The following is a 72,089-nucleotide window of genomic DNA, read 5'->3' as shown; positions in this document are numbered from 1 at the left end:
TCCTGGGTCAGCATCCGCCCCCCAGACTCACAAGTGAGCCCCCTTGTTGTAGAGCACGGTGTGTCTTCCCCATGAGAGCCTTCACGTGGTGCAGAGGAGAGCCCGTGTTCTGCGGAGTGACTGTAGGCAAGTTCACATGAGGTGTCCCTGTGGGAGGCTAGTGACCAACCCAGGGTCAGTCACCACCAGAAATCACGGCTCGCAGGAGGTTGCCTGGATCTGGCTGCTGAAGATTCCAGGAGTTAAGCGGCCAGCAATCAGAGTGGCTCCAGTGGCAGCTGCAAACTTTATTTAGCACAGCTCAATCGCCAGTATTCCTCGATTATGCGATACTGGTATCAGCTGAGTTTGCCAGCAGACGCTTCTAAGCTTTTCCCAGTTTCTCTACAGATTAATGAATTAGATTCCACTTTTTTTTGGTTGATATTCTGTTCCATTTGGAAGTCAAGGTTAATGTCACCTTGTGGGTTACTGCTGCAAGGAATCTGTGGACATCCTTATCTCTCATTAGCAAAACATCAAGGTCTCTGGATGTCATGGAAGTTTCCCTTTAGTTTACAATAGGAGCCTAGAACAATGCTGTATGGACTCCTCTCTGGTTAGTGCAGAAAGGTGAGTTATATTTTTATTTGTACTTTTATTATTGTCAACTCGCATATTTTTTCATGTGCATTGTTGGTTTATATGTCTTCATTAGTGAATGATCATGATGTTTTCCAGTTTTTCTTTAGAGACTGATGTTTGCAAAGTTGGAAACAACTTTTATGTAACAGCTAGCTTCAACACTAATCCCTCAAATGGGTTGCTAAAATACTTCCTCAGTTTAGACTTTCTTTTTTAAATTGTTTAACAAAAATCTTGTTAAAATTATTATTTAACAAGCAACTTTTATTTATTTTTTTATAGTTTTTGGTAAAAAAAAAAAAGTGAGGTACTGAAAATAGATTTTTCAGGAAAACTAATCTACCAGTGGTAGGCAGGATGGATTAGATAAGGAAAGCTCAATTAGTACATCAGTTCATAATTGAAAAATGAGACAAGGTTCTGCAGTCAAAAGCCAGAGGGAAACAAAACTTAATGAATAAGTGTCAGATGCCTTTTGAAGGATGTGGCGCTAGTGGTAAAGAACCCACTGCCAGCACAGGAGATGTAAAGAGATGTGGGTCTGATCCCTGGGTCAGGAAAACCCCCAGAGGAGGGCATGGCAACCCATGCCAGTATTCTTGCCTGGAGAATCCCTTGGACAGAGAGGCCTGGTGGGCTACAGTCCATGGGGTCGCAGAGTTGGACACGACTGAACTACTCAGCGTGCATACAAACCTTTTAAGGGAAGAATGATAGGAATTGGTTCAATGTACAGTCTAAAGAGATATATCACAAATGATTCCAAAATTTGAGACTAAGAAGAATGTACCAGTGATAGAAACATAAAATGCTGGTATGCTGCCCCATTGTTATTCTCAAAGCTTGTTTTATTCAATTTTAAGTAAACAATTTATGGTGACAACAGTCTACAAATATGAACACTGAAAAGTCTTGGGAATTTTTTTTCTGTCTTTGATACACATTCTTAAATAACCAAATTCATGTTTTGTTATATTTCATTATAACCACTAATTGTGTTGTTAGCTAGTGGCCACCAGATAAACAGGATTCTGTCTTCCCTCTAACTTCCTACTATAGCTGTGCTACTCCTCCTGTCCCACATTGGTACCAAGTCATAGATGAGTGGATGCAATGATCTGCTGTGACATGAGACTCCAGTCTCCTGGGCTACTTTCATTCCTGCCCGTATATTCCAGAATTACCTCCTACTACATATCTAAGCCCAAGCATACTACATATATGGAATCATGTGAAACGGCAAATATTCTGGCCGATCAGGAGCCTGGAAGGAAAATGGTTAAAAGATCAAGTTTAAGAAGGTCTGGTGTAGAGGCATGTGGATCGACATAGGAGAATGGGCACATGTGGAGAACAGAAAGTACCACTGATACCTTGCTGTCTCTGGGTATAAGACCATGACCCCTTGTTCATAAAAGATTGTCACAGGAATCCCATAGAATGTATTCTTTCCTACTTTCTCTGTCCATCTGACAATGCCTTATCCGCAATTCTAAAATCCAAAGATCTCTGACATCCAACAGTTATTTTTCTTTTTGCAAACTCATTTGGCAGCAGAAAATTAGTTGAAGTGACATGATGACATTTATAGCTTTAATTATCATTAATAAAGCCAGTAACTTAAAGAACCCAGATGTCACATGATTTTCCAATACAGTAAGGATTACAATGGTGAGAAGAGCACCAACATTACTGAGAATTCAGGTGGTGACTCTCTCCTGCAGCCTGGAGCAGGAGAATGTGTTATAAGGCTAAACTCACTAGGAACAGCAGAAATGAGTAAAATCCCCAAACAATAAAGGCTGGTAGTATTGCTTAACCATCAGAAGCCTCGTGAGTGCGACTGATAATGACTCTCCTGCCATCTATCATTTTTGCACCAACTCCTGTTCCTCAGCAACAAAGATCATTTACAACCAGCTGATGGAGGGGTTGGGTTCATGAATGGGTAAGCTGGGGATATGGGTACAAGACAGAATTATATGACAACTCTACTATAGCTTTATTCAAGGATAAGACAGTGATGCTAGGAAATCAACTAAATGATCAGAGTTTTCAGATGGTGCCCTACTCATCCATTTTGTGGGGATATAGAAGTGGTCCAAGCTTAGAATATATGTGGAATTCTGGGCAATGGCAAGTGGCTTGATTGATCAGGGTCCTGGAAAAAGAAATGTTGAAAGATCAGTTTCAGTGAGTTCTGGCTAGAGATGTGGGTTTGGACATGTGAGTATGGTCACACATTGTGAATGTGTTTGTAGCACATGTTAATGCCCACCAGCGATATCCACCATGAAAACAACACTAAACACCCTGGTAACTAAACTTGAATTGACCAACTTACATGAGCCAGCCTCTGTCATCATCCACCCCAGTGCTGACACACGAGGTACATAAAAGAAGTATCCATGATGACAGAGTTGGAGGCTATGCAACAGTATGGGCTCCTACCTGCCAGAGCCACAAAATATCCAACCTGCCAGAAATAGAGGCCTTTGCTGAGCTGTCTATATGGCACCAGCTGGTCACTGGGAGGCCAGCAGAATACACTAGACTCCTTCCACCTTGGAAGGTATACAGATTCATTTTGATTAGAACAGACACATGCTACAGTTATGGAGTCATTTTTCCTACCAATGAATCCCTAACCAGCACCATTGTTCTAGGATCTATAAAACGTATGATTCATCACTACAAGACTCCACAAATATTATCTCAGGTCAAAGGACCCATTCTATTGAAAAGGGGGTTTGTTGATGGTCTGTGACACATGATCCACACAGTGGCATGCAGAAGCTGCTGGCCAGATAGAGCAATGGAATTGCCTGTTGCAGGATAAAGAAGTATGTACAAGTTCAGAGATGACGTGTTACAGTGACGTCATTCCTTCTGGACGTGGTGTCCCCTTTAATTCAGAGGTCTTTCTATGATGCTGTGTCCCTAGTAAATAGAATGTATAAATCCAGAAACCAAAGTGCAGACTCGGGATTAACCCCACTTGTCATCAGTCTAAGTGACTCACCTGGTGCTTCCCATCCCTGCCACTCTGGGTCCTCTTCCCTCAAAAAAGAAGCATATCCACCAGGACACGACAAGACCTCTACTCAACTTTCAGCTAATTGTGCATCATGCATCATGTTCCTCTTGCAAATGACCAGAATATGAATGGAGTTAGTACGTTGATAGGAGTAACTGACCATTTTCACCAGTAGAAGTGATACAAAGTGGGTGGGGAGCAGTATGTCTATACTCAAATCATCACTGGGGTACCTCTTGGTGCCCGCTTCCCAAGTTTTGGGGGTCGATGGAAAAGTTTGGTGGAAAAACTTAGTAATATTTTTCTGAATAAAGCTAGGTTATCTGGGACTCAGAAACCTCAGGGATGTTGGTCTGGATCATGCCACAGGAATGATAGACGTCCTTCCATGAACCTCTGTCTCAGAGTCAGATTCTTGTGGAACCTAGTCTGAGATTCACATTTATTTAAAGGTGATTCCTCCAACAGGCTGGAAATGTCATGTACTATGTGGTATAATGGGCTTCCCTGGTGGCTCAGATGGTAAAGAATCTGCCTGCAATGCAGGAGACCTGGGTTCAATCCCTGGGTTGGGAAGATCCTCTGGAGGAGGGCATGGCAACCCACTCCTGTATTCTTGCCTGGAGAACCCCCATGGACAGAGGAGCCTGGCGGGCTACAGTCGATGGGGTCGCAAAGAGTCAGACATGACTGAGCGACTAAGCATACACACATATGGTATAAATACTGTTTTCCTTTTTAAAAATCTGAAAAGCTTCTAATTTTAAAGTTTTGTTGGCCCCAATGTTTTCAGAAAAGGGATTTCAGACTTGTGTTTATTAAATAAAATGGAATAGGGGAAAGAGGCCATAAGGATTATATTATAGAACTTTTATGCATCTTTTATGTTTGCTTGTGATCAACACTTCCACCTTTTGTCTTCTTTCTTCTTTGCGAAAATCAGTCTTCTTCTACTACTGCCTGATTCAGGAAACTTTCGTAGGCTTTGCTCTCCAAGGTGTCGACTAAAAAGATGCAAAAAGTAAGAGTTGTGAGTTGAGTTTTATTTGGGTCAAAATGAGTACTGCAGTCCAGGAGACAGCACCTCAGATAACTCTGAGAGACTCCTCCAAAGAGGTAATAGGGGAAAGTCAATATATTAGATTTTGGTGAAGGGGAAATTCAGTGCAATGAAGTGCTTACTTTACAAGAAGTTTTCTGCTGGTCAGGAGCAGCTGGTGTCACCATGAATGGATTTAGTGCTTTTCTAGGTATAAGGAGATGTAAGGATCAGGATCATGAAATCAGTTCCTGAAAATAACTAACCATCTAAAGACCTGTTCTGCCAGCTTCCCTGGAGCACAGAGTGCCTCCTTCTCCACCTTGAATTCCCCTCGGGGGGTGTTGAAGGTCCACAGTTGCAGAAGCACGGGGTTCAATCTCTGCAGAAGCACATGGCAGATGCCGTTGTTGTTGTCCAGTCGCTGGCAAATGCTCTTGGAAAGTTCTGATTGTGGTTGACAAAGGTTCACTTTTCCTTCTCATAATCTCCAAGCAATGACATCTTAGAAGACCTAATGTTCATCTTTAAATTTTTATTAGATTATATGTTTCCCAGTACAAACATATTATTTTCTAAGAAATATTCTCTTCAAATCTTCCGAATTAAAAATAAGCAAATTATCCTGCACTAACAGTCCATGATTATATAAAGTTTTCCCTTTGATATGTTTCAAAAATTGCTTGGCAAAGATGAAGAGTAATCACTGGAGCGAGTACTTATATCTAATAATTAGCAATATACATTCTATCTACATTTCTCAGAGAGATTGCTTCCATGTAAATACTATGGTTTTTACATGGATGCATACAAAAGTGTTATCTGGAATTATAGCTCCACCAACTGGTAAAACTAACATGAAACAGTAGGATTATATCAGTCTCAAAATGCGATCAGTTTAATTTCCATACTAGAATTCTTACCAAGGCTGTGTTTATAATCAAATATCTCCTCATTTTAAAGCACAATCTGAGCTATTTTTAATTTGGTAATTCTGATTATTTTATTTATGGACCTGATATGGAGTATTTAGATTTGGGGGGAGGGGGAGGAGGCAGGTATAGATACTTCAGAAAGCACACCTTCCTACTATTTATTTTGATTCTTTCAGTTCAGTTCAGTTCAGTCGCTCAGTCGTGTCCGACTGTTTGTGACCACATCAAGCGCAGCATGCCAGGCCTCCCTGTCCATCACCAACACCTGGAGTTTACTCAAACTCACGTCCATTGAGTCGGTGATGCCATCCAGCCATCTCATCCTCTGTCGTACCCTTCTCCTCCTGCCCCCAATCCCTCCCAGCATCAGGGTCTTTCCCAATGAGTCAACACTTTGCATGAGGTGGCCAAAGGATTGGAGTTTCAGCTTCAGCATCAGTCCTTCCAATGAACACCCAGGACTGATCTCCTTAAGAATGGACTGGTTGGATCTCCTCGCAGTCCGAGGGACTCTCAAGAGTCTTCTTCTCCAACACCACCCTTCAAAAGCATCAATTTTTTGGCACTCAGCTTTCTTTACAGTCCAACTCTCACATCCATACATGACCACTGGAAAAACTATAGCCTTGACCAGAGGACCTTTGTTGGCAAAGTAATGTCTCTGATTTTCAATATGCTATCTAGGTTGGTCCTAACTTTCCTTCCAAGGAGTAAGCATCTTTTAATTTCGTGGCTGCAATCACCATCTGCAGTGATTTTGGAGCCACCCAAAATAAAGTCTGACACTGTTTCCACTCTTTCCCCATCTATTTCCCATGAAGTGATGGGACCAGATGCCATGATCTTAGTTTCCTGAGTGTTGAGCTTTAAGCCAACTCTTTCACTGTCCTCTTTCACTTTCATCAAGAGGCTTTTTAGTTCCTCTTCACTTTCTGCCATAAGTGGTGGTGTCATCTGCATATCTGAGGTTATTGATATTTCTCCCAGCAATCTTGATTCCAGCTTGTGCTTCTTCCAGCCCAGCGTTTCTCATGATGTACTCTGCATATAAGTTAAATAAGCAGGGTGACAATATACAGCCTTGATGTACTCCTTTTCCTATTTGGAACCAGTCTGTTGTTCCATGTCTAGTTCTAACTGTTGCTTCCTACCTGCATACAGGTTTCTCAAGAGGCAGGTCAGGTGGTCTGGTATTCCCATGTCTTTCAGGATTTTCCACAGTTTATTGTGATCCACACATTTGATTCTTTACTATCCGTAAATTACGATTTGCTACTGCAAATGGCTATTGTCAGGCCTAAGGTCCTCTCTGACTTTCGGCCGGAGGCAGTTCCTTATCATGGGGGCCTCTGCTTACAGGTACTCACAGCACTCCATCTTGCTCATCACTCAGAGCAATAGATCCAAGAGAGGAGAAGAAACAGCGAGGGAGCAATAGCAAAAGTCAATGCACAGTCTTTCTGCAATCTAATCTCAGAAGTGACATCCCACCACCATTGTCCTTTCTTCTGTTTATTAGAGATGGGTCCAGCACACAATCAAGGGGAGGGGGTTACAGACAGCAGGAACACCAGGAGGCAGGGCTCTCTGGGGGGCACCTTAGAGGCTGCCCACCACAGTGCTTTCCTGAAACAAGTGCATAACCCCGAAATGCTCGTACTTTATAAAAATTCAACTACATTATCGTTCACTCGCAGGCACTAATAATTTTATTATGAATACTAGGGTTTATTATTACGCTCTGGGCTTCCTGCATGGCACAGTGCAGGAGACGCAAATTTGATCCTTAGGTCAGGAAGATCCCCTGGAGGTGGAAATGGCAACCCACTCCAGTATTCTTGGCTGAGAAATCCCAGGGACAGAGGAGCCTGGAGGGAATACGGAACACGTGGTCGCAGAGTTGGACACGACTGAGCAATGAGCACTCACAGTACTATGCTCCAGGGATACTATTCTAAATGTTTTACCACATATTTACTCATTGTCAACTCTCTAATCCTCTATAATACTATTATTAATTCCATCACACAGATAGGAAAAGGGGGCCCAGAAAAATTAAGCACTTTGTCAAGATTTGAAACTAGGCCATCTGACTTCAAGGAGAATACAGTGTTCAAGATGATTTCTATTTGCCATACAACAGAAATTGTAAGTTGAAGATAAGGAACACCATTGAAAATAAAGGTAAAAGCAGATCTTCCACAGTGATTCTCAGCTTCCTACTATTTCAGCTGATACATTTTAAAATATAAAGACAGTGCTTTTGCTTCACATTCAATAGCCCTAGTTTAGGCCAGTATCCTGGAATTATTGTTAATTCTTTCACCCTCAAAAGTGTTGCAATTTGGATAATAGATTTATTATTATTGGTTTTAATATATAGGTTCCCAGGTGGTAGTAGTGGTAAAGAACCCACCTGAAATGCAGGAGATATAAGAGACTTGAGTTCAATCCCTGGGTCAGGAAGATCCCCTGGAAGAGGGCATGGCGGCACACTCCAGTATTCTGCCTGGAGAGTCCCATGGACAGAGGAGCCTGGTGGGCGATAGTCGGACATGACTGAAGCGAGCAACTCAGCATATACATATATATACACACACATTCAAAGTGTCCCAACACATCCGAAGAACCCCACACATTTCATCACTGGAGAAAATTTAGTCTTTCCCACCATATCTACAAGTGATTCTGATGTGGCCCTAACGGTTGACAGTCACTTTCTTAGATATTGAAAACTGTAAGTAGAGTAATGATAAAATAGTGTCACAGTGATTATGCCTTGATTTGGGGGCAGCACAAATCATTGAGCTAGCTCCCACATAAATATAGTGGCAGAAACTTGAACATATGGGGAAAAGTAATTATAAAAAAGCTGTCTTTAGAGCTTATCTATCACTTTGTCCTTTATAAACACAATGTAAAATGTAGGTCTAGTTAAGTTGATTAATTTTATCAGCAGAAATATCCCAACTAACAGATTATAGTCCAAGATTTTTAAGAAATTATTTTAGGTTACCTATACTTATTAAATTGAGTTGTTAAGCAAGTGAATGCTTACATCATTAATAGAATGCATTTGTTTTTAGAGTTAGTAAGAGCTAAACAGACTAAAAATTGTTGAAAAAATAATTAAAAGTTTATATATAGAAAATAACTAAGAACATGCAAATTTCTAGAGTTCCAGAAAAACATCTATTTCTGCTTTATTGACTATGCCAAAGCCTTTGACTGTGTGGATCACAGTAAACTGTGGAAAATTCTGAAAGAGATGGGAATACCAGACCACCTGACCTGCCTCTTGAGAAACCTGTATGCAGGTCAGGAAGCAACAGTTAGAACTGGACATGGGACAACAGACTGGTTCCAAATAGGAAAAGGAGTACATCAAGGCTGTATATTGTCACCCTGCTTATTTAACTTATATGCAGAGTACATCATGAGAAACGCTGGGCTGGAAGAAGCACAAGCTGGAATCAAGATTGCTGGGAGAAATATCAATAACCTCAGATATGCAGATGACACCACCCTTATGGCAGAAAGTGAAGAGGACCTAAAGAGCCTCTTGATGAAAGTGAAAGAGGAGAGTGAAAAAGTTGGCTTAAAGCTCAACACTCCGAAAACTAAGATCATGGCATCTGGTCCCATCACCTCATGGGAGATAGATGGGTAAACAGTGGAAACAGTATCAGACTTTATTTTGGGTGGCTCCGAAATCACTGCAGATGGTGATTGCAGAGTTTGAGTAAACTCCGGGAGTTGGTGATGGACAGGGAGACCAAGGGTGCTGCGCTTCATGGGGTCGCAAAGAGTCAGACACGACTGAGCTACTGAACTGAACTGAACTGAACTGAACATTAGCAGAAAAAGGCTGCACTTTGACCTTTAGCCAGAAGAGGGCATCAAATGACTACCATTTGATAGCATGTTACTATAAATATACATTTTTTTTTAATCTAGAAAGACTAGATAAATTAAAAAAAAAAAAAAAAAAGCATGAATGATAGCATCCAAAACCTATACTAACATCCAAATCCTTACAGACAAGAATTTAAGATGGCAGGATATCATTCATTGTTAACACTTAAAAGACCCTAGAACCACTCCCCCCCCCCCAATTCTAATTTCTTCATTTTACAAATGATACAGCTGAAGTTCATGCCTGAGATCCCCAGGGCCAGCACTGTCATCTGAGAGTGAATTCTTCTCTAATAACCGCCCCGACCCCAGACCCACCCTTCTACAGCCTCCAGCTCTCCACCACATCAAAGCAACATCTCGAAAGCTGACATGGGGGCTGACCGATTCATGTCAGAACTTCCAGCAGCACTGGCAACACCAAAAAAAGAAGTAGCAGCTCATTCTTAAATGCTGAAGGTAATTCAATTTAAACATAGACATTTTTATTGTGACCATACCTAAGAAATGTTTCTTAGTAGAACTTAATTCTCTTTAAAATGAAATCAAAGTGCTCCTTCATGAAAAGGACACAAGAGAAAAGAGCAAACCCTACACTCATTTTCCTGTGGCCCAAATAATGTTGGTCTTTGGTCACAAGATAATAGTAGTGTAGAACTAGAACATTGGCAGCCAGATTGTCTCTCTTATTTATAAACATTTTATAATGGGTTGGGAAGATCTGCTGGGGAAGAGATAGGCTACCACTCCAGTATTCTTGGGCTTCCCTTGTGGCTCAACTGGTAAAGAATCCATCTGCAATGTGGGAGACCTGGGATCCATTCCTGGGTTGGGAAAATCCCCTGGAGAAAGGAAAGGTTACCCACTCCACTATTCTGACCTGGAGAATTCCACCGACTGTATAGTCCATGGAGTTGCAAAGAGTCAGACATGCCTGAGCGACTTCGACTTTCACTGTGCTGGATTATTTATGTGTTATCTCTCTCTTAGTTCATAGTTGGTATGCATATCATTTTTTGTTTTCCTATTTTACTGACTGAGAAATTGAGGTCCAGGGAAGTTAGAAATTTTCCCCAAATTATATTGCCTTAAATAATAGACATGATTTTTAAGTGCAGGGTTATGTAACAATGACAAACCAACTTGCAGGAGTCACCATAAAATCCTTTAAATATTTACCATTTGAAGCTGTATGAAAATATGAATAAGGCAGAGAAATTGCACGCAATTTTGTCTTTTACTTCCCTAAATACCTTTCATTTTTACTGAGAAGGAAATACACTTCATACCATTGTTTTCAATAGTTCCACAGTTCAATAGATTTTGTGTTCACCTATTGGGGTTAAGTTCATGATTCTTCCAGCTATAATATAAGATGTTTCCACTTATAATCACAGAATTAAATGTGTATGAAGCCTCATAAAATGAACTTGTATGCACATTTCCATTTTCTGGTTTACATTCTGAAGATCTATGTTGCAGTGACATTATTTCCTGTGGAGGAACTACCTGCTTCTTTTTATAGTTGATTTAATATATGAGAATCCCATGGACAGAGAGGACCCTTGGGTGCTACAGTCCGTGGGTTCACAGAGAGTTGGACACGACCGAGTGACTAAGCACAGCACAATGATAAAATACTGTCTAAGAGTATATCTTCTTATTTTCAAATGGACCTTTTGTGTAGAGAACGTGTGAGTTTGTTAGAGGTAACTTCCTTTCTTCATACATGTATGAAATGCTTTACAGTATAAAATGCATTCATTCATTCACTCACTGATTCATTTTTACACACTTAACAAGTATTATCGAATAATATCTAAGTGCCCAGCACTTTTATAGGTGCAGGTAGGATAGCAGTAATCAAAATAAAGTCCCTGGGCTCAAGTAACTTACTTTCCTATATTATACACTGTCTTAGTCCATTTGGGCTGCTTTATTTATTTATTTTTCCATTTATTTTTATTAGTTGGAGGCTAATTACTTTACAATATTGTAGTGGTTTTTGCCATACATTGACATGAATCAGCCATGGGTATACATGTGTTCCTCATCTTGAACCCCCCCTCCCACCTCCCTCTCCATCCCATCCCTCTGGGTCATCCCACTGCACCAGCCCCGAGCACTTGTCTCATGCATCCAACCTGGACTGGCGATCTGTTTTAAAAACACCACAGACTGTGTGACTTACACAACGAACATTTATTTCTGTTAATTCTGGAGGCCTGGGAAGTCCAGGAGCAAGGCACTTGCAGATTTGGTGTCTGGAGACACCCTAATTCACCTCCTGGTTCATAGACCAAGTCTTCTAGTGGCATCCTTACATGACTGAGGAAAAAATGAGAGATCTCTCTGGGTGTCTTTTTTTATAAGGACGCTAACCCCATCCATGAGGGCTCCACCTTCATAACATAAGCCTCCATCCCCTAAAATCACCATGTTGGGGATTGGGATTTCAACATAAGAATTTTGGAGGAATACGAATATTCAGTCCACAATAGATACCAATAGTTACTATGGTAGGCATGGGAAGAAGAAGTAAGCTAAATATAAACACAGATTTTTCTCTTCTTTAATTCTTTCCATTTACACACTATGATTGACCTCACAAAAACAAACCATTAGCAAAGATGCAAAAGGAGAGCTATTTTTCATCAATTCTGTTCACTTTCCCTTTGCAAACTCTCTTCTTTTTCATTTGTCACAGTCCCGATTCAACCAAGACCCTTCTGCCTTTGGTCTGAGGGGCAACCAGGGGCACCCATTATATCACTCCATTCTAGATCTTTTTCCTTGGTAGTGCCAAATATTCCTGTGATTTGTGATTCCTTTCTGGCTAAATGTATAATTGTCTATCCTATTTTCTTAAGATGATTTTAGATAGGTTTCTATCTTGACATGCTGTTTTGATAAGAATGTTATTAATAACTATTTACTAAAGAGCATAGAATCATCACTACTAAATAAATGTCTTTGAAGAATTTTCACATACACTAGGTTGAGTATAGTGCTAAACTCTATTCATACCCTATTTATTATTTATAGCCTTCTCTATGTACAACAAATCTGTCCCAATATCTTTAAGGTGATCAACCTCCTAGAAACCAAAAATGGACTCAGCAGACAAGAGTAGATTAAGTAGGAGATTGTCATTCACTGTCTGTGACAGTCACTGAAGAAGGACCGCTCTTGATTGCCAGATCAAGGATGCACTTCCATCATTTCAGCAGGCAGTGGTCAATATAGTGTGAAAGACTATATGAAAACAAGGCTAGGAAACAGAATGGCTTTTCATATTGCAACACAATATGGAGATGTTGTTTTAGTATAAATATATATTAGAGATAATCTAAGATTATTAATGCAGGATTAATGCAGGCTTTAATCTTGCCAGTGCTTTAATACCTTTTGTACAGTGTCTGACTCTTTTGTGACCCCATGGACTATAGCCATCCAGGCTCCTCTGTCCATGGGATTCTTCAGGCAAGAATACTGGAGTGGGTTGCCATTCCTTTCTCTAGGGGATCTTCCCCACCCAGGGATCGAACCCATGTCTCGTACATCTCCTGCACTGGCAGGCAGGTTCTTTACCACTAGCGCCACCTGGGAAGCCCTTATAGACCATAAGAATAAGTCAGATCACCATAAGACTCTATCTTCCCTGTTCCATCACAGAGTGTAACTGCCCCTCCACACCCACTGCCTCCCCAACTTTGCCCTAATACACACATACACACACATATTTTGGATCCTATCCAATAACAAAACTGTACAAAGATTATTAGTCAACAACCCAAAACACAAACCAAGTACAAGACCTCATGGGAAGAAGCGGTTAAAAGGATGAAAAGTTGTTGGAGAAATACTGTGATAAAAATGACCACATTCAATCAGTAGGTGACTGTATAAGGTGGTACAAGTATTAAAAACTAAAGCCCAATACATTTTGGATAAAAGTTAATGAAAGAGAAAACCATTTTCATGTATCTATGCTACAGTTACACAAACACAAAAGTAAAAGTTTATCTGTTTATGTCCATTTTCCTGGCTGGTTTAATCGTATAATTATGGACTTCAATTCTCTTCTTTCTTTGGTAGACGTAAAAGTACTGCAATAATCTGTAACAGAAAAGCAGATGTTACTTCCTGAGATTGTTCAGCATGGTATATATAAGTCTAAATCTATATCTATTTCTATATTAAAATATTCATTATTTCTGATGGAAGGATTATTCCATCATATCATTTAAATTTTAATGAAATGTTCCAATGAGGAAAAATGGTTTTAGTGCAAATTATAAATCAGTTTAGAAATACTTTCAGGAACTAGCATAATTTTATGCATCAGTTTTATTTCAACTAAAAAAAAAAAGAAAATACTTTCAAGTAAAGTACACAGAATGCTCAGTAATGATTTCACAACTAGAGTGAATTTGTGAGACCAAAATTTGAGATAAACATTTTAACCAGAGAACCAGAATTAGGCTATGCCGGAAGGTTACTTTGTTGGTATCCTTCCAAGATTTCTGACAAGAAATGTCACCTGTGCTGTTTTAAAAGCCCAAGCTGTTTGGCAAGGATTCTTAAACATTATTTTATAAAACAGATAAATTGCTTTCAGATCAAGTGAAAGGCATAGCCACTAGTGGAGTGGCAGAAAGGGAGATGGGCCGGAGCAGATGTGACCAGGAGGCCCTTTGATGCGTACCTTGGGCAGATCACTCGAAACCACCACCCTCAAATCAGCTTGAAGCCCCTGTGTTTGCTGGGGCTTCTCAGGCGGCGCTAGAGGTAAAGAGCCTGCCCCCTAACACAGGAGACTTAGGAGACGGTTTCATCCCTGGGTCTGGAAGATCCCCTGGAGAAGGGCATGGAAACCCACTCCAGTATTTTTGCTTGGAGAATCCCAAGGACAAAGGAGCCTGGTGGGCTACCATCCATGGGGTCGCAAAGAGTCAGAAATGACTGAAGTGGCTTAGCAAGCATGTATTGATGTTTTGTTTGTTTGTTATTCCAGGTCCTAAAAGTTAAAGTGTTTTTGAGGAGAGGCAAAAGTTGGGGATGATAATTTTGAACCGCAAAAAAATGTTACGCAAATGTTTTAAGTGTGAAAATTAAGAAGCAAAACATAGGCTTGTGTGGGGTGGATAAATTTTCCCTCTACTCCTTTGAGTTCTTACCTGAGACCTCTGTAATAAAATACGGTTAACAAGAGAAAAACAAACATAAATTTATAAACATGTGTACCTCATGTGTACATGAGAGACAGCAAGGGGAAAATCAGTGGTTGAAAGGGGTGGCTCAGGATTTAGGCTTAAATAAAACACTATACTAATAGGGAAGAATTGATGCTTTTGAACTGTGGTGTTGGAGAAGACTCTTGAAACTCCCTCGGACTGCAAGGAGATCCATCCAGTCCATCCTAAAGGAAATCAGTTCTGAATATTCATTGGAAGGACTAATGTTGAAGCTGAAACTCCAATACATTGGCCACCTGATGCGAAGAGTGGACCCATTTGAATAGACCCTGTTGCTGGGAGGGATTGGGGGTCGGAGGAGAAGGGGACGACAGAGGATGAGATGGTTGGATAGCATCACCGACTCGATGGACATGAGTTTGGATAAACTCCGGGAGTTGGTGATGGAGAGGGAGGCCTGGTGTGCTGTAATTCATTGGGTCATAAACAGTGGACACGACTGAGTGACTGAACTGAACTGAACTCTGTGTGTGTGTGTGTTGTGTTAGTCAGTCATGTCTGGCTCTTTGTAGCCCCATACTCTGTAGCCCACCAACCTCCTCTGTCCATGGGGATTCTCCAGGCAAGAATACTGGAGTGGGTTGCCATTTTCTCCTCTGAGGGATTTTCCCAACCCAGGGATCAAACCTGGTTCTTCCTTATGGCAGGCAGATTTTTTTTACAATCTGACCCACTAGGAAAGCCCCTTCTATGCCTTTTATGGGAGAATAAATAACTTTTAAGAAAGATGAGTAGTTGGTAGGAGCGATAGTTTGTGATGAAGTGTTTTACCAAGCTTTAGTCTCCTCTCCGGTGATGTCAGTCTCCCTTGGTTTGTGAAACTCCCAGGGAGAGGATTTATGACAACTGAGTTCTTCTGAGAGCTTTGTATTCAGGCAAATAAAGACAGTACAGAGAAGGCTTCTCCCTACATTTATTTTTTTAAGCATGTACAACTAAAAATAATCAATATACCAAGGTGCATATTTTGGGATGGCATGTCCAGATCCCCTATAGTCATATCTTATACTGGTATATCCTGCTACCCTTCAAGTTCTAGAGAGTTTCCCAGACATTTTTCTTAAAGTCATATATGAGTTGCAAGTCAAGGATGTATGTATCAATTTTGGTGCATGATTTGTTACTGGTTTTATTATTTTTAATTAATTTATTGTTACTGATTTTAGAATACATCTTTGAAACAGTGGAATGTAGTAAGAATACATATGTCATGACCCATGATACATGTTTTCATGACCCATTCTGGTAGAATGCTTAAAGATTTTGAATTAAGTAATAGGATTTATGAAAATCTTCACAATGCAGAGGACACATGGAACTTGACCAGGAAACCAGTGTGGTTCAAAGAAGTATTATAAGGAAGCATTTATTGCCAAGAAATGTAAGTCAAAATCAGGGACAAAATTAACTTCAGTGCCTTCTTAAATTTCTCACATAATGCAATTAACTTAGGTGAAAAAGAAGCTGAGAACACAGCAAGTTTTTCATTTGAAATAGATTGACAGGAGTGGTGGCTCAGCACCAAGCTTGTGGTAAAAAAGTTTTCAAGAGACAGCAGTGGGAGTCAAGAACCTACATGCTTAAATTTGGGAAGGGAGGTAAGGTATCAAAAGGAGGATTGTGCTTAAATTTCAGGCAAAATTATCCCAACTCTTGTTATTAATAAGAGTTATTGCTGTTCAGTAGCTCAGTCATGTTCAACTCTTGCTACCCTATGGACTGCAGCATCCAGGCTTCCCTGTCCTTCACTGTCTCCCAGAATTTGCTCAGTCTCATGTCTATTGAGTCAGTGATACCATCCAATCATCTCATCCTCTGTTGCCCCCTTCTCCTCATGCCCTCAATCTCCCCCAGCATCAGGGGCTTTTCCAATGAGTCAGCACTTCCCATCAGGTGGCCAAAGTATTGGAGCTTCAGCTTCAGCATCAGTCCTTCCAAAGAATATTCGGAACTGATTTCCTTTAGGATTGACTGGTTTGATCTCCTTGTTATCCAAGGGACCCTCAAGAGTCTTCTCCAGCACTACAGTTCAAAGCATCAATTCTTTGGCGCTCAGCCTTCTTTATGGTCCAACTCTCACATCTGTACATGGCTACTGGAAAAACCATAGCTTTGACTGTATGAACCTTTGTTGGCAAAGTGATGTCTCTGCTTTTCAATATGCTATCTACTTGTGTCATAACTTTCCTTCTAAGGAGCAAGCATCTTTTAATTTCATGGCTACATATACTCATGTAATCTCCAAGTGACACACTCCCATGTAACCACTCATTTGTGTTGTAAACAATAGGGAATGTTTAGAACAATCTCCAAAGGTCATAGGGTTCTATAGCCTGGTGCAGCTGGATTTTGCAGATCACTGGGTCCAACTCACTCCATAGCGCTATGACCTCAATTCCACCCTACCTCAAATTTCCTTCCCCTTGGGTTGGTCGAAAGTGTAGATTCAGATAAAGTGAGAACTTTGTCAGTTTGTGTGGAACATGCCGAGTCACTTTAAAATTTTCAGTAATTGCATAAGCCTATCTCACCAATTTCTGTTGATAAAATTTGCTATGATTCTGCCTTTGTGGCTTTAATGCAAAAATAAAAGTACAAGAATTGACTGTAGTCAGGATGGAGTTTCCAGAGAAAGTTTTGAGGTTGGCAGAATAAAGATTGAATACTTCTGTGTGAGTATAACCTTGAAAGTATTGCTCAAGTAGATACATGCTCAGTATTAGTACCGGCTTCTTCCAAGTGTTTGCACACTACTATCACAAACAGGTTATGGAGAGAATTTAACCACACTCCTAAAATGCTCAAAAAATGTTAAAGATATACCATATCTAAATGTAGGAAAACAAACAGTTTGTTTGGAAATCAACAGCAGATAACTTGCGACCAGTGCTTCCCACTTAGGAGCCCCAGGAACTGAGTTTGAACAGCCTTAACTTTATTGGCTCCCTTGTTTCTGAGCAGTGCATGTCTTCTCTTCATGAGAAGACGTGTTGTGCAAAAGAAGAACATCGTCAAATAATACAAAACCCTTAATCCATGCAGGTATGTTATAAGAGAAAAGAAATAGTAATTTGAGGATTTTTTTAAAAACTGAATATCCACAGCATTTGGTTCTCCAAGTCTGTGTTTTTGTTAATTTTTGATGATATAAGAAAACGGAGAAATAAAGATTGGATTGTTATTATATTTTTAAATTTTAAAAAATAAATAAAATAAATTAAAAAATATTTAAAAAACTAATAAAAAATCAATACAATGCAAAAGGAAAGGTTATTTGGCGCATCCTAAGCAAATAAAAAAATAGTAGCTCATGTCTTACAGAGGTTTCCTGAGAAGCAAAGCTTTGAGTGAGGATTCTTGTTCAAATGATTTATTAAGAAATTGCTCTTGAGACAAGAAGAGTTAGGAATGCAAATTTGAGCAAAAAAAAAAAAAAGTCAAGCGAGCAGACACATGTTCTCAAGTGAAGACTAGCTTTAGTCAAATCTCATAGCAAAGCTCTAGAACTTCTCTTGAGACCATAATCTCACAATCCTATATTGAGGGAGGAGGGATAAGAAGAGCATATCCAAGTGGTCAAGATGGCTCTTATTCAGCCAAGAGCAATTTTCCGGAAAAGGGGCAACTTGTTCATTGTTATCAGCCAGCCCTCAAATCCGCTGGGGGTGGGTGCACGAGATGGTAAAGTGAAGCTGGTCAGAATACTAGTTTTATTGGCTATAGACATTTTGTTGACAAGCTTCTCATATTCACACCATCCAAGCACAGGTTCTCCAGGACTATAATTCATCATAATCCTGTGAAAATTTTTCAGAGGAGAGTTAGTAGGTTGAACTATACTTCCAAATGCTTTAGTTGGTCCTGAGATTATAACTGATGCTGAGCATCTCCCTCCTGCGTGACACATCCTAAATTTCTTTCCCGTTTGGTTAGTGCTATGTAACTTGTTTGAAGACTTTTATCACTCATCATGAGGCACCTGTTACCATATCTTTTCATCAGGCTGTAGTTGTGAAATTTGCTTAGTTACACTTTCAAAGGGCATAACATAACAAGAGACAGCCTAATAAATCACTTCTATGCCACATAAATTCCTGCTTCTCACTACAATTTAGCAGCAGCCCTACCTGCTAATGATAATGAGGTCTAATACCATGCCAGTTTGTTAACTTGTCTGATTACTTTCCTTCTGGTATGAGAAGTCTTAAGTGATCAGAGAGCTGTAAAATTCATAGGTTCGGGAAGGCTCTTACCACGACCCCTGGTAAAAACAGCCCTACTCTAGGCATTGGAGCCTCTAGATGCACAAAGTCTAATGGCCTAGGAAGCGGAGCAAAAATTCCTTCTTTCACAGTTTGCTGGTTATCTCTGCTTCATGTCCCGTGAGCTGCAGCTTTGAGGTGGGCTTCCCAGGTGATACTAGTAGTAGAGAACCTGCCTGCCAATGCAGGAGACACAAGAGAAGCAGATTCGATCCCTGGGTTGGGAAGATCCCCTGGAGGAGGGCATGGCAACCAACTCTAGCATCTTGCTTGGAGAATCCCATGGATAGAGGAGCCTGGCCAGCTACAGTCCATAGGGTCGTCAAGAGTCAGACTTGACAGAAGCCACTTATCATGTACACTGCTTTCAAGAGTCATCTTGCAGCATGTTAGAATCATCCTGGAGCTGTGTTAAAACCTCCATATTGACAAACTCTCCCCTATCCATCTCCCTGCTTGACCCAACAGCCTCAATATACACTTCTAGGAATTCTTTTCTGGTTCATTCTTATACATGGACCCTGACCAATACCCTCAGGCCATTTAATCATTGTGATCTGTAGCTGAGCAGAGCTCTCTAAGCTATGGGCTTCTATCTGCCTGTGGTTACTTCTTTCAAGGAGGAAGCAGCTTCATCACTCACAACCCTTGGCTAATGAGTGCAGTGTCCAGGAAAATGGAACCTGGGTAAGGCCCCAAAAGCATCCACTGTACCTGACACCCACTAGAGAAGCTTGTGGTGAGATGCATGGAGTGAAGACCACCCCAATTTCCTTTCCGCTGCTCTATTTGAGCAGCAACATTTTTAGTGCACTCTGAGTGTTGTGCTAAATCACTACTGGAAACAGAAGTTTTGAACTGTTAGTACATTCTGGATTTCATGTTTATGCTTGCCATACAAACATTAAGACTGTATTGATAGAAACTGCACCATACCTCCTTGTATATTAAGTGTCATTTTGCAGGAATACTTTTCCTGATTTAAAAAAGGGGGGGTGTCTTAAAATCTCTTTCATCCATTTTATCTAATGCTAGGAAATTCCCACTTAAATATATTCCCTTCCTGACATGCAGAGTAGAAGCTGTCTTACTCAACTCTTGTGATATAATAGTTGATTGCTTGTTTGAAAATGTTATTTGAAGTAACAAAAAAGTAAGGATGTATAAACCTCTTAAACATTTTATTTTGGTTTAAAGCATATAAATGTACATTTAATGGTCAGTTTTGGGAGAAGGCATTTCCTTTGAGTGCGACATCTGTGCGACATCTCTCACAAGAAAAAACACATCTAGTTTTATTTTCTCATAAGTGGAGTGAAAAGAGCTCTAATTCAGAAATTCCTATATTTTATACATTTTCCAGATTTTAAGACTTGCCTTGTTTACTGTAATTTTGGCAAGCAGCCTTTTGTTAGTACCTCACAACTATATAAAATTTCAAAAATATTAATAGAAAAGATGCTGTATACTCACTCATTTGTTTATACAATATTTAAATTACATAATTATGCTGAAAATTACAGTGATGTAACAGGTCTTGATGAAAAGTGCCATCAATGCTTGGTAAAAATGGGATTCAAAAGCGATAGAACACAACATAGCAGAGGTCAGCCCCCAGTCAAATCCTCTTAGCGAGTCAGTATATTTTACATTGTTAATATGTGGAGTAAGTTATTTGGAGATTGATTTATAGTACTGTTTGCCCTTTAGAAAACGAGGGGCATGTTCTGACTGACCTTTATATCTTCAAGTCCCATGACATTAAGAGGATTCAGTTCAGTCAATTCAGTTCAGTCGCTCAGTTGTGACCAACTCATTGTGACCCCATGAATTGCAGCACGCCAGGCCTCCCTGTCCATCACCAACTCCTGTAGTTTATCCAAACTCACGTCCATCGAGTCGGTGATGCCATCCAGCCATCTCATCCTCTGTCGGCTCCTTCTCCTCGTGCCCCCAATCCTTCCCAGCATCAGGGTCTTTTCCAATGAGTCAACTCTTCGCATGAGGTGGCCAAAGGATTGGAGTTTCAGCTTCAGCATCAGTCCTTCCAATGAACACCCAGGACTGATCTCATTTAGGATGGACTGGTTGGATCTCCTTGCAGTCCAAGGGACTCTCAAGAGTCTTCTCCAACACCACAGTTCAAAAGCATCAATTCTTCGGTGCTCAGCTTTCTTCACAGTCCAACTCTCACATCCATATATGACCACTGGAAAAACCATAGCTTTGGCTAGATGGAACTTTGCTGGCAAAGTAATGTCACTGATTTTCAATATGCTATCTAGGTTGGTCATAACTTTCCTTCCTAGGAGTAAGCGTCTTTTAATTTCATGGCTGCAATCACCATCTGCAGTGATTTTGGAGCCCCCCCAAATAAAGTCTAACACTGTTTCCACTGTTTCCCTATCTATTTCCCATGAAGTGATGAAACCAGATGCTATGATCTTAGTTTTCTGAATGTTGAGTTTTAATACAACTTTTTCACTCTCCTCTTTCACTTTCATCAGGAGACTTTTTAGTTCCTCTTCACTTTCTGCTATAAAGGTGGTGTCATCTGCATATCTGAGGTTATTGATATTTCTCCTGGAAATCTTGATTCCAGCTTGTGCTTCTTCCAGCCCAGCGTTTCTCATGATGTACTCTGCATATAGGTTAAGAGAGTAGCTCCTCCTAAATGATGAGTCTACCATGGTCTTGTTAATTTCATTCTGATTTCTAGTTGTAATTTTCAAACTAATTACTTATTTATTTATTTATCTAGTGCTGAAATATTTTCCATTCAAAACCTTATTAATCATCATAGTTAAAAAGAAAACCCTGATTAAAAGATGTGTCCTCTTGTGTTGTCTATTTGATTCTCATTTCCCAAAAAAATGATCATTAAAGTTGGGTTTTAAGGAATCCGGTTTGAATACCACTAGCTAAAGGATAGTCTTATTTCATAATTATCCAGGTTATACTGCTGCCTGTTGAATGTTGTCTTTTTACAGACTCAAATCTCTTATATCAAAAGTAAGGTTTTTGTTTGCTTTTTATGTAATAAACTGTGAAAGATATGAATTTGAGTGGGTGACAGATTGTTAGAAATCGTCTTTGAGTGATTTCTCCCTACTTTTACTTTCACTCTGAATGTAAAGATAACTAGAGAAGAACAAACTTTTTCCCCCTGTGTGAACTGTGTATTGCTGTCCACAGCAATTTTCTTTCTAAATTAAGTGTTCTTTTAACTCTGGCCTTGAAAGCTCAATCTAAATGTCATAAAAAATAGTTGCTTTAAGAGTTAGAATCTGTGCACTCTAGGTCTTCAGTGTCCTTTAGGAGTAAGACTAAGAGTGTTTTATAGCTTTTACAGTCAGCTGGCCGCAATTCTGACTGTAGCAAATTGGATTATTTTACCACATGATGAAGATAGCAAGGAAGGAATATCTGTGAATTATTGTTAAAGTATTTGTCAGAGGAACCCGCATTTGAGAAGGGTTCTGGACTTAGAATAAAGGAAATTTCAAGTGATATAGGACTTTAGAAATCATTAATTCCCCAGAGATAGTAAGTGATATGCCCACACAGCTGGTAAATGGCACAAACCATGAATTACCTTAGGTCTTATTTTAATGTCATTTCCTCAATGCAGATGGCCCTTAACCTTTCCTTTTGTTGTTTCTTTTTAAATTATTGTTGATCTTGAACTCCTTTGTGAACATGAGGAAAATAATGAACCCAGTCCTAAAAAATATACATGTTCAAATACATACCAGAGATGCTATACATTGTCTGACTGAGAATTTCAATTTACTCGTCTGTGAGTCTAGCTTAAGGATGACAGAAGATTTTGTTTTTTCTTTGAATGTTGTTCAAATTTCTATGTATTTCTAACAATTATTTATTTTATTTTCAGTGTATAATTTTATAAAAAGGTGTTATGCTAAATATATTTGGGGGGACTTCTTTCTAAGTAAATATCATGTTGCCATTTATTTAGTTTTTATAATTAATCACAGGTGCAATATACTGATTTTTCAATTTACATACAGTAAAATTCACATTTCCCCCCAAAATTCTGTCAGATATGACAGATCAGTGAGTTGTATTATGTAACTGTCACCACAATGAAGATATAACAGATCCCTCACTTCTTTCCACTACTTAATTTTTATCAAATCCACCCTACAGCCCTACTCTCTGGCAACCACCCTTCTGTCCTTCATCTATTTTGCCTGTTTCGTAATTTTATTTTAGTGGAATCCCATAGGAAGCAATTTTTATTCTATGTTCACTTAGCATAATACATTTGAGATCTATCTGAGTTATTCTTTTCTTTCTTTCTTTTTGCTAGTAACGTGGGATTTTATTTCTTTATTTTTATTGAGGTGACATTGGCTTAAAACGTTATGTAAGGGTCACGTATAAAACAATATATTTTGATTCTGTGTATACCACACTATGCTCACCACCAAAAGTTTTGTTTCCATCTGACACGATACAGCTGACTACCCTTACCCATTTTTTTGCCCTCCCCTCAAGCCTCTTTCCATCTTCTTTCCATCTGGTAGCGACTATTCTGTTCTCTGTATCTATGTGTTTATATTTGTTTGGTTTGTTCATTTATCTTGTTTGTTTCATGTGTGAGTGCAACCATACATTGGCTTGCTCTGTCTGACTTATTTAACTTAGAATAATACCCTCGAGGTCCATCTATGTTGTCTAGGGCTAATAGCTAGGAGTGGGATTGCTGACTTTAATGGGATGTACATGCTTAACTTTTTAAGAAGTTATGAACCTATTCCCAGAGTAGTTCTGGCATCTTGCATTCGTATCAACAATGTATGAGTGATCCAGGCTTCAGTTTTTTCTTAATATAATATTATAATCATCATAATGATTAATCTTGTTGCATACTTACTCCATAGCAGCCATTCTGTGTGTAGACAATACATACTTGATAGAGAATTGAGTCTTTTAGTGAATAATGAATGACTCAATCGTGCTGTTTCAACCACTTTCTGCTTTTGATTTTTAACTGTCATTAAAAGTCTGCCATGCTGTTTAGCTCTATAGGGCACCGCTCACATCCTAGTCTATAAAGTTTTGCCATAAACTAATTGTTTTTAGGTGTTTAGTGGATATGCACATTGAGCAGAATCATCATGTGGGTGTGTTTGCCATTTTCATTACTCATCTCTCATAGTACACTATCAAAGCAAATAAAATTATCAAAAACAATTCATAAAGCTAATTTTAGAGTCTTTAAAATGTATAAGTATGAATTTTCATAGTAGTACTAACTATCTCCCAAAATGTACTTACTAAAAAAATCAATGATACCTGATATTCACATGTTTCTTTGAGGAATGTAGTGTCAAGGAGAATATTTGCTAAGGGAAAAGACTAGAATAATATAATTAAATATTTCTCTTTACTTCTTTACTATTTAGAGACTTTATATTAAAGAGAAAGTCAATAGATCATTTTCCAAACATTTCATCATGCGGCTCTTAAGGAATTTCATGGAAAACCTTAAACCTGTAACATAAGGAAATTTGAGAGAACCATTAGAGGAAAACTCATAGTAGCATTTATTCCATGTGGTCAGTTATTATCTGATTCTATTTCATGATGATCATTTGAGAATGGTATTACAAACTGATGTATAGTATAAAGTATCTGCAGGAATTAAGTGGATTCGTTAGAACATTTTTATAAGCAAAGACATTTGTAGATAGCATCAATACATAACAGAACATAAGCAAATATCAAAAACAATATACAGAATTGTTAGTCTCATAGGAGCACTGGTTTTATTTGACAATGTTATGGACACTTTCTATTTTCTATAATGTTTCCATAGGCTGACAGGAGATAGCTGTTACTTAGAAAAGCAAGGATTTCTGCCCCCTGGAGTGTCTGAGGTGTTAAACCTATTATGTTCAATTCAGGTGGTAGATTTTTAAAGTACGACAGAGTGCAGCTGTGGGAGGCATTCACTCCACTCTTAAGGCCAAAAGCTTCTGCTGTGGAGAGTGAAATGAAAGAAACATTTGAGATGTCTCCATGGATAACCTAGTGCTTTTAACTGTGTATTTCTTAGATGCTCTGGGAATGAAAAAGGGGAAAATGGTTTCACAGGGTTTTCTTTGTTTATTTGTTCCAAATAGAGATGCAATACTATTTGTGCCTGTACAAATTTATCACTTTGCATCACACATTAGACTTAAGGCTGCTTGTCACTTAATGATTTCAGCATTCCAGAACCCTGACTTCATACGTCTATTATCTGTCTTTCCATTTGAATCACAATTTCTGAAATTAGAAGAGACAGAAAAATGGGGTCATTTAAAAAAAATGACCTCTCTCAAATTTAATTAAAATTGTCACACATTTAACACAAATCACCTTCCCCTTTCTCTCTCTCACACACATACACACAGTTCATCTAATCAAAAGTGTTCTTAGGCAGTTAGAGTTATTTCCTATGGCATATAGTACATGATAAAAAACTTAATTGTGAAACTGAGCAAAGTTGAATTAATTTGTGTTACAACTCAGTCCACTGAAAGTACATGATAAAACGTGTATTTGAAAATGGTATGGAGGTTAAATTCATAAATTTTCTTTTTGAAGTTGAGGGAACATCCAGACACAACTTCAGTTCTAGCTAATAGCTTTACAGGTCAAAATCAGTATACATACCTCTCCCACTGTTCCTACTGTAATATCAAACCCAAGGACTTGCTTCTAATTCTTTCACCTTCTTCCTCTGAGTATTTAACACTCCAGCTCCTACAAAAATTAATATCAGTAATGAGAAGAAGATATTAAAAAATAAAGAGAAGGAATATTGGGAGAAACAGCTATTATAGAGTGCTAAAAATTAATCTTTCATAGTAGCTAATAGTCTTATTTTTTATCTCTATGAATAACATTCATTATTTAATAATATTCAAACTTAATTAAAATTTTACAGCAAATATTAACCATTATATATTAGTAGTGTTAGCTGCTCAGTCGTGTCCAACTCATTGCGACCCCACAGACTGTAGCCCGGCGGGCTCCTCTGTCTGTGGGATTCTCCAGACAAGAATACTGGAATGGGTTACCATTTCCTTCTCCAGGGGATCTTCCCAAGCCAGGAACTGAACCCAGGTCTCCTGCATTGCAGGCAGATTCTTTACCATCTGAGCTACAGGGAAGTTCTATATATTAACACATACTAAAAGTGTTACATAATTAGAATTATAATTAACACACTTGGAAATGGAGACAGCAAATTTATCTTTAGTCCCTTGTATTTTTCTTATGCTGAAATATAAAGCATGAAGAATATATTTCTCTCTAACACCAATTCTTTGAAAAGAAAATTAAAATGGGTAAACTGCTGACAAAATCATTCAAGGAATGAGAGAGAAGGCACAAATGACCAAATTAAGAATGAATAAAGTATTCTGATTCTAACTGAATAGACATTTGAAAAATAAAAGGATATGATTTTTGAAACACTTTATGCCACTAGATTTGAAAATTGAGATAAGATGGCAATTTTCAAAAAAATAATTTGTAGAATTTGGTCAAAGAAGAAACATGAAACTGAGTAAACCTGATTTTTTTTTAAATAGAAGTCAGCAAAGTGCTCTGCTAAAAATTTTATTTTCCAAGCACCATCTTGCAGATAATCATTGCTCTGTAATCCTTTTCTGCTTAATGAGATACAAGCAGAAGTTTGGTGAGTTGTGTGTTCTATTGGTTTAGACAAATGGCTCTGATATGCATCCACCCTTATATTATCATAAGGAATAGATTCACTGAATCCTCTATTTTCTGAACTATCCATCTGTCCTTAATTTCCAGCAACCACTGAGCTTTTCACTGTATCCAAAGTTTTGCCTTTTTCAGAATGTTATATAGTTGGAATAATAGAATATGTAGCCTTCTCAGACTGGTTTCTTTCACTCAGTAACATGCATCATGGTTCCTCTATCCCACGGTCAGAGGAGCCTGGCTGGCTATAGTCCATGGGGTCGCAAAGAGTCAGACATGACCTAGAGACCAAACAGGGTCAATAAAGCGTATTTTTATGGCTTAACAACTAATTTCTTTTTACTATTGAATAATATTCCATTATCTGGATGTACCACAGTTTATTTATGCATTCACTAACTGAAGAATGATTTGATTGATTCTAAGTCTTATCAATTATAAATAAATCCACTAAAAAGAATGTGAATGTTTTTGTGTGCAGATAGTTTTCAACTTTTTTTGGATAAATATCAAGGAATGTGATTGCTAGATCATAGGAATCTGTTTAGTTTTCTAAGAAACAGCCAAACTGTCTTCTGTAGCATTTTGCATTTCTACCAGAAATGAATGACAGCCTTGGTTCACATACTTGTCAGCATTTAAGGGTATCAGTTTTCCGAATTTTAGTCATTCTAATACGTATGTAGGGATATCTTATTGCTGTTTTGATTTGAATTACCCTTATGACATGATGTGGAGCATCTTTTCATATGCTTATCTGCTATCTGTATATTTTCTTTAGTGATGTGTCTATTAAAATCTTTGGCTCATTTTAAATAAGGTTTTTTACTTTTTCATTGAGTTTTAAGAGTTCTTTGTATATTTTATACAATAGCCCTTTATCAAATGTATTGTTTGAAAATACTTTCTCTCAGTCTGTGGCTTGTCTTCATATTCTGTCAACATTGTCTCTCAGAGAGTAGAAGTCAAACTTTTCAATTCTCTCTTTTATGCGTCATGACTTTGGTATTTCTAGGAAGTCATTGCTGTACCTAAGTCATGTAAATTTCTTCTATGATATCCTCTACTTTGATAATTTTGTGTTTCACATTTAAGGTCTGAGATTGATTTTGAGTTAATTTTTGTTAAGGATGTAAGGTCTCTGTCTAGGTTCCTTTGTTTTTTTTTTTGTTTGCTTTTTGCATTCATTTTAATATCATTTTTTTGTCCATTCATTTCAATACAGTTTGTTGAAGACATTATTCTTGCTCCAAGGTATTGTCTTTGCACCTTTGTCAAAGATCAGTTGACTATATTTATATGGGTCTATTTGGGGCATCTCTATTCTATTCTATCAATCTATTTCTTTACTATTTGGCCAGTACCATATGTTTTGATTACTATAGCTTTATAATGAATCTTGAAGTTGGGTAGTATCAGTCCTCCAACTGTGTTATTCTCCTTCTATATTAAGTTGGATTTAGGGTCTTTGGGCTCACCATATAAACTTTAGAATCAGTTTGTTGGTACCTATGGTCTTCCCAGGTGTTTCTACTGGTAAAGAACCCACCTGTCAGTGCAGGAGACATAAGAGATGTGGATTCAATCACTGGATCTGGAAGATCCCACGGAGGAGGAAATGGTGACCCACTCTAGTATTCTTGCCTGGAAAATCCCATAGACAGAGGAGCCTGGAGGGCTACAGTCCTTGGGGTCACAAAGAGTCACACACAATGCAGCAACTGAGTACACGTCCAGTGTGGAGTAGCTTTGGTGAGCTGATCTATAAAATAACTTTCTGGGATTTTGATTGGGATTCATTGAATTTATAGGTCAATTTGGGAAGAATGAATTTTCTTCTTTCAAATCCTAATCTTCTAATCTTCTATTGAATCTTCTGTCCATAAACATGGAGTATCTCTCCATTTACATAGTTCTTATTTGATTTTGTTCATCTGAATTTTGTAGTTTTACTTATATAGATATTGTACATATTATGTTAGGTTTATGCCTAAGTATTTTATTTTGGGGTGCAACTATAATTGGTTTTGTGTTTTAATTCAAAATTCTACCTTTCTATTGCTAGTATATACCAAAGTGATTGATTTAACCTTGTATCTTGCAGCCTTGCTAAAATTGGTTATTAATACCAGGAGGTTTTGGTTTTTGTGTTTTTGATTCTTTAAGATTTTCTACATAGGTAGTCAGGTCATTGAGGAACAAAAACAGTTTTATTTCTTCCCAATCTATGTGCCTTTTATTTCCTTTCCCTTTCTTGTTTTATTACATTAGCTAGAACTCTAGCATAATGGTGAAAAGTAGTTGTGAGAGGAAACATTATTGCCTGATATCTGATCTTAATGAGAAAGCTTCAGGTTTCTCACCATTAAATATTATGTTATCTGTAGGTGCTTTGTAGCTATTCTTTACTGAGGAATTTCTTCTCTATTTATAGTTACATAGAGGATTTTTTTTTTTTTAATCATGAATGAGTATTGGATTTTGTTATTCAAAATCCATCTTTTTCTACATCTATTGATATGATTGATCATGTGATTTTTCTCCTTTAGCCTGTTGGTTTAATATATTACATAAAGTGATTTTTAAATATTTAATTAGGCTTATGTACTTGGGGAAAATCTCTCTAAAATCATAGTGCATAATTATTTTTAGACATTGTTGAATTCAGTTTTCTAATATTTTTGCTGAGGATATTTGTTTCCATAGTCATAGGAAATATTGTTCTGTAATTTTCTTTTCTTACAGTATTCCCATCTGGTTTTAGTTATCAGGGTGATGCTAGTGTCATAGAATGAGTTAGGAAGACTTTCATTTGTTTCTATCCTCTGAAAGAGATTGTAGAGAACTGGAATAATTTCCTCCTTAAATATTTGGTAGAACTCACCAGTGGACACATTTGTGACTGGTGTTATCTCTTATGAAAGTTTATTAATTATGGATCCAATTTTTAATGGATTTATGACTATTTCTTCGTGCATGACAATTGGCAAATTATGCCTTTCCAAAAACTGGTCTGTTTGATCTAGATTATCAAATGCGTGGGCACTGAGTTGTTCATAAAATTATTTTATTATTCTTTCAAAGTGTAGAAAATCTATAGTGCAGGCCCTCTTTCATTTATAACACTAGTAATTTGTGTCCTCTGCCTTTAAAAAAATGTATTTAGGCTGCCTAGAGGATTATCAATTTTGTTGATCTTTTTAGAGAGCCGTATTTCTATTTTATTGATATTCTCAATTGATTTCCTGCTTTTAATTCCATTTATTTCAGTTCTAATTATTATTACTTTTCTTCTGTTTACTTTGCATGTAATATGCTCTTCTTTTTTATATACTTCTAAAGCGGACACTTAGATAACTGATTTTAGATTTTTTTCTGATATGTGCATTCAATGCTCTAAATTTCCATCTAAGCACTACATTCACTGCATCATATAAATTTTATTAAGTTGGGTTTTAATATTCATTTAATTCAAAATATTTTTAAATTTTTCTCAAAATTTCTTCTTTGACCCATGTGTTATATAAAAGTATATTGTTACTTCTCCACATATTTTGAGATTTTTCCAGTTATTTTACTGTTATCAACTTCTGGCTTAATTCCACGTGGTCTGAGAGTAGACACTGTATGATTTATATTCTTTTAAATTTGGCATTTTATGTCTTATGACCCAGAATGTAGTCTATTGTGGTGACTGTTCTAGGTGAGCTTGGGAAGAATATGCATTCTAGTGTTCTTGAATTAAGTGGTATGTGTATATCCAGTTAATTAACGCTGTTGAGTTCAGCTCTGTCCTTCCCGATTTTCTGCTGGCTGAATATGTTCATATCTTACTGAGATATTAAAATTTCCAACTATGATAGTGGATTTATCTATTTCTTTGCAATCATATTAGTTTTTGCCACAGACATTTGACTGTTAGTAGGTGCAAGACACAAAATGTCATGTTGGAGAATTAACTCCTTTATAATTATGTAATACCCTTCTCTCCCCACCTCTATAACTGCTCTTGCTTTGAAATTTGCTCTATCTGAAATTACTCCTTTTTTAAAGTGATATTAAATTAGTTTATTTTTCTCCTTCAATTTACATTTAATCTGTATGTATCTTTATATTTAAGTTGGGTTTCTTATAGACGACATATAGTTGGGTATTGTTTATTGAAACACTGATAATTTCTGTATTTTACTGGTATATTTACAACACTTTTACCATTAACATTTGAAGTGATTGTTGATATAGTGGCTTAGGATCTGCCATATTTGGTTTGTTTTCTATTTCTTTCTCTTGTTTTTGTTCCTATTTTTGTCTTCCACTGCTTTTCTGCCTTTGTTGTTTTAACTGAGAATTTTGTATGATTCTATTTTTCTTCTTTTTTAGAACACTGGTTATACTTCATATTTTAATTTTTAGTGGTTTCTCTAGAGTTCACAATATACATTTATAGCTGATCCACATATACTTTCAAATAATCCTATACTTCTAATAGGTAGTGTGAGCATATTTTAATAGAATGATCCTAATTCTGCCCTTTTATCTTCTATATCATTTCTGTCATTCATTTCAATGAACAAGATCGATCTCAAATAAACAATCTAAACTTACACTTAAAGAAACCAAGAAAAGAACTAATGAATCCCAAAGTTAGTAGAAGGAAGTAAATCATAAAGATCAGAGCAGAAATAAATAAAATCGAGATTAAAAAGATAATAGAAAAGGCCATAAAAACTAAGAGCTGTTTTTGAAAAGATAAACTCAATTGACAAACTATTAGGTAAACTCACAAAGGAAAAAAGAGAAAGGGCTTAATAAATAAAATCAGAAATGAAAGATGAGATATAACAACAGATACCATTGTTGCCATTTCCTTCTCCAAGGGATCTTCACAACCCAGGGGATCAAACCCGTGTCTCCTGCATTGCAGGCAGACTCTTTACTGTCTGAGTCACCAGGAAGTTTTTTTTAACAGATACCACAGAAATACAAAAAATTATAAGAGAAAATAAGAAGCAGCTATTTGTCAACAAATTAGAAGACCTAGAAGAAATGGACAAATTGTTAGAATCATACAGTCCTCCAAGGTTGAATCATGAAGAAAGAAAATCTGAATAGACTGATCACTACAGTGATAAATACAATACAGAGAATGAAACGTAATAAAAAAGCTAATAAAAATTGTAATCAAAAAGCTCCCTAAAAGTATAGGACTAGATGGCTTCACAAGTGAAATCTACTAAACATTCAAAGAAGATTTAATTCATATCCTTCTCAAACTATTTCAAAAAATTTCAGAAGAGGAATGTTATCTAATTCATTTTATGAGGCCAACATCACCCTGGTATTAGAAGCAGAGAGTTCAGTTCAGTTCAGTCACTCAGTCATGTCCAACTCTTTGGGATCTCATGAATCACAGCACACCACGTCTCCCTGTCAATCACAAACTCCCGGAGTTTACTCACACTCATGCCCATCGAGTCGGTGATGCCATCCAGCCATCTCATCCTCTGTCGGCCCCTTCTCCTCGTGCCCCCAATCCCTCCCAGCAACAGGGTCTTTTCCAATGAGTCAACACTTCGCATGAGGTGGCCAAAGGATTGGAGTTTCAGCTTCAGCTTCAGTCCTTCCAATGAACACCCAGGACTGATCTCCTTTAGGATGGACTGGTTGGATCTCCTTGCAGTCCAAGGGACTCTCAAGAGTCTTCCTCAACACCACAGTTCAAAAGCATCAATTTTTCAGTGCTCAGCTTTCTTCACAGTCCAACTCTCACATCCATACATGACCACTGGAAAAACCATAGCCTGACCAGGGGACCTTTGTTGGCAAAGTAATGTCTCTGCTTTTTAATATGCTATCTAGTTTGGTCATAACTTTCCTTCCAAGGAGTAAGCGTCTTTTAATTTCATGGTTGCAGTCACCATCTGCAGTGATTTTGGAGCCCAGAAAAATAAAGTCTGACACTGTTTCCACTGTCTCCCCATCTCTTTCCCATGAGGTGATGGGACCAGATGCCATGATCTTAGTTTTTTGAATGTTAAGCTTTAAGCCAACTTTTTCACTCTCCTCTTTCACTTTCATCAAGAGGCTTTGTAGTTCCTCTTCACTTTCTGCCATAAGGATGGTGTCATCTGCATATCTGAAGTTATTGATATTTCTCCCGGCAATCTTGATTCCAGCTTGTGCTTCTTCCAGCCCAGCGTTTCTCATGATGTACTCTGCATATAAGTTAAATAAGCAGGGTGACAATATACATGTCAATGTAAGTAAATAGAGGAAAACAACAGAATGGGAAAGACTAGAGATCTCTTCAAGAAAATTAGAGATACCAAGGGAACATTTCATGCAAAGATGAGTTCGATAAAGGACAGAAATGGTATGGACCTAACAGAAGCAGAAGATATTAAGAAGAGGTGGGAAGAATACACAGAAGAACTGTACAAAAAAGATCTTCACGACCCAGATAATTACAATGGTGTGATCACTCACCTAGAGCCAGACATCCTGGAATGTGAAGTCAAGTTGGGCCTTAGAAAGCATCACTACAAACAAAGCTAGTGGATGTGATGGAATTCCAGTTGAGCCATTTCAAATCCTAAAAGATGATGCTGTCAAAGTGCTACACTCAATATACCAGCAAATTTGGAAAACTCAGCAGTGGCCATAGGACTGGAAAAGGTCCGTTTTCTTTCCAATCCCTAAGAAAGGCAATCCCAAAGAATGCTCAAACTACCGCACAATTGCACTCATCTCTCACGCTAATAAAGTAATGCTCAAAATTCTCCAAGCCAGGCTTCAGCAATACATGAACTGTGAACTTCCAGATGGTCAAGCTGGTTTTAGAAAAAGCAGAGGAACCAGAGATCAAATTGCTAATATCTGCTAGATCATCAAAAAAGCAAGAGAGTTCCAGAAAAACATCTACTTCTGCTTTATTGACTATGCCAAAGCCTTCGACTGTGTGGAATCACAATCAACTGTGGAAAATTCTGAAAGAGATGGGAATACCAGACCACTGACCTGCCTCTTGAGAAACCTGTATGCAGGTCAGGAAGCAATAGTTAGAACTGGACATGGACCAACAGACTGGTTCCAAATAGGAAAAGGAGTATGTCAAGGCTGTATATTGTCACCCTGCTTATTTAACTTATATGCAGAAGCAGTAAAAGGTAACATTTTAAAAGAAAGAAAGAAAACTACAGGTTAATATTTCTAACAAACATAGGCACAAAAATCCTCAACAAAATATTAGCAAATGGAGTTCAACAATTCAACAGTACAACAAAAGGATCATATACACAAAAGGATCAATGGGATTTATGGACAATTAATTTATGACAAACAGTAAAGAACAGAGGCTGGAGAAACAATAATCTCTTCAAAAAATGGTACACCCATGGCTGATTCATGTGAATGTATGGCAAAAACCACCACAATATTGTAAAGTAATTTGCCTCCAATTAAAAAATAAATGGTAGTGGGGAAACTGGATGGCCACATGGAAAAAAATGAAATTAGACCTCTGTCTCACACCATACACAAAAAGTTAACTCAAAATGGATTAAAGCTTGAATGTAAGACTGAAACCATAAAACTCCTAGAAGGAAACATAGGCAATATTCTCTTTGACTTGGTTTAGCAATATCTTTCTAGATTTGATCCCTTAGGCAAGGGAAAGACAAGCAAAAGTAAACAGATGAGATTACATCAAAGCTTCTGTGCAGTAAAGGAAACAGAGAGACAACCTACTCAATGGGAGAGTATACTTACAAATGATACAACTGCTAAGGGGTTAATATCAGAGTATTATTAAAAACTCATACAACTCAACAATGAAAAGCAAACAACCTGATTTTAAAATGAGCAGAGGGGCTGAATTGACATTTTCCAAAGAAGAAATACAGATGGCCAACAGACACATCACTACAGAAGTAGAAATACATCATACACATAAAACTTATATAATGTTATAAGTCAATCTTATCTCAATAATAAAACTTTTATAGAAGAATAAGAAAAATCATTAATTGGATATATTTTTAATGGCTAATTCAAAGCCATTTTTGCTTAATCCAATCTATGGGTCACCTCAGAGTTGCTTTTTATTGGCTGCCTTTTAGCCTAACTATGGTATCTTCCCATTTCTTTACATGTCTTGTAATATTTTACTGCATAGTGCAAATTTTGGATAACACATTGTCAAGTCTTAGACTTTATATTCTTTTGAAGAATGTTTAGCTTTGTATTGGTATTCAATTATTAGTTGATCATCTAAACCTGTTTACACTTGACTTTTCATCTTCTTAAGGCTAATCTGAGAAAATCCTTTGTGCTGTCCAATCCCTATTTGGCATAGAGTCCTAGCAAGTGGTGGCAGTCTCATCTTTCTTCTATGGAGACAAATGCTGAATTTGGAGCATCCAAATTAGTTGAGATTTGAAGTGACTCCCAAAGAGAAGGAAACTTGGAAAATGAAGTCCTAAATCTCTTTGCAACCTCTTCTTACATACAACTCTGAACCCTTGGAGTTGTATGTAAAGAAGAGTAAAACTGCCATAAGATCAGCAGGAGACAGCAGCCTGGAGCCTAAATATCTGGACCAATATTTTTGCAGCCACTCAGTGATAGGAGAGAGAATGGAGTTCAAATCCTGTCTAGAAAAGCATCTCAACCTTGCCCTGAATGGCTCAGAGAGGCCTGAAATAGAACAGCTTACACACACCTAAAGGAATACTTGGCAAGGTTATAGTGATTTGCTTGCTCCCTACGTGCCAAAAGAAAGATTAACCTTCTTAGGAGGGAGATAATATCTTCTAATATTTTTTAATCTAAAATGCTCAACATCATTCGCTTCTCGGCCTTTTGGCTAAGATCAAGTGTAGTATCTGTTCTTATCAGTAAAATGCTCAACATCTAATAAAATGATGAGTCATGCTAAAATTCAGGACAAAATTATCAAAAACCCAGAGAAAAAATGGTTAGCTGTTGAAACAGATGCAACAGATATTATATTTTCAAACAGAAATTTTAAAAAATATCATTAATATTAATATATCTTAGAAAAGAGGGATTGGGAATTTCAATAGGTTCCTGGAACCCGTGAGTAGAAATTATAAGAACTAAAATTAAGAGCTCAATAGTTAGGTTTACACCATATGACCCAGCAGTCCCACTCCTAGGCATATACCCTGAGGAAACCAAAATTGAAAAAGATGCATGTATCCCAGTGTTCACTGCAGCACTATTTACAATAGCTAGAACATGAGAGAAACCTAGATGCCCATTGACAGATGAAGGATGAAGAAGCTTAGGATACATATATACAATGGAATACTACTCAGTCATAAAAAGGAACACATGTGAGTCAGTTCTAATGAGATGGATAAATCTAGAGCCTATAAAGAGAAATACAGATAGTGTATACTGATGCATATATATGGAATCTAGAAAGATGCTACTGATGAATTAATTTTCAGAGAAGCAATGAACAAACACACATAGAGAACATTGGAATCTGGAGGACTGGAGAAGGGAGAAGGTGAGATTATGGAGAGAGTAACATGAAAATTTACAATACCATATGTAAAATAGACAGCCAGTGGGAATTTGTTATAACCCAAACAGGGGCTCTGTGACAACCCGGAAGGGTGGGATATATGGGGAAGGAAATGGGAGGGAGGCTCAAGAAGGATGGGATGGGACATGGGTATACCCATGATTGATTCTAGTTGATGTATGTCAGAAAGCCACAAAATTCTGTAAAGCAATCATCCTTCAACTAAAAAAATAAAGTGGTTAAAAAAAAAGTTTAGTAGCAGATGATACTCTTCCGAATAGAGGATTCATGACCTGGAAGACAGGTCAGTAGAAACTATCCCTATTAAAATATGCAGAGAAAAAAAATTAAAATTACTGAAAAGCATAAAAGAAACATGTGACTCATGGTGAAAAGTCCTAGTCTATGTAATCAGTATCAAAACAAAAGTAGAGAATGACACAAAAGCCATATTTGAAAATATGCCAGTCAAAATTCATCAGAAATCTAAAGCCACTAATTGAAGAAGCTCTACAAATCCCATTGTGCCTATGAACAGATGATGTGATAGATATGGGTGAGTATGCAGAAGTGTCCGACAAATATAGTCAAGGGTCTCTAACCTGTCTAGGTTAGTGGAACTTCCTAAAGAAGAGAAGAATATACAAGCAAAATAGAAACAATATAATTAAATCAACCAGAACTGATTGAGTACCAATGTTGTATATATCATTAGTGCCTTTAAAAATCTATTTGAGGGTATGATATACACAGCAAACACAATATTGCAGTTTAAAATTAAATTTAAGCTTGCATTATGACTTAATAACTATGCACTGATTTACCAGGAATGAAGACAATGATAGAGATGGTAATAAGTTATGAATTGACTTTGAAGGATAAACTAGAGTTGCAACTTATGAAAATAATATGTGTGGTATTGATATATGAGTCACAATAAAGCAAATCTTTAATTTTCCCTGGTGACTCAGATGGTAAAGAATATACCTGCAATGCAGGAGAACCAGGTTCAATCCCTTGGTCAAGAAGATCCCCTGGAGAAGGGAATGGCAAGCACTCCAGTATTCTTGCCTAGAAAACCCCATGGACAGAGGAACCTGGGGGCTACAGTCCATGGAGTTGCAAGACCAACACTTTCACTTTACTTAATTTTCAAATGGGGTTCCACAAATCTCTGGGATTCTTTGGAAATGTTTCACAGATATCCTTATGAGAGTGAGGATGAGTATTTGGGTATAATCTAAAAGAATAAATTTAAACTAAAAGAAATACATCTTATTCCATAATAAAAACAAGAATTTTTGGTAGCTATCATATAGTTGATAAGTAAAAAATGTTCTAGGGACAGCAGTAACTCTGGATAAAGAATAATTTGGAAAAGATCTATGATAGAGAATATACTCCATCAATATGATAATTGACTGGGTTCAGAGGGAAAAGATGACCACAGAGAAATTACTGTGCTCTGACCACCCAAGGAATTTTAAGAAAGCTGATATATACCATTGAAATATTTTTAATTCTGTACTGTTTTGTACCTCGTTGCCCTTTTGCCACAAACCATTAGTTAAAGTCTATTACACACAAGATTACGTTAGTGATGCTTTGGTAATTAAATGAGAAATTAAACACATACATCTTTGGGAGTAAAGTGATATGGAAAGAGTTTAAAAGTTATAAGAAATGATAGGGCAAGTGCAGGTGAGAACTGAGATCTGAGAGCAGGAATTTGAAATAAAAATGACTAAAAATGCCATGGCCTGTACCCACAAATCTGCAGTAATTTGGGCCACTTCGAAAAGATTAATCATCTAAACTGTGAGAATTGTTGACTTTAAATTTCTTGGAATGCAGGAGTGTGTTTATCTCCAACCTCAGTATCTGGAGCAGAGTATTATATGTGTTGAATTTATCGTCTAATTAGTATAACAATGATACAAAAGAGAGACAGTGAGGCTCTGTGGAGCCTAAAGTTTACTTAATTTAGGAGCCCATCTTTATGGAAAGTAATTAAAAATTGCTGGTACAAAATTAAGGAGTGGGATCTGAGAGTCCCTAAGCTGGAACTTCACTAACTTTACAAGACAGTGGGAAAAATAAAATGGAAAGTATTAGTCTCTCAGTCATGTCTGACTCTTTGCGACCCCATGAACTGTAGCTCACCAGGCTCCTCTGTCTATGGAATTCTCCAGGCAAGAATATTGGAGTGGGTATCCCTTCCCTTCTCCAGGGAATCTTCCTGACCCAGGGATCGAACCCATGTCTCCTGCATTGCAGGTGGACTGCCTCTGATATAGATACTGATTTTTCTCCTTTAATGTGATTTATATCTTCCTCTTCAGGTTTGCTTTACTAATACTTGTCAGTTGAGCCTTATGCATCATAATGCATTTTAGTTTTTAAATGTTGTATTTTTGGAACAGAAGAACAAAAATAAAGAATATTTGTCACACTAAAAGTCATACAAGAGAAACAAGTTTTCAATAAAATGGATTGATTATATTTTCAGAGACGTAATATCTCTAATCAAAAAACTGAGGTCCTATATTTAGACTTAAGGTCATCTTTAAAATAGATGCCATATACTATTCTACTCTGGATGTCTGTATTTTAATACATTTCCTCCCTTAAGACCACAGGATGGCAATATATCCCCCAAAGACTTAGTTTTGTCTCTAGGTCCCTGTATCCTAGGGGGGCTTCTCAGGTGGCCTAGAGGTAAAGAATCTACCTGTCAATGTAGGAGACATAAGAGAATGGGTTCAATCCCTGGGTCAGGAAGATCCCCTGGAGAAGGAAGTGGCAACCCACTCCAGTATTCTTGCCTGGAAAATTCCATGGACAGAGGAGCCTGGCGGGCTACAGTCCATGGGGTCACAACAAGTCAGACATTACTGAACATTCTTATCCAGGCTAATTCTAAAAGCAGAGCTAATTTCCTTTCTCTCAGATACCATGCTTACCTGTCAAATAATTCGTCAGCAATTTTGCCCAAGGGGATTTCACTTATTTTTCACTTTATTATAGTTTATCTTTAATAGATCAAATTTTTACTGTGCAGCGCTGGAGCGACTTTGAGAAGTTACCCCACATCGAAGGGCAACGAAGCCCCAGAAAGATGGTAGGCACTGGAGCAGTGGCTGCAAGGTGCTGCAGCGACTTTGAGGAGATACCCCACATCCAAGTGCAAAGGAGAGGCCCCAGCAAGATGGTAGGAGGGGCAAAAGCGCATTTAGAATCAAACACCATACCTGCCAGAGACACTCAGAGGGTTCACACAAACCTTGTGTGCACCAGGACCCAGAGACTGAGGCAGAACTGTGTTTGAGGGTCTTCTGCAGAGATACAGGTCAACAGTGGACTGCTTCGGGGCAGGGCCTCTGGATGCAGTGGACCTGAGTGTGCCATAAGCCCTTTTGGAGGAGGTCACCATTAACCCCACCGTAGAGCCGCCAGAATTTACACAGGACTGGAAACAGACTCTTGGAGGGCACAAATAAATCATTGTGTGCACCAAGATCCAGGAGAAAGGAGCAGTGACCCCGCAAGAGACTGACCCAGACTTGCCTGGGAGTGGCCAGGAGTCTCCAGCTGAGGTGTGGGTCAGCATTGGCCTGCTGCAGGGTTGGGGTCGTTGATTATAGCAGTACATGCATGGGACCTTTTGAAGGAGGTCCCCATTATCTTCATTACCTCCACCATAGTTTGGCCTCAGGTCAAATAACAGGGAGGGAACACAGCCCCGCCCATCAACAGAAAATTGGATTAAAGATTTACTGGCATGGTCCCGCCCATCAGAACAATACCCAGTTTCCCCCTCAGTCAGTCTCTCCCATCAGGAAGCTTCCATAAGCCTCTTACACTTCTCCATCAGAGGGCAGATAGGCTGAAAATCACAATCACAGAAAACTAACCATTCTGATCACATGGACCACAGCCTTGTTTAACAATGAAACTATGAACCATGCCGTGTAGGGCCACCTAAGATGGACGGGTCATGGTGGAGAGTTCTGATAAAACGTGGTCCTCTGGAGAAGGGAATGGCAAACCACTTCAGTATTCTTGCCTTGAGAACCCCATGAACAGTATGAAAAGGCAAAAAGAAAGAGCACTGATAGATGAACTCCCCAGGTCAGTAGGTGTCCAATATGCTACTGGAGATCAGTGAAGAAATAACTCCAGAAAGAATGAAGAGACAGAGCCAAGGCAAAAACAATGCCCAGTTGTGGATTTGACTGGTGATGGAAGTAAAATATGATGCTGCAAAGAGCAATATTGCCTAGGAACCTGGAATGTTAGGTCCATGAATCAAGGCAAATTGGAAGTGGTCAAACAGGAGATGGCAAGAGTGAGCATTGACATTTTAGGAATCTGCGAACTAAAATGGACTAGAATGGGTGAATTTAACTCAGATGACCATTACATCTACTATTGTGGGCAGGAATCCCTTAGAAGAAATGGAGTAGCCATCATAGTCAACAAACGAGCCCAAAATGCAGTACTTGGATGCAATCTCAAAAACGACAGAATGATCTCTGTTCGTTTCCAAGGCAAACCCTTCAATATCAAGGTAATCCAAGTCTATGCCCTCACCTGTAATGCTGAAGAAGTTGGATGTTTCTATGAAGACCTACAAGACCTTCTAGAATTAACACCCAAAAAAGATGTCCTTTTCATTACAGGGGACTGGAATGCAAAACTAGGAAGTCAAGAAATACCTGGAGTAACAGGCAAATTTGGCCTTGGAGTACAGAATGAAGCAGGGCAAAGGATAATAGAGTTTTGCAAAAAGGACACACTGTTTCCACTGTTTCCCCATCTATTTGCCATGAAGTGATGGGACCAGATGCCATCAGTGTGGTGTCATCTGCATATTTGAGGTTATTGATTTTTCTCCTGGCAATCTTTATGGTATCATCTCAAATAGTAGAATATATCATTTCTGAAAACCAGAGATGAAAGTAATAATGGTCCTGTCACATTATTCACAATTTTTACTTATTATTCCAGCATATATGCTCTGTAGGTCTAGTGATCTTGATTTTGAAAGGGGAATGCCTCCACCAAGAAATATAACATGAGTCATTTCAGTGTCCTCATGCCAGCAGAGCAGTGGGTGAAAGAGGGGGATCACTATTTTGGTGAGGGTGATTAGCCTTGATCATCATGAAGCACTAAGACGAAGCCAGGGAGAAATGTATCTGGACTTCAGATTGTTGGTGAGTGTGTAATTTCCTCAGTTCTGTCTTGCCACAGCAAAAATTTGAAGTGACGGTCGAATCTGTGCCAGAGCTCAGTCCCATTAAGGAAAACAAAGGATAGTACATCCTTGAGGAGCAAGGGCGGGCCGACCCAAAAGACGAATTGAAGAGAGATCTCAGTCCTTCTAGTCTTCCTCCTTTTATACATTTGTCTCCTGCCCCCTAAGCCTGCCCTATGTAAATTGGATTACCAGGAGGGCTGTTCATTTTACCTGAGGTCCTCACTCGGGTCCTTGGACCTTCCTTTGTTCTATTTACACGGGCTTTCCCCCTCTTTGTCTTTTAGCTACCACCATTCTGGACTCTTTTTTCCTATCCTAACTACCTAACAAGATGATCCACTTGCATGATTGTCAAAATTCCCATGTTAAGTTGTAACTATAATTGGGCAGGTACAGCAACCACATCCTTCTAAGGGTAGGTAATCAGGAACTCAGAACCCTTGGGTTGAATGTCAGTTCAAGTCACCATCCGAGTCACTGTAGAGGAGGAAAAATAATTTTCCTCTGACGATTCTAGGTTCCTGACTGAGACTTGCCCCTGCCCCCCATAACAAAAGACAGATTAATGGGAGGAATATAAAAGCAATTTTAATTATGCACATCTCCATAGGAGCCCCACAAAGATATGAGAACTCAAAGGCACCCAGATGATTGAGGCCTGTATATCATCCTGAGCTAAGAAAAGAGATGAGGCTTTGGGGCTTCAAAGGGGAGAAGGCAGCACATGGGTAGGAGAGAAGAGGAAATGCTCCACTCTGACTATGGCGGGGCTCCACAAGCAGAGATGGTCCTACCCAGCAGGTAAATCTCAGGTAAGGTAGATGCTTTGATAATAGCTCTCTTCCAGCTTTTCTAATGTAAATTTCCTTTTGAAAGTAGATTTCCATTACAAAAAGATAACTTCTACTCTGTTTCAGAGCTTCTTCTGTATTTCTAGTTTCTTAAAAAAAAAAAAAAAAAAGGAATCCTTATGCCAAAGATGCATATTTGGGGGTGGCATGTTCAGTTACCCTTCACTAACCTAGACTAGCAGAACTTCCAGTCGAAGGGGAGGGGCACTTTACAGGAGTGACCATAAAGTATAAAATCATGGAAAATATAAGTGATTTATTGCTAATACAATAAATGGTGTGTCAACTGATATCAGAGGGTATGCTCCATGAATATTTATTTGTTGTGCTGTGTGCTATGGTTAGCCTCTCAGTCATGTCAGATTCTTTGCGACCCCATGGACTGCCGCACGCCAGACTCCTCTGTCCATGGGGATCCTACAGGCAAGAAAACTGGAGTGGGTTGCCATGCCCTCCTCCAGGGGATTTTCCCAATCCAGGAATTGAACCCAGATCTCCTGCCCTGCAGGCAGATTCTTTATCAACTGAGCCACCAGAGAAGCCCCATGCAAAATTTCCATCAACCCCTGCAAGTGTAGCTGTAATATGTTGCTTCTCTGATTTTCACTAAAAAAAAACCAAACAAACAAACAAAACAAACTTGTTCTTTTCACATCCCACTGAAGAAGTAAACAAGGTTACTTAGTCTAAGGAGAGACAGGGAGGGAAAGATTCCAGTTTTCATGGCTTTTATGCAGCATGGGCAGTAAAGAAAGGAGTTATCAATATCTCTTGCAGCCTTAGGACCAATTGCAGCTAACAGTGCTATAGCTTGGCCAACTAGTCTTTTCTTGTAAATTTCCCTAGAAATATGCACAAGCAGTATCCCAGAGAAACTGCTCTGATGGAGTATACTTAACACAGGAAACGAGTAAGTCTGGGTGGCACAGGGGATGGCCTGTGGTGGATGCTCTTGACACCCCACTCAGTTGCCCATTCTCCAACTGCCTATATTGTTGGGTATTAATGTATCTCACCAGCCACTTCCTCTGAAGCTAGGAATGACCTCTGCTTCCCCACCTCCTCATGAGGAGGTAGACCTAAGTCAATGACTGTCTGATAACAATGTATAAAAGGTTAGCCCCCTGGACTCAAGTGAAAGTGGTGTCCGACTCTTTGCCACCCCATAGATTATGGAAACTCCAAGGAATTCCCCAGGCCAGAATACTGGAGTGGGTAGCCTTTCCCTTCTCCAGGGGATATTCCTGACCCAGGAATCAAACCCAGGCCTCCTGCATTACAGGCAGGTATGTTACCAACTGAGATATCAGGGAAACCTGGCCTCAAAGGCGAACTAATTACCCTTTGAGGGTGAGGATTAAAACCTAATCCTTCATTGCAGCAGAGACAACTGTGCTTTTTGGTTCCAGGATTTTCCTGTGGAACTAAACTGAAATTAGTCTCTGCTGCGACGAAGGATTAGGTATTAATCCTCACCGTCTCCTGCCTCCCTCACTCCTCCTGAGGCACTGTCTTCTAATAAGTTGCTTGAATTTCTCTGACTCTGCTTAATAAGTGACTTTGGTGCATTGTGTATATTGAGAGAAAAAGGTATGTTTGTTCTTAGTTCCATCATCATATTTTATTTATTCTCTATGGTTTCTTTCTTTTTTTCCCACTTTATATGGTCCATTTGCTTTACTCTGTGTGTGCTCTGATAATCTGGAAGACTGTGTTTTTGTTGTGATGGATAATCATTGAGGGTGTTTACACTTTATCTGAGTTAAATCCACCCATTCCAGTCCATTTTAGTTTGCTGATTCCTAGAATGTCGACATTCACTCTTGCCATCTCCTGTTTGACCACTTCCAATTTGCCTTGATTCATGGACCTAACATTCCAGGTTCCTATGCAATATTGCTCTTCACAGCATTGGACCTTGCTTCTATCACCAGTCCCATCCACAACTGGGTGTTGTTTTTGCTTTGACTCCATCCCATCATTCTTTCTGGAGTTATTTCTCCACTGATCTCCAGTAGCATATTGGGCACCTACCGACCTGGGAAGTTTCTCTTTCAGGATCCTATCATTTTGCCTTCTCATACTGTTCATGGGGTTCTCAAGGCAAGAATACTGAAGTGGTTTGCCATTCCCTTCTCCAGTGGACCACATTCTGTCAGACCTCTCCACCATGACCTGTCCGTCTTGGGTGGCCCCACACGGCATGGCTTAGTTTCACTGAGTTAGACACGACTGTGGTCCTGTGATCAGATTGGCTAGTTTTCTGTGATTGTGGTTTTAGTGTGTCTACCCTCTGATGCCCTCTCGCAACACCTACCATCTTACTTGGGTTTCTCTTACCTTGGACATGGGTTATCTCTTCAGGGCTGCTCCAGCAAAGCGCAGCCGCTGCTCCTTACCTTGGACGAGGGGTATCTCTTATGGCCGCCCCTCCTGACCTTGAAGGTGGGCTAGCTCCTCTCGGCCCTCCTGCGCCAGCGCAGCAGCCGCTCCTGAGAGGTGGGGTAGCTCCTCTCAGGTGGGGCCCCTGACCTCAGGCGTGGGGTAGCTCCTCATGGCCACGCTTCTGCGTAGTCCGCCGCAGCCAGAGGGGCTGAACAATGAGAGAGAGGACGACAAGCTTCCAAAACACCTCAGTCGTGTCCGACTGCTTGCAACCATGGACTGTAGGGCACCAGGCTCCTCAGTCCATGGGATTTTCCAGGCAAGAATACTGGAGTGGGTTGCCATTTCCCTCTCCATGGTTTTTCTAGTGGTCATGTATGGATGTGAGAGTTGGACTGTGAAGAAAGCTGAGCGCTGAAAAATTGATGCTTTTGAACTGTGGTGTTGGAGAAGACTCTTGAGAGTCCCTGGAACTGCAAGGAGATCCAACCAGTCCATCCTAAAGGAGATCAGTCCTGGGTGTTCATTGGAAGGACTGATGCTGAAGCTGAAGCTCCAATACTTTGGCCACCTCATGCGAAGAGCTGACTCATTGGAAAAGTCCCTGATGCTTGGAGGAATTGGGGGCAGGAGGAGAAGGGGACGACAGAGGATGAGATGGCTGGATGGCATCACCGACTCGATGGGCATGAGTTTGAGTGGACTCCGGGAGTTTGTGATGGACAGGGAGGCCTGGCGTGCTGCGATTCATGGGATCGCAAAGAGTCAGACACGATTGAGCGACTGAACTGAACTGAACACTTTATCTTCCATTTTGTTAAACAGAATCCATAAACAGTGACAAAATTACAATATTTCTTCTTTCTCACATCCTTTCAATTTTCTTGTTCCATAGTCAGCATTTTTATCTGTTATGGTAGTCCTATAGTTAATTAAATCTGTGTTTACAGCCAGCATTATTCCTATAATTTCTGGCTGACTTCAGTTCTTTCACTAGTAGTTTCTCCATGAAGGGCTCATGGAAATTGGATATCTTGAGTTTTTGCAGATTACATGTGTTTTTTTTTTTTTAATTTTCTTGCCTTTGTATTTGAATGCTGCTGCTGCTCCTGCTAAGTTGCTTTAGTCATGTCCGACTCTGCGTGACCCCATAGATGGCAGCCCACCAGCCTCCCCCGTCCCTGGGATTCTCCAGGCAAGAACACTGGAGTGGGTTGCCATTTCCTTCTCCAATGCATGAAAGTGAAAAGTGAAAGTGAAGTCGCTCAGTCTGTCCAACTCTTAGCGACCCCATGGACTGCAACCTACCAGGCTCCTCCATCCATGGAATTTTCCAGGCAAGAGTACTGGAGTGGGGTGCCATTGCCTTCTCCGTTATATTTGAATAAGTGAATATAAAATTGAGTATTTTGTTTTGCAATAAATATTTTTATTCCACTTATTTTGAATTTATCTCTTTGTCATTGATATTAGACTTTTTAAAAATATAAACATTTAAAGTACTCATCTTTCCTTACATTTTAAAAAGATCAGCCATATTTCACAAGTTTCAATATATTATAGTTATTTATATTCAGTTTGAAACATTTTATTTTCATTTTAATGTCTTTTCTGCCTCATATTATTTAGAAGTATTTGCATTGTTTCCAAGAATGGGGGAGGAGATAGGTTCAAGATATATGCTACTGTTTTTCAATGTAATTCCACTATAGTCAGAAAAACCCTGTACAGTTTCAATGATTACTTATTGAAATAAGAATTGGGTCTTTTTTATGGTCTACATGGGCCATCTTGGTGAATTTACTATATGCACTCAATAAATCAATTTTGTAGTATCAGGTGTGGTATTTTATAACCATTGGTTATCTTGCAATACCTAGCAGAGTGCCCAAAGATGTAAACACCATCCCTAGAATCTCTTATCATGTGTGTAAAATGGGACCTGCAGGGACGATTAAGTTAAGGACTCTTCAATGAGGAAATAATCTGGATTTCCTATAGGACCCAATGGAATTCCAAGGGCCTTCATAAGAGAGAAGGAGTAAGGTCAAACAGGAAAAAAAGGCAATCTGATGACCAAGTTAGAGAGGAGTCTAAGCTGCTGACTTTGAAGATGCTGGGAGGGGCCACAAACAAAGGCTAGAGAAGCCTCTACAAACCAGAAAGGGTAAGAAAATGAATTCTCTCCTAGCACCTCTAGAGGAATGCAGCTTTGCTAACGCCCTGGTTTTGACCCAGTAAAGCCCATTTTGGACTTTTGATCTCCCAAATGATAAGATAACAAATTGTTTTAAGCCATTAAATAATTTGGAAAGTTGCTGCAGAAGTAATAGGAAACTAATATGTAGATCAGGGTGATTCATGATATTGTTCAGATCGTCTGTGTTATACTGAGTTTTTGTCTAGTAGTCTTTCCAGTTGCCCAGAGAGGAATTGGTTCTAGAATTGTCTTCATTCCTTTTAATCCTGATTTTTTGCTTTGTCTAAATCGAGGTTTTCTTTTTAGATGCATACATGTTTATGGCTGGGTTTCCACTACAACCTAAGTCTAGAGAAGCAGCTCATCTCTCAGTTAAGTTCTTTTATGTATAATTGAATCTCTCCTTTTCAGTGCATGTTTCTGGGATCAGCCAGAGATTTGTAGAGAGTTTGTCAATAGAACTTGGGGCTTCTACCCATTGGCTCTCTCCTTTCAGGGATTCCCATCGTTATTTCTAACACCAGTGGTTGCTCTGAAAGCTATCCTGCTTTTCACCATATGGACTGGAAACTTCATATAAAGTTAATTCACTCGTGCCGCCTTCTGCCTGCCTGTGCATGCATGCTCAGTTGTTCAGTCATGTCTGACTCTTTGGGACCCCATGGACTGTAGCCTGCCAGGCACTTCTGTCCATGGAATTTTCCATGCAAGAATACTGGAGTGGGTTGCCATTTCCATTTCCTGAGGATCTGCATAGAAAAATATTTGTCTATTTTACAAGCATTAACTCCCCTGCAGAATCTATTAATGAAATCTAATCTCAGGAGTGATAGCCTACCACGTGTCACACTCAAGGGGAGATTGTATGGGGTGTGTACACCAGGGGGTAGAAATATCACGTAGGGGCATCTCAGATTTCTGCCTGCCACTAATTATTATATGAAAAGTGAAGTCAACCTCTTGAATTTTATTATATGAATACCACTCCATTATCAAGAACAAGTCACAGGCTTCATTTTTCTTTCTCCGTGTTATCTAAGATAATGTGACATTTATATGTCCGTACTCTTAGCCAGGCTGGCTGCAGTCTGGAGAGTTGCTTGGAATCGGACATGACTGAAGCGACTTAGCAAGCATGCACTCTTAGGAGGAAAAAAAAAAATTGTGCTGTGATTATTATATTCATTTCATAGGTATCTCACATTTTAGGGGTCATGGTATTTTATTCTTGAGTTTTCTACAGTTTTTGCCTTTTTCTGTCCCCTGCCTCAACCCCAGCCACAGATCACTCACTGCATGCCTTTCTGTTTTATTGCCCCTTCCTTTTGTTTTCTTCTCTTGTGAATATTTATAATACTTAGACCTGTAAAGGAAACTTAAGGGTTTAGTGTTCTTCAAAGTTAAATTGAGTTAATCTTATACAACTGCAAGCAGAAATTTGATTCCATGGATTTCTAAGTTCTTTGGAAAAAATTTACTGTGATCTCTAGCTGGAGGCATTCTAAAATTATTTACAACTATTTCCATAATTACCCTTAAACTCTGACAAAGCTGCCTACAATTTATACTGTTCTTCTTAGGAATGTTTTTCAAAAGACTTAGCACACTGTAGCTTTCATGTAGCTTTGGGGGTGTTTACAATGCCGTATTATTGCTCAGGGATCAGTTTGGTGGTGCCCAAGCCCACAGGACACAAATCCTTTTTAAGACTGTTTGCTTGTCTATTTAGAAGCCTTTAAAGCTATTGTTCCAAACTAATTCCAGAAGATTAAATTACCTGATAAAGTTTTTAAACCTTAGTCAATTTACAATTCCATCACCAGGAAATAAGATTCGAAAATAATTTGTGGGGTTTTTTTCTAACATAAAAATTCGTATACTATACCTACTAAGGCATTTGATAAGGAAGAACAATCCAAATTAGTACAGGAATGGAAGCCCTGACATTTACAGCTATGAACATTGCTTTTGTCAACTGACAAGACTAAAACAATTTAGCAAGGCCTCTGATATCCTTTATTCAATGTAAAATCCATGAATTGGGGAGCACACTGCCTTACAAGCAATGGAGCACCCTTCCTGAAGGGTCTGAAGCAAGAACAAGTTTTAGACTGTTACAAGAGGCAACTTAGGGCATAATGGACTAGACGGTCAGGGATTTACGTACAAGGATTTAAGGCTAATAGATCTTACTGTCTAAGGCCAGGTAAGCTAGCTAAAAGTTGAATTGGAGGATTGTGTATGTTAGATTTTCTTGACGAGTGCTTTCTGTGGTAAGTGGAGACTGACAGGTTTAGATTTCTGACCTGGGCTACCCTCCATTTGGTGGATTCTGATATGTAAATTAAGTTCCTCACTGATACAGGTGACAATTTTTAGATGAGAAAATAGGTTGTGAAACAAAGCAGAGAACTGCAGATCCAGAATTAACCAGATGCAAAGGGTTCCCCAATGTCTCAGCAGGTAAATAATCCACCTGCTACCCCGGAGATTCAGGTTCAATCCCTGGGTTGGGAAGATCCCCTGGAGGAGGGTATGGCAACCCACTTCAGTATTCTTTCTGGGAAAATCTCCTGGACAGAGGAGCCTGGTGGGCTACAGTCTATGGGGTCAGAAAGGGTCAGACACGACTGAAACGACTGAACACCGCACAAGGGATCTTTACTCCCAATTCAACTTCTTTCCTCAAAATACATCTATGGTTATATAGAAATCACTTTTTATAAACTGAATTGCTAAAAGCCACGAGGCTTTTAAAAAACTCATCCTGTTGTAAAATGAATAACCACTCTAATTCATAATTAGATTTATTGAAAGTAGAACATAACAATTGCATACTACCATGGTTTCTTCAGATGTTTCAATTTGGAAAATATGAGCTTCAAAATTAAGTGGACAAATGTACTTTACTTCTGTTAGAGCTATAACCTTTCTACCCTCTAGAATTTTCCCCCAATATCAGTTCATATTCTGATGCAGTTAGCCTTTCTTGAAAGCACTGGTTGAACTGTACTCTTTCTGATATGACTTATAAACAATTGATATTTAATTGCTTTCCAAGAGCATTCAGTTGGGGTCACTTAAAACTCACCTTTCTAATGGGGCACTGAGGTGGAGAGATGGAGGGGTCATCCTTATTGCTACTCTCCTAAGGCATTACTTAAATTCCTAACTAGGTTTTTTGCTTGTTTCTTTCTTTGCCTAGACTAATTTTGAGACCTCTGTAAACTGGTGGCCAAATACCCTAAGATATTCACAAGATGTTTAAATTGTCTCAAAAACATTTAAGCTCTTCAGAGATTTGATTCTTTTCTTACTACAAAAAGCACTCAGAACATGTGTTGAAAATCATATGTATGTAGCTGAACTATTTCTGTAAAATTAATTTTTGAGGGTGTGGTGTCTTGGGTAAAGGGAAGTATATGACCTCAGAACAACCATTCAAATTTCTACTTGGCTCCTTACCAGTTCTTTGTGTCCTTGGATACATTACACTGAGTTTGATATTTTTCCTTAAATAAAAAGAGATGATAAATGTAATTACCAAATTTGGTTGTATTAACAAGGAAACTATGTAAAATATCTGAAATATAGAAGATTATTTTTAAAAAATTACAGGTGATTTTATAAACAGTATTCCCTTTTGGATATCATATATTCTAAATTTTTAAATAATTCATGGATTAATGATTCTATTAAATTGTTTTAACTATTTAATTTTTTATTTTCTTCCATACTTAAAGATGACAAACTAATTTCTAATTAATAGTAGTCATTCATTTGCCCAAAATAGCTTGAGAGTACAGCATTTTGAATATAGTTTTCTGTCTATAACAATAAATCTACTTGTCCAATTTTCAAGTGAAAATTTTTGTCATAATTCTTATTTTCTATTCTTTCCAATCTATGTGATATCTTATATCAAGAGTGAAATTTTAAAGAGTGAATGTGGTGAGGACAATTACAGATGTTTGACAAAGATATAACCAAAGAATCAATAGCCTCTTTTATTAACATAAGCATAGATAGTCCACAAAAGAATTCCTTTGCTTGGAGGAACAATAATGCATCTGAGAAGTATGAAGAGGGTATTTTTTCCTTAATCCAGAATGTTTTGATGGAGACATTGTATCTATTGGAATAAAAACAGCAGACAGGGATGAAGGTTTGAAGGTCAATAAGAATTTTAAACTAAAGAATTAGACTTAGGCATCATTACCATTGAGTTTGAAAGATGAATATAAATTTTGTCTTGATAAAAAGAAATTGAATGAACATGAATGTTTCAAATGGGTATGATCCAAAACTTCAAGTGTGTTTATTTTTAAATTATAGTTTGGTTAAACTATGAGGATATATTTTCAAGTCTTCTCTTCTGGCTCTATCAAAATAGCAGAGTGGGTGACTTAAACAACAGATTTTTATTTCTCAGTTCTAAAATCGGGGAAGTCCAAGAATATGATGCCTGCAGATTTGGTTCTTGTTGAGATACCTCTTCCTGGCATACAGACTACCACCTCCTCCTATATGTGTTCTCATATGGTGGCAAAAGACCTCTTTTAAGGATATTCTTCCTCATGAGATCATATAAAGCTAATTCCCAAAGCCCCCCCCCCCCCCAACTTCAAATACCATCATGCTGGGAGCTGGGGCTTCAATATGAATTTTGGGAGAACATGAAAATTCCATCCACAATGTGTATAAAAACATGGTGGACTCATTATCTGTGTAACTTGACTGGTGCCAAGTTATGTAGACAGAGTGATATTTGTACACTGTTATACTAGGATGAAGAAGAATCAAAGGTTTGTAGTGTAAGATAAATTTTATCAGGTATAAGATAAATTGTGAACTTTGAGTCAAGAGATAATAGCCAAAAATATCTGAAGTTTTAGTTGCAATTCTATAATCCCTGTTGTTAATGGAACTTCTGTACTATTTTTCCTACCAAAACGTTGTTATGGTGGTTATTCAGCTGCTAGGTCATGTCCAACTCTTTCTGGCCCCATGGACTGCAACATGCCAGGGTCCTCTGTGCTCCATATCTCCCGGAGTTTGCTAAAATTCACAGTTATTGAGTCAATGATGCTATCTAACCTCTGTTACCCACTTCTCCTGCTTCAATATTTCTCAGCATCGGGGTCTTTTCCAATGCACTGGCTCATCACATTAGGTGGAGCTTCAGCTTCAGCATCAGACCTTCCAATGACTATTCAGAGTTTATTTCCTGTAGAGTTGACTTGTTTGATATCTTTGCTGTCCAAGGGACTCTTAAGAGTCTTCTCCAGCACCACAGTTCAAAAGCATCAATTCTTCAGTGGTTCAACCTTCTTTATGGTACAACTCTCACATCTGTACATGACTACTGGGAAAACCGTAGCTTTGACTATACAGACCTTTGTTGGCAAAGTGATGTCTCTGCTTTTTAATACACTGTCTAGGTTTGTCAAAGCTTTCCTTCCAAGGAGCAAGTGCCTTTTAATTTCATGGCAGCAATCACTATCTGCAATGATTTTGAAGTGCAAGAAAATAAAATCTGTCACTGTTTCCACTTTTTCCCTTCTATTTGCTATGAAGTATGAGACCAAATGCCTTGATCTTAGTTTTCTAAATGTTACGTTTTAAGCACTTTCCTCTTTGTTCTCATCAAGAGACTCTGTAGTTCTTCTTCACTTTCTGCCATTAGAGTGGTTCCCCAATCTTTTCTAAACCCAGATTGTACATCTGGAAGTTCTCAGCTCACATATTTGTATTAAGTTAATGCCTCTGAGCTTACTCCAGGACGTGCTGAGGACCAGCAGTTCAGCAGGGGCCTCTTCCCTGGTGGGGGTGAAGGCAACTCTTCAGCCACCTCAGATCAAGCAGACTGAGTGAGGTCTCAAATGACCACCCCTTTTTAGTGGCCTGGAGGTTAGTGTCCTCGGCGGGGCCTGGCTTAGGGAAGAAGTGGTAAAATACACACCATCCAAGGGCATACAGATTACAAATGTGTAACAGTTAGGACTAACCCTGATTCGTTCATTTCTTTTACTGGTTTCAGAATAATTGAGTATTTTTTCATTTACATTTTCTAATCAGGGTAAGGAGAGAATTAGGATAAATATGTAAATATGAAAAACTATGGCTTTAAAAATTGGTTTCTCTGTTTCTGAATAATTTTACTCAAAAAAGAATTTCTTCCAATGTGATGCACATAGTTCCTTTAAAAAAAGGGGGGGGCGGATATCTGTTAAACAGCAAACCTTTCTTTCTTGGTTGGAATTTAGTGTAGAGTGCTATGCCCTTTTTTCATCTCCACCAAGGAAAAATATATTTAAATGAGTACTTTTTTCTTTTAACTTTGAACTTGATGAAATGTCTTTAAATGAACTTTGATGAAATGTCTTTAAAATAAAAAGTCAAAAAACATTCCTAGAGTGTGGTAAAAATCAGTGTATGCTAAAAAGTAGATTTTGGGAAGTGTACAATTTATTCTGTGGTAATATTCACTATTCTATAAATCTTGGTGATTTACTTAGGCAATGTTATGAATGCTATCTACTGTGGGTGTCTGAAGAATGTTCTGTGTTATATGCCAAATAATCTCATTTAGATTCCACTTAATTTATTCTTGGGATTACCCTAAACCAGTAGAAGAACATAGAATTGTAAGGATAATCCTAGAAATATTTAATAAGGATTAAATAATATTTAATAAGAAATATTTAATAAGGATTGTAAGAAATATATAACTTCAAGTTTAAGAATAAACATCACAGTATCTTGGATATTTGAAACATAACTGGTCATGGGATGAAACCAGTAAAATATTTTCGTTGTGTGCTCTGTGATATCCTCACCTCTGCATTTTCTAGAAGTACATCTTAGACTAAGGCCATCTTAAATTAAATGAGCTAAATTATAGTAAGTACTTAGCTCAGTAATTGATCTATAGTTGGCAGCCAGCAAATGTCATTTTTCTTCTCTGACATTTATGTAATGTGGTCCACTCATCTGTTTATTTAAATATACAATATAGATATATTTTTGCAACTTTGAAGACATGGAATAAATTTTAAAGTAATAATTTCAACAAATAACAATAAACAGCTCTAAGAACATAAACATTAAAATATAAGACATCAAAATGAGACAGCCAATCAGTTAAAAAGAAAAGCTCAACAGTAATTAAATATGAGAATATTCTTTAAAGATTCAAACAGTAGCAATTTCCAAAGAAAATTTAATATGATTTTAAAGAAAATGTTAATATTGGGCCCAGAATTCCCTCATATGAAGGGAAAGCTCTACAGATGATGATTCAAGTGGCTAGGTTCAAAATTGCTGCTGAAACATGGTTCCTGATGGACTAGAGGGTCTTCTGAAAATAGAGGCAAGTCATTTTCCACACAAGCAGGAAACTACAGGGGTAACCAGTGAATCATAAGATAATGAACATGTTCTTGTTAATGCTTGTTCCATGCAAGAGAGCAATATAGGCATAATTGTTTCTTTCTACTGCCTATGCTTTTCACAACAATCTGAGAGGTGAGTTCAGCTTACCCAAGTATAGATATTTTCCTGTCTATTCATTATTTGAACACTAATGCCACAAATTACACTTTAAATTTGTAAAATATTATCTCTCAGTTCTTTTAATACCATAAAATTACTTTTTAATATCTAATACTTTCAAAAGCAGCTTGCAACAACCTTCAAAAACTAGTGTCAAACTCAACATTCACTTTATGAAACCATGCATCCTTCACAGCATGATGTGTTCACTCATCCCCAAATACCCCCAAAGTGTTAGAGAGGGAAGCATGTATTTGAAGGGTGAAACAAAATGCATCCATCACACTTCTCTTCTCTGGATGACAGGAGAGACTGGGAGCCTCGAGGCCTCACGTGCGGTGACTATTGCTCTTCCCTTAAAAATGAATTCTTAAGTAAGGTTTCAGGGCAAAAACCAAACATACAAAAGTCTGTTTCATTTCTTTATACCATCAGTAGTTAAAATGAAATATTCTTTTAAAAGATAAAATTGCCATTATCTCAACAAATATCAAGTATCTAAGAATAAATCATACTCAAAAAAATATGCAAAATCTTTCTGAGGAGTACATACTGGATATAACAATGTATTAGAGAATATGTCTGGATTTTTATGTAATCTCAATCATAATCTGTGAAAAAATAGTTTTATTTCAGGCTTTATAATTTTAAAAAGAGGTGGGAGTATTTTTTGCAGTGGCCCAGGAATCCTAAAGCTTCTGTCAAATAAAAGCTCTTGCTCTGTATCAGAAAAGGGATTTTTAGGGTAACAAACTTGGCATCTGAGTAGTCATCAGTTGCCAGGGAAAATCTGGGGAGGAAGTCTGCAGGGTGTGTAACCCTTTTCTGATTGGTTGGTATGAGGCAGCAGGGTGGTGTTCCAGAAATCCCAGTCGTCAGCCTTCTGCTTTTAATCAATCTAGGGTCTACGTGCTTGTGCACAGCCTAAAGTTACCATATTCCACCTAAGTGGGGGCATTAGTTCCTGTAGAAGAGCTCAGAGCTACCTATATCCCTTTGGGGTGTGGAATTCAAAAAGATACACAATGTGAAAGTGGCAAGTTAAGTTTCATCTGGGGCACTGCAGCTGGGGAGACGGCACCTCAGACAGCTCTGAGAGACTGCTCCAAAGAGGTGGTTAGGGAAAGGTCAATATATATGATTTTGGTGAAAGGGGAGTTCAGTGCAATCAAACATTTATTTTACAAAAGGTTCTCTGTTAGTCATGAGGAGCTGATGTCACCATGAAGAGATTTAGTACTTTTCTAGATATGAGGAGATGCAACAATTGTGATAGCATCACCAACTTCATGGACGTGAATTCGCACAAACTCCGGGAGGCAGTGAGGGACAGGGAAGCCTGGCATGCTGCTGTCCATGGGGTTGCAAGGAGTTGGACATGGCTTAGCGACTGAACAGCAGCAAGAGTTGAGATCATGAAATCAGTTCCTGAAAATATCTGTCTGAAGACCTGTTTCACCAGTTCCCCTGGAGCAGAGTGCCTCACTCTCCACCTTGAATTCCCTTCAGGGTTTGTCAAAGCTCAACAGCTGCAGCGGCACAGAGGCAGATGGCAAATGCTCTTGGCAAGCGTCAATTTTTCGTTGGCAAGGGGGGACGGGGACCCTGCCCCACTGACTGACTTTCATTTGTTTTTGCATTCCCTCACTCCTCAAACTAGTGACTATTTGATTCTGCCTGTTAGAACTCAGGGAAGGTCTAGGAGGCTGAAACCTTACCCCACAAGCAAGAAATGGGAGACCTGAAAAGGCTTGACACCTGGGAGGGTCCCACAGGGTTCTGCTCAGTTTCCGCTTCCCCTTTTCTTTGTTACTTCTCAATCTTGAGGGGAACAGGTGTTGGACAAGAAAGCAGCTAACATTTTGGATAGAAAGATTAATCATAAACTTGACAGAGGAAATAAGTTTTAGGAGGAGTTGGTTTCAGAGGCAGTTGTAATTGAAAGGAGTGAAGAATTATAGACCAACAGTGGACCAATCCTCAGCATTAACAATGACGTCTCTGAGGAAAAAAGAAGGAAGAATGCAATACAGAAATAACTGAGGTAGTTAGTGAGATATTTTAACTTGGCAATAATAAGGGATAATAGAGAATATTCTGCTCTCATTCTCTCCACCTATCCACCTGGAAACCTTTTTTATCTAAGAGCATATGGGTAATTTTCATCCTCTAATGCATGAAAGTGCTTGAAAACAAATACTCTGTTCTTAGTGGTATGTTTAATAACTTGGAAAAGGAAAACTCAAGCTAATAACCCATTTGTTAGTCTAATATTTGAAAGTGACTCAACTGATAGATGTTTTGAACTTTAAGGAAAATTAGCTCTCTGGCAATAAAGTAGAACTGGTTAATTCATAAGAGATATGTCTTAAAGGATAAAATTTTGATTTAGGAAATTTGAGAATGTTTAAAAATAATTTATCTAAGTTTTCATTCAGTTAGTAACTTACATTATTTTATTCAGCATTATTTTCACTAATACAGTGAAAAGGAGAGTGTGTGTGTGTGTGTGTGTGTGTATATATATATAATTGATTCTCGTTATTCATGGTTATGTTTTATAGCATTACAAGGAACACTGAATTAGTGAAATACTGCTCCTAGGGGAAATATATGGTTAAGTTCCTAAAAATCTCTGAACACATTTTTGCAACTAATTATTACAAAACTCTGTTTTAAGGTGTTTTAAAATAGAAACACACATTTTATGTATATTTATATATCTATAAATATATATGCATATATATATATACACACACATAGTTGATTCATTAACTTTAAAATCATGACCAACAGCACTTTAAGTCATACCTGAATTAAACTTAACTGACACATGTATTTTGTCAATGAAACATATTATAATTATAGCCTTCTTGCACAGAAGAATGCTGTAGAGCACTTTATCACTACAACCAGGGGCCATTTTTAACAAGATTACCAACAAAAGCACAAAAATGCAGAAACCATGGTACTGAATAGATACAAAAGGGACACTTGAGAGGTGAGGCAGGAAAGCTATCACCTTGTTTGATCTCAGTTAGGAGCAAACATGTTGGATGACTCAAATTTTTTTGGTGCTCTGTGCATGTCCCTGAATATGTGAGAAAATGTCAAGAGGATTGATTTTGGAGTTACAAATTTTAATGAGCAGACTAAATTACAAATATGAAATCCATGAATAAGGATTGACTATGTATGTATATATGTGTGTGTATATATATATATGTATATATTCCACAGGACCTGTTTAAGATTCTTCGGCTTTGCAAGTCCTTCTCTGTTTTTATTTTTTCCACCAAATATTTTAGTGAACTTCCTCTACATCTACCCAAAGCAATGACTGGTTGTAGTCCTAGATTTTATCCACAGCTTTGAATGTAATTACCCATCAAATATTTGTTGGAATACTTTTCCTTGTTTGTCACAAAATCAATAAGTTATTTTGAGCATGACTGTAATTTATTAGAAGGATTCTGGCATCACTCATGGAACCCAAGGCAAGAATCAATGTGAGCTTGCATATGGAACTGTCACCAAACTTGAGTGTCTTCGAGTTCTTTCTCTCCTTTTGTTTCTACTTCTCTCTGCCCATTCATATCATTCTTGTCCATCATTAGCTTTCTCTCCTACAAAATATCAATTGAATATAACCACCAATATTTGTTGAATGAACAAAACTTGTGGGAGAATATAGATAGCATTTCCTCTCCTAGATCAATATTCGCAAATCCATGAAGCATACATTTTGATTACTGGAAAGGGTCAAACCACTGCTAAATAAACTTTCTGGAATTGAGTATATTTAAGCACAAGCTGGAATCAAGATTGCCGGGAGAAATAGCAATAACCTCAGACATGCAGATGACACCACCCTTATGGCAGAAAGTGAAGAAGAACTAAAGAGCCTCTTGATGAAAGTGAAGGAGGAGAGTGAAAAAGTTGTCGTAAAGCTCAACATTCAGAAAACTAAGATCATGGCATCTTGTCTCATCACTTCATGGCAAATAGTTGGAGAAACAGTGGAAACAGTGGCTGACTTTATTTTTGGGGGCTCCAAAATCACTGCAGATAGTGACTGCAGCCATGAAATTAAAAGACGCTTAACTCCTTGGAAGGAAAGTTGTGACCAACCTAGACAGCATATCAAAAAGCAGAGACATTACTTTGCCAACAAAGGTCCATCTAGTCAAGGCTATGGTTTTCCCAGTGGTCATGTATTGATGTCAGAGTTGGACTATAAAGAAAGCTGAGCACCAAAGAATTGATGCTTTTGAATTGTGGTGTTGGAGAAGACTCTTGAAAGTCCCTTGGACTGCAAGGAGATCCAACCAGCCCATCCTAAAGGAGATCAATCCTGGGTTGAACCTGAAACTCCAATACTTTGGCCACCTGATGTGAAGAGCTGACTCATTGGAAAAACCCTGATGCTGGGAAAGATTGAAGGCAGGAGGAGAAGGGGACGACAGAGGATGAGATGGTTGGATGATATCACCGACTCGATGGACATGAGTTTGAATAAACTCGGAGTTGGTGATGGACAGGGAGGTCTGATGTGCTGCGGTTCATGGGATCGCAAAAAGTCCGACATGACTGAGCAACTGAACTGAACTGAACTGAATTATGCAGGATAAATTTTATTCTGTTGACATTTCCATGACTTTTATTTTTGCAAATGGTAATAATGACCATTTGTACCCAACTGTTGCCCTAAAAAAATAACTTATGGAGCAGTGGTCATACAAAGCAGTAGTTAAATGTGCTGTAACATATAGGGATACTTTTGCTGCACAGAGCTACTAGTCACACGCTTACATGTCTGCCCATCACTAAGATGACATCTTCATTTTTCAAATTATAAGATGTATTACTACACCTCTAAATTTTTAAATAGATTTAAATTTAAATTTAAAATAAAATTTAAAATTTTATTGGTTTGGGTGATTTCCAATGATTAAAATATAACTCATTTAGAAGCATTTTTTTTTCTAATATAACCTAATTATCCAAGTTTTTTATTTCAAAAAGATTATCATTACAGTCACTTTATTTTAGAATATACTTGAAGACTAAAAGCCTAAAATAATATATGGGAAAGTTCTGAAGTTAAATTTAGGTATAATCTTAATATTTATTAATATATCAAAAATAGAATATATTTCTTATAGAGCATTTTGCATATGAATGGATGGAACTGCACATTTTCTCAAGTTAAATTACCTGTTGAAAAGCCACATATATTGTTCAGGTTTTGCTCTATGTCCAATTTCATATACATATATAGTGAAAGTGAAACTTGCTCAGTCATGTCTCACTCTTTGCGACCCCATGGACTATACAGTCTATGGAATTCTCTAGTCAGAATACTGGAGTGGGTAGCCTTTCCCTTCTCCAGGGGATCTTCCCAACCCAGGGATCGAACCCAGGTCTCCCACCTTGCAGGCGGATTCTTTACCAGTGGAGCCACAACTATATGTATGTATATACATACATGTATATGTGTATATATATATATATATATATACACACACACATATATATATAATCTCCTAGGTTAGCTGCTATTATCACAGGATTTCCTCTCATAGCTTATGCTCTCAGACCATTGTAGGTTATGTGTTAAAAGAAACAAACTAATGTAAATATTAAGATATGATCATATATCCTATAAACATACATATAAACCAAGTACCACTTAGTAAATTATTTTAGGAATAACCATACAACTGACCACTTATATTACTTATTTATATAAATTACTGATTATTTAAAAGTTCAAGTCAATATTTGTCCACATGTAAAATTTACCACACCCTTCTTCCCCATTCTGAGCTACTCATCTTAATACCTAAAATTCAGTTAATTATAGTTGAGTTTTATGAGTCATAACAGCTAGCCTTTTGTTACCATCCATAAAGACAAAAATATCAGGATGATTCATGTCAATGTATGGCAAAAACCACTACAACATTGTAAAGTAATTAGCCTCCAACTAATAAAAATAAATGAAAAAAAATTAAAAAAAAAGAATTTATACATTCTCTCTCTAATACTCTGAGGTCTTCACACTGACATTTATGCCTTAAGGTCACATGGTTTGAAATTCATCTTTCTCATGGATAATACACTCAAGTCATTTTAAGTACAAATGCCAAATTTTGATGGAATTAGGAAGAAATTTCTACCAAATGAAAACTTCAGCACTGCTTGTGACTGTCAGAGATGTTTGCACCCAGAAATATCTTTGTTGTGAATTGAAATCCTGCAGCCAAAGACTAGACTTCAAATGCAAGTAAAAACAGATGAGAGAGGAAGGGCAAATAATTCTCCCTGACAAGTACTTAGTTAGTATCTTAATGAGGTATCTACACTCCTGAGAAGATGTTGTGCTGATACACACCGTGTGTTGTAAGGGCAAGGAGTCTAGAATTTCTTTTTTTCCTTTGTAAGATGCTCTAGGTTCTTTTTCTGCAGTAAGGACTGAATGCACAAGTAGTACATAGATAAGATCCTGACAGATGAATCCCCTTTACTGCTCAAAACCCACATCATGGGGTCATTTAAAATAACTGTCAAGCTAAGTAGAGAATTAAGTGAAATGGACCTGCTGGGAAGGGTTTGTTGTTATTGTTTTAGATCTATAACTTCTTTGTCCTTTCACTTACACATTATCTTAGATGAATAGAACTTCACCGAGAAAATCGAGGCAAGGAGACTCAATAGTTTTCCACCACTGTATCCACCCTCCCTTGTGGCTCAGCTGGTAAAGAATCTGCCTGCAATGCAGGAGACCTAGGTTCAATCCCTGTATTGGGAAGATCCCCTGGAGAACGGTACCACTGCCCATTCCAGTATTCTGGCCTGGAGAATTCCATGGACTACAGTCCATGGAGTCACAAACAGTCAGACACAACTGAGTGAATTTCACTTTCACTTTAATCCACCTACCTACTGTGTCAGTGTTCTTTGGGTCAAACTTCTCTCCTGGTTCTGTGAAAGAATTCTCCATGCATCTAGCTGGCATTCCATTCTCTATCTCCCACTTAAGGTCATTGCTCAAGCAATTATCACACCCCCCCCCCCCCTTATTTTCTAGCATTTTTTTTTCTAGCATGTTTTTTGCTTGTTTGTTTCCCCCCTCTCTAAAGCACAATACCATCAGTGTACAAACATACTGTTAGTTCTCTCATCTTAAAACAAAAAGCAAACAGACCCCCAAGACCTTTCTTGTCTCCACTCTATCTTCCAGCTCCTGCACCATTTCTGTCCTTATAACTGGAGTGCAACTCTTTGAAAGGATTCTTCACATTCACTGCATCTCCAAATGATTCCTATCTATTCTTTCTTGGACATATTTTATTGAAGTTTGTTGTCCATACTGCTACCTTGGAACTATTATCCAAGTGGAAATATTATTCCTCTCAGCATCTTGGGTTCTCAGCTGGTGATCTATAATAATAATAATAAAAAAAAACAATTAACAAGATAAAGGGTTTATTAATGTGTGCATCATACCTGTATCACAAGGACATACCCAGAAATGAGTAACTCAAAGGAGTGCCTTAGAATTCAGGCTATTCAGGCTACACAGATAATAAATTTGTAGAGAATGACAGCACAAAGGAAAGTCACTTCAGGCTTCCAGGGATAGCAAGATGTGGGAAAGCAGATTCGTGTGAAACTGATGGCAGATAAAGGCTAGTCATAAAACTTGTCACATAGAGTCCTCTGGCAGTCTCCAGGATAAGGGTGTCTAAAGTCATCTCTAGTGACTAACTTTTATCCTTCTTGGTAGAGGGGGGAAGGACACCTCTGAAAATTTATGTCCTGCTTCCCTGGTAGCTCAGACAGTAAAGAATCAACCTGCAATGCAGGAGACCCAGGTTTGATCCCCGAGTCAAGAAGATCCCCTAGAGAAGGGGATGACAACCCACTCCAGTATGCTCGAATGGAGAATTCCATGGACAGAGGAGCCTGGAGGACTAAATACAGTTCATTCAGTCGAGTCAGACATGTCTAAGTGATTGTCACTTTCTTTCACTTTTGGTAAATAAGCTGGGGGCAGAGAACTTTTCTTGTATTTGCTTCTTATTTGCCTTCAGCTCAAAATAATCCTTATGTCAAAGTGGCATATTGTATGGTGACATTCTGCTTTCCTTCAACCTCCACATTGCTAATCCTTTAATCATTTCTCAATATTCATCTTTCTTGACCTGTCAGTAGTAACTTACCTCTCCCTCCTCCCTTTAATACTTTATTTACTTTGCCTCCAGGACACTTTATACTTTACTCACTTTGCTTTTGCCTTCTCAGACCCTTGCTGGCTTCTGTTTCTCTCTGACATTTCGATGTTAGAGCCTCTTGTCTCTATCTTCACTTATCCAGTCTCATGCTTTAAAATATCATCTATAAATTCCAAATTAATAAGCTCTACCTTAAACCTCTCCCTGAATTTCAGACTATTTTCTTACGAGACACCTCTATTTGAATGTTCAATAAGCATCTCGAACTTACCATGTTCATTCTTAGTTCCTAATGTTTCCCCCAAATCTTGCTTTTCCTGCAGTTCTCACTCGTAGGCTTTACAGTAACCTCAAAACTTTAGATGCAAGAGCCAAAAAGCTTGATATTAAGTCATTTGTCCTTTCACCTCAAATTTGAGGCAAACTCTGTTGACTCTACTATCAAAAATATATCTGTAAATCACAAATTTCTCTCTACCACTACCATGATCTAACTACCCTCTTCTCATCTGTATCCCAACAGCCTCCTAAATGTCCTTGCTCCTAACATTGGCTCATCTTACCTTATGTCTTCTAGTTAATTCTCAAGAAGGTAGCCAGGGATCTTGTAAAAAAAAAAAAAAAGTCCAGTTGTGTTATTCCAATGCTGAAAAACCTGTAAGGGCTTGTCATTTCACTTGAAGTAATGCCAAAGTCTTTAATACGGCCCCAAGCCCTCATCTGACTCTCCCTGCCTTTCCTCTGGCTCACACCGGTGTTCAGCCACTAACTTGTGTCTGACTCTCTGCAACCCCGTGGACTGTAGCTGGCCAGGTTCCTCTGTCCATGGTATTTCCCAGGCAAGAATACTGGAGTAAGTTGCCATTCCTTTCTCCCGGTGATCTTCCCAACCAGGGACTGAACCCTTTTCTCCTGCACTGGCAGGTGGATGCTTCACCACTGAACCAATTGGGAAGCCTGCCTTTCCTCTATAATCTCTTCTCTTTCATCCTAACTTCACTCTGCTCAGTTCTGCTGGTTACTTCAGTGATGTTTTAGGTATCCACATGCAACATAGCCTTTGCTTTTAAGTCTTTCTACCCACAATGCCCTTCACTGAGAGATCCACATGGTCCATTCACTTATTTCATTCACGTCTCAAATACTTTCTTGAGTTGCTGCTCCAGAAAACCTTGCTTGCCAACTCCAAGTAGTAATATTCCTCAAGCACATCTCCACTCCCCAATTTTTCTCCCTGTTTTTTTTCCTCCTCTGTATTTAACACTATATTTATCTTGCTCATTTTCTTATTTCTCTACCACAATGTAACAGGGAGAAGAATTTCTTCTCCTACAGAATTTTGTCTCCTACAATGCCTGGCATGTTATAGTCAATAAAACTTTAATTTTATTATAATTATTATAATTATGATGTGTTATTACATATTAATTTTTAAACAGTGTAGTGAATGAATGGTTGTTGCTACTACTTCATGCACATGGTATAGAGAATGATAGCTTGTCTATAATAATGTAATGTAATCAGATAAGTTTGTCTGCTCACATTCTCTAATTTAGCACCCTGTGTCAAGTAAGTGAGAATGTTATATTCACATAGCAATATTAAGATATAATGAAGAAATGGTAGTAATTGGCAACAGCTTTTGTTAAATTAAACAAAAAGGCCTTTAGACTGATGTGTGGCTTTAATGCCATCACGGTCTAAATAAGCAAACCCAAATCAAAGCCTGTAAACCCCTCCAGGTCATGGAATCAAAATGCCAAACAATCACAAACAGCCACCTTTGTTTTAAGCCGTAGCCAATCAAATTTCCTTTCTTGGCTTCCACATTTTCTCTATGTCAGTCCTTTCCTGGGCGTAGTTCTACCCGTGGAGTGCTCCCAGCCACTTCCACTTCCGCTGCCAGAGTCAAACTGTTTTTTGCTCAAATAAACTCTTAAAATTTGTAACATGCCTTAATTTATCTCTTAATTCTTGGTTACATATAATTGGAATCAATCAGTCACCAGAATCAATCTTGACTACATTTTTGGGGAAATTGTTTTTTACACTTTTACTTTTTTTTTTTTTGCATTACAGTACATTACATGTATATATTTACATTACATTATATTACGTTACATTTTTACACTTAAAATGTAGAAACTTTAAGTTTAAAAACATTACATTTTTACATTTAAATGCACAAATGTTATAATTTTGATTCAGTTAGCCTGTGTAGGGAGGGAAAAATAATCTTTCCTGAGGAAACTCCCTGTAATAAAAGATTAATGAGAATAACAAACAGAACATTACTAACATGTATACCTCTGTCTGCATGGGATATACCCAGGCAAAATGAGTACATTCCCTGCATTAGGCCTAGGCCACCACCTTAAGTACCATCTTCAGCTAAAGACAAAGGAAAGATGTTTGGAGGCATTGTATAGGGGGCCAATTAAGGGAGCTTATAAGGAAAAGCACAGTAAACAAGGGTAAGGTTGTTATGTAGATTTAAGTGGGGGCCTACTTACTGATAGAAGTTTCTTGTGATTTAGTCATCCTTCTCTTCTTGGTACAGACAGGGAGTCCTTGCAACCCCGTAGCCCACCAGGCTCCTCTGTCCATGGGATTCTTCAGGCAAGGATGCTAGAGTGAGTAGCCACCATTCCCTTCTCCAGGGGATCTTCCCAACCCAGGGATTGAAATTGGGTCTCCTGCATTGGAGGCAGATTCTTTATAGTCTGAGTCACCAGGGAAGTCCATAGAGAGGGAGACAGGTTTACAAATAAAGTTTTCCCTTAGAAATGTAAATTTATAAACATAAAAGCATTAACTAGTTCTGTTTTCAGAGTTCTCCTGTATCTATTTTTTCTCAAAAAAAAAAAAAAAAAAAAATCTCAGAGTAATCCTTATGCCAATGAGGCATCTTTGGGGCTGGTACCTTCTGCTTCCCTTCACCTAAGTGACCAAAAGGGGAACATACTGAATATAATTCAATCTGTTAAACTCTTGGGATGCAGTTTTTTATGTGTGTGTGATAAGTCACTTCAGTTGTGTCCAACTCTTTGCAACCCTATGGACTGTAGCCCACCAGGCTCCTCTGTCCATGGGATTCTCCAGGCAGAAACACTGGAGTGGGTTGCTGTGCCCTCCTCCAGGGGATCTTCCCGACCCAGGGATTGAACCCACATCTCTTATGTCTCCTACATTGGCAGGCAGGTTCTTTACCACTAGTGTCACCTGGGAAGCCCAGTTGTCTTACAGGGGAACTTAAACTAATGTTATTGCCCAAGACTTGCTGCATTTAGCCCATCTGAATCTTGGCCCAGTGTTGTCCGGCCACCTGCTTAGCGCCTTACTTCCTGTCTTCTCTCTTCTGCCCATGTTAAAGATGCCAGAGGGAAACAATCTCCCCCAGTTCTTTTACTAGCTTATCACATTCCCCTCTGGAGATCATCTCTATATCTGCAAAGTAGCCAACGGCCTGTTTAGCTTTTACATTGTTCACATTTTTCTCAGTACCATACCTTCTCATGTCCCCACCGTTACATGGTATTGGGGTCTAGTTGAAAGTTCTGTTCTTGAACAGATAAAACAGACTATATTTTCTTTCTTTGGAGGTTAAAATTATAAGTATTATTTTATTTATAGCTTAGAGTGTTTGATAATGCATACCCTCACCGAAGAATAACCAATTGAACAATTACAGTAATTATAATCTTAATTGCTATAAATGTTACAAGTATTAGTCACTCAGTCATGTCCAACCCTTTGCGATCCCATGGACTGTAACCAACCAGGCTCCTCTATCCATGGAATTCTCCAGGCAAGAATACTGGAGTGGGTTGCTATTCCCTCCCAACTCAGGGATTGAACCCAGCTCTCCTGTATTACAGGCAGATTCTTTACAGTCTGAGCCACCAATAATTAATGCTAAAACCCTGAGACTATAATTCAGAGCAGGAAGCTGGAAACTGATATTTTGTTATTGTTTTTTTGTTGTTCAGTTGCTAGATCTTATCCGACTTTTTTGTGACCCCATGTACTACAGCACGCCAGCTTCCCTATCCTTTCCTATCTCCTGTAGTTTTCTCAAACTCATGGCCACTGAATCAATGATGCCATCTGGCCATCTTATCCTCTTTCATCCACTTCTCCTCCTGCCCTTAATCTTTCTCATCATCAGAGTCTATTCCAATGAGTCAGCTCTTCCCTTCAGGTGGCTAAAGTATTTTTGATTCAGCATCAGTCCCCATACTCTTAGCTTCTATCTCAGCAATGGAATATTCACTTTAAGTTTTATTCATGTTAATGCTCCCTCATAACACATAGTAAAGTGACATTTACTCAATTCACTTTAAAAAAGCAGTATAAGGAATTTATTTTTCATCTTTATTGAGAAGTAACTGACACATAATAGTCTATATTTGCTTTACATTTAATCCTTCTCTGTGAATCTGTGTACATTACAAATCCAGTTTAGACACTGCTGAAATATAAATGAATGTATAACTATAAAGTGTATGAAATACAATTTTAAATAAAGATACTTGAACAGTTTCAGTAAGCTGATTATTAAAATATAGTATTATAAATTTTAATTTATAAGCCTAGTTTATTGAGAAAAACTATCAAATTCTTATCTATGATGCTGGCTTAGTTTAAAAGACAATTTCAAAATTCCATCGTTGTATTAGTTTCTTTTTTTTTTTAGCTTATTTTTTTATTAAAGGATAATTGCTTTACAGAATTTTGTTGTTTTCTGTCAAACCTCAACATTAATCAGCCTTAGGTATACATACATCCCCTCCCTTTTGAACCTCCCTCCCATCTCCCTCCCCACCCCACCCCTCTAGGTTGATACAGAGCCCCTGTTTGAGTTTCCTGAGACACACAGAAAATTCCTGTTGGCTATCTATTTTACACATGGTAATGTAAGTTTCCATGTTACTCTTTCCATATATCTCACCCTCTCCTCCTCTCTCCTCATGTCCATAAATCTATTTCTCTATGACTGTTTCTCCATTGCTACCCTGTAAATAAATTCTTCAGAACCATTTTTCTAGATTCTGTATATGTGCAATAGAATATGATATTTATCTTTGTCTTTCTGACTCACTTTCTCTTTCTGACTCACTCTTATCCACCTCATCAGAACTGATTCAAATGGGTTCCTTTCTATGGCTGAGTAATATTCCGTTGTGTGTATGTACAACGACTTCATCCATTCATCTGTCAATGGGCATCTAGGTGGCTTCCATGTTCTAACTATCGTAAATAGTGCTACAATGAACAATGGGATACATGTGTCTTTTTCAACCCTGGTTTCCTCAGGGTATATGCCTAGGAGTGGGATTGCTGGGTCATATGTTGCTTTTATTCCTAGTTTTTTAAGGAATCTCCATACCATCTTACATAGTGTCTGTATCAATTTACAGTTCCACCAAGAGTACAAGGGCGTTCCCTTTTCTTCATACCCTCTCCAGCATTTCTTGCTTGTAGACTTTTTGATGATGGCCATTCTGAGTACTAACCCTAACCCTAACCCTAACCTCATTGTGGTTTTAATTTGTGTTTCTCTAATAACAAGTGACGTTGAGTCTCTTTTCATGTTTGTTAGCCATCTGTATGTCTTCCTTGGAGAAATGTCTGTTTGGACCTTTTCCCTGCTTTCTGATTGGGCTGTTTGTTTTCCTGGTATTGAGTTGTATGAGATGCTTATATATTTTGGAAATTAATCCTTTGTCAGTTGTTTCATTTGCTATTATTTTCTGCCATTCTGAGGGTTGTCTTTTCACCTTGCTTATAGTTTCCTTTGCTGTGCAAAAGCTTTTAAGTTTAATCAGGTCCCACTTGTTTATTTTTGTTTTTATTTCCACTACTCTAGCACGTGGGCCATAGAGGATCTTCCTTTGATTTAGGTCATTGAGTGTTCTGCCTATATTTTCCTCTAAGAGTTTTATAGTTTCTGGTCTTACATTTAGGTCTTTAATCCATTTAGAGTTTATCTTTGTATATGATGTTATGAAGTGTTCTAATTTCATTCTTTTACATGGAGCTGTCCAGTTTTCCCAGCACCATGTATTGAAGAAGCTGTCCTTGCCACATTGTATATTCTTGCCTCCTCTGTGAAAAATAAGTTACCCATAGGTGCATGGGTTTATTTCTGGGTTTTCTATCTTGTTCCATTGTTCTATATTTCTGTTTTTGTGCTAGGACCATACTGTCTTGATGACTGTAGCTTTGCAGTATAATCTGAAGTCAGGAAGGTTGATTCCTCCAGCTCCATTCTTCTTTCTCAAGACTGGTTTAGCTATTCAGGGTCTTTTGTGTTTCCATATGAATTGTGAAATTTTTTGTTCTAGTTCTGTGAAAAGTGCCATTGCTAATCTGACAGGAATCATGTTGAATCTGCAGATTGCATTTGGTAGTATAGTCATTTTCACAATATTGATTCTTCCTACCCAGGAACATGGAATATCTCTCCATCTGTTTATGTCATCTTTGATTTCTTTCATCAGTGTCTTATAATTTTCTGTGTACAGTTCTATTTTTTTGTCTCCTTAGGTAAGTTTATTCCTATACATTTAATTATTATATATTTTATTAATTAAAATATTTAATTAATATTTATTATTAAATTAAATAATTTAATTTATTAAAATTTAAATTATAATTTTTTTAAATTAAATTTTTTTAATTTAAAGGATTAAATAAAATAATTAAGTTAAATAATTAAATAAAATAATAATGTTTAATTATTTTTGTTGCAATGGTGAATGGGATTGATTCCCTAATTTCCTTTTCTGATTTTTAATTGTTAGTATATGGAAATGCAAATGATTTCTGTGTATTGACTTTGTATCCTACAACTTTACTAAATTCACTGATTAGCTCTAGTAATTTTCTGATACTATCTTAGGGTTTTCTATGTACAGTATCATGTCATCTGCAAATAGTGAGAGCTTTACTTCCTTTCCAACCTGGATTCGTTTTCTTTTTCTCCTCTGATTGCTGTGGCTAGGACTTCCAGAACTATGTTGAATAACAGTGGTGAAAGTGGACATCCTTGTCTTGTTCCTGATCTTAGGGGGGAATGCTTTCAGTTGCTCACAATGAGAATAATGTTTGCTGTAGGCTTATCGTATATGGCCTTTACTATGTTGAGTTAGGTTCCTTCTATGCCCATTTTTTGAAGAGTTTTCATCATAAATGGGAGCTGAATTTTGTCAAAGGCTTTTTCTGCATCTATTGAGATTATCATATGGTTTTTAACCTTTCAGTTTGTTAATATGGTGTATCACAATTGACTGATTTGTGTATATTGAAGAATCTTTGAATTCCTGGAATGAACCCAACTTGATCATGATGTATGAGCTTTTGAATGTGTTGCTGAATTCTGTTTGTAATATTTTGTTGAACATTAGCTCTTACCTAAATGTTTGACAGAATTCTCCTGTGAAGCCATCTGGTGCTGGGCTTTTGTATTTTGGGAGATTTTTTAAATCACAGCTTCAATTTCAGTGCTTGTAATTGGGTTTTTAATAATTTCTATTTCTTCCTCGTTCAGTCTTGGAAGGTTGAACTTTTCTAAGAATCTATTTCTTCCAGGTTATTCATTTTATTGCCATCTAGTTGTTCATAATAGTCTATTATGTTCCTTTTTATTTCTGCATTGTCTGTTGTAATCTCTCCTTTTTTTCCCCTCATTTTTTTTGATTTCTCTCTTTTTTTTCTTGATCAATCTTCCCAAACGTTTGTCAATTTTGTTCATCTTCTTAAAGAACAAGCCTTTGGTTTTATTAATCCTTACTATTGTTTCTTTCATTTATTTTTCATTTATCTCTGCTTGGATCGTTATGATTTCTTTCCTTCTATTAATTTTGGGTGTGTTTTTGTTGTTGTTCTTGCTTTTCCAGTTGTTTTAGTTGTAAAGTTAGGCTGTCTACTTGATGTTTATCTTGTTTCTTGAGGCAGGATTGTATTGCTATAAACTTCCCTCTTAGAACTGCTTTTGCTGCATCCCATAGGTTTTGAGTTGTTGTGTTTTCATTATCATTTGTTTCTAGAAATTTTTTTATTTCCCTTTTGTTTTCTTCAGTAACCTGTTGGTTATTTAGAAACATGTTGTTTAATCTCCATGTGTTTGTGTTTCTTACAGTTTTTTTCTTGTAATTGATATCTAGTCTCAGAGCATTGTGGTCAGAGAAGATGTTTGATACACTTCCAATTTTCTTAAGTTTACTGAAGTTTGATTTGTGACCCAAGATGTGGTCTATCCTGGAAAATGTTCCATGTGCATTTGAGAAGAAGGTGTATTCTTCTACATTTGGATGGAATGTCCTAAAGATATCAATGAGATCTATCCCATCTAATGTATCATTTAAGACTTGTGTTTCCTTATTAATTTTCTGTTTTGATGATCTGTCCATTGGTGTGAGTGGGGTGTGAAAGTCTCCTACTATTATTGTGTTACTGTCAACTTCTCCTTTTATATCTGTGTTTGTCATATGTATTGAGGTGCTCCTTTGTTGAGTGCACGGACATTTACAATTGTTATGTCTTCCTTTTGGATTGATCCCTTGATCACTGTGTAGTGTCTTTCCTTATCTCTTGTAATCTTCTCTAAGGTCTATTTTGTCTGATATGAGGACTTCCCTGGTGGCTCAGATGGTAAAGTGTCTGTCTACAATGTGGGAGATCTGGGTTCAATCCCTGCATTGGGAAGATTCCTTGGTGAAGGAAATGGCAACCCACTCCAGTACTCTTGCCTAGAAAATCCCAAGAACGGAGGAGCCTGGTGTCCATGGGGTCGCAAAGAGTTGGACACGACTGAGCAACTTCACTCACTCCAGTTTTCTTTTGCTTCCCATTTGCATGGAATATATTTTTCCATCCTCTCACTTTCAGTCTACATGTGTCTTGAGGTCTGAAGTGGTTTCTTGTAAACAGCATATATATGGGTCTTGCTTTTTATCCATTCAGGCAGTCTGAGTCTTTTGGTTGGAGCATTTAATCACTTTATGTTTAAAGTAATTATTGATATATATGTTTGTATTGCCATTTTCTTAATTGTTTCTTAATTGACTTTAATTTTAACTTGACTTTAATATAAGTCTCTTTAACATTTGTTGTAAAACTGGCTTGGTGGTACTGAATTCTCTTAACTTTTGCTTGCTGAAAAGCTTTTCATTTCTCCATCAGTTTTGAATGAGATACTTGCTGGGTACTGTAATCTT

At 38.0% G+C, this 72,089-nt stretch overlaps 1 pseudogene; it reads left to right on the top strand.

Annotated features, from left to right (window-relative positions):
• The first annotated feature begins 35,665 nt into the window (after positions 1–35,665).
• On the top strand, positions 35,666–35,775 carry LOC136148162 (U2 spliceosomal RNA; annotated as a pseudogene).
• The last annotated feature ends 36,314 nt before the right edge of the window (positions 35,776–72,089 follow it).

This window comes from Muntiacus reevesi, chromosome 16 (genome assembly GCF_963930625.1).
Source record: "Muntiacus reevesi chromosome 16, mMunRee1.1, whole genome shotgun sequence".
NCBI lineage: Eukaryota > Metazoa > Chordata > Mammalia > Artiodactyla > Cervidae > Muntiacus > Muntiacus reevesi.
The sequence above is the reverse complement of the archived record's forward strand: the minus strand, read 5'-3'. Positions and strand labels throughout refer to the sequence as shown.